Raw genomic sequence first — 72,089 nt, 5'->3', positions numbered from 1 at the left:
TGACACCACCTTGTCGTGCTTTTTTATCATTGTTTATATCAACCCACTACTTTCCTGCAATATCACAGCTGGGGTAACTTGTAGAAAGCAGACAGACTGTGTAGCTCAGACCCGCTGCAGCAGATCTGTGATTACAGCAGAGTGAGCTCTGATCACCGGGGGATCAGACTGGCAGCAGGGTTTCGTTCAGTTCAGCCCTGTCAAATATCAAATGGTACAGTAATTAATAGCTGTAGCTATCGTTTTAATTCATATACCAAAGTTCATTTACCAGGAAAATCCGCCAAACCCAGGAGGACTAAATGCACAGTCACCTGGGGCCTCTCAGTCTCCAGTATTAACAGCTTCTTCTGTTTGGATTTCTTCAGTGTCAGTGGTTCAAGGCAAGGCAAGGTTATTTGTAGAGCCCATTTTGAAAAACAGTTTGTCTCAAAGGACTTTACACAACATCATAACAACATCCTCTGCCCTTAGACCCTCACATCCACTGAGGAAAAACTCCCAAGAAAACACTTGTACGTAATAACGGCCAATGATGTAATACCTTTGGCCATTTTAAATGAAATAAATCCAACAATGTAATAACTTGCCAGTAATGTAATAAAATGTTTTATCCAAAAACGTAATAACTTTTTTAAAATTACATTACTGGCTGGTTTTTACATTATTTGCCAAGTATTACAAACCCCTTTAAAAATGTAATAGCTGGTGGCGATAATGTAGTAGTTTAGAAGATGTCAATATGTTACAGCTGAGACAAAGTCACACAATGTAGAAATTCTATGGCAAGCCATTTTAACATTTAAAAGCCAGACTGGATATGTGTTGCAGATATCTGTAACTCAGTTTTTCCTCGTCAAAAAAAAAAAACATTTCTGATATCCAAAACTACATTCTTCCTATAGGACAAATGGCGTCACTTTTGCCATTCATGTGTAGGGGTTTGTCATTACAGATATCTACAGTTCAGTTGCAGATATCCACTATGTGAATTACGGATATCTGTAACTGAATTATGACTATTCCTAATTCCAGTTTGAGATATCTACAACGTCATTTTGTCTTAATTTAAGATATCTGTAATGACAAACCCCATACGCATGAATGGTAAAAGTGACGTAATTTGTCCTAGGAAGAATGTAGTTGTGGATATCTGAAATGACAATGTGGATAGAATGTAGTTATCTGAAATGTTCTTTTTGACAAGACAAAACTGAATTACTGATATCTTGAATGAAAAATCCATCTATTCAAAATGTAATCATGACTAGTCAGAAAGATGTTGTCGATATCTACAGTGTTAATTCTGGATAGTCAAACTTGGCTTTTAAATGTTAAATCTGCTTGCCATAGAGCTTCAAATGTTTCACAACTGTGACTTCAGAGCAAAATGAAGTGATGCAGGTGGCGGCTGGTGCAGATGGATGGAGCTCTGGAGAAATCTGTGGAAAACACACTGAGAGTGCCAAATTACAAGGTTTGGCAGGTTTCTATTGGAGCTGAATGATGCACAGAGGCCTCCTCTCTATAACAGGAGTGTCACAGTAAAGTCAGTGTATCTAAGGCGTTCATAAGAGGACACAGGATGGAAGAGAAGAGTTTCGAACTGTGTTATGTTTGTATGGATCATGTTTTAATAACTTTTCTTAACTGATCCAGACATTAAGGAGGAGTTTTTTGACAGGTGAATTATCCACAGAGTCTTCATCTCCCTAACCAACAGACCAGTAAAAACACTGAATAAATCAGTATCACATTAAAAGTCAACAAACAGAGGACGTCTACTGCAGCAGCTGGGCTCTTGAACACCAAGCTTTCATCCAGATGTCCAGTGACAACAACCTTTCATCTGCTTCAGATAAGTGATTGAAGGTGTGGATCTCAAAAATGTGACTTCAAACAGTCTAAAAAGTTAAATCTGAACTTGTGGCCGGCAGCTGACACATACACAGGTGATTAATGACATGTGTCTCTACTGTAGCCTACCATGATTAAAATCACAGACTCCACTGGTTTGAGGATTGATGGAAACATATTAATGTCACATATACTATATTTATAGGTCTAGTTCTTTGCAGACATTATTGAAAAGTCCCATCACATGGTTACATTTACATACTGTATACACAGACTGGGCTATACAAACTTAGTGATGTTTCACATTAACAGTTAGTTATATTTGACTAAGTGTTGTTAATTGTTAATATTATTATAGAAAATAGAATACAGACATAAAAACATTGCCTTGGTTCTAACTGATGGGGATCTGTCACTTTGCATCATTATATCTTCCATGATGTATTACTGTGAGTGCTCATGTATGTTGAGTTATGGGACATGATGCTGCAGCATGGATCTGCAGACACTGAGCTGAACATCTCCTCTGGTGCACAGAGCTGAGTTATTTCAGCCTGCAGCTCTCCAGAGGAAACCTCAAATCTGTCACAGGACAGGGGGTGAATCAACAATATTTACACATCTGTTTGCCCCTAAGTGAGATTAACTTTTTTTTTCTTTGTTTGTTTGTTTCATGTGGGACTCTCATGGATTGAGAATGCAGCAAAGCTTTGCTAATTAGTCTAGATTGCGAGGCATGCGGTGTCATTCTTCTAATTATACTACAGTTACCATCAGGCCTGCTGGAGCAGAGCTCAGATACTTACATCGGCCCCTGGGTATTTTAAAGCGAGGACCGAGGACCGTCTACTCAGCTGTAGGTGATACAGGGGCTTCATGGGTAAAGATCTTTGAAGAAGAAAGGTAATCAAAAAAGAAAAAGAAAAAGATGAACATAAAATTGGAGGTGCATTGTGAGGAGTGGAAAGAAGCAGATGAAATGTATCCCTCTTTGCACTTGTGTTAAATGTGTTCAGTTTACCTCTGCTCGGTGCCAAACAGCAGAGCTCCAGTTGTCACCAGAGATCCATTCTGTTTGGATGTAGCGCAGTCCTAATGGAGAGGGAGTCTATGTAAACACATAAGCTTTTACAGCTTCAGCCCACATTTCACTACTACTCCACGCTGGATCCAGATCCCCTCCCTCTGACCCCCATTGCTTTTCCTTTCACCGTGCGGCTTCCATTTCTTTTCAGTGAAACAGTCAATTTTTCACAAGGGCTCTCAGTGCAGACGGATCTGATTCAACCTGATGCAGGAAGTTTCCCGCAGCCTGATGAAAGCTGAGGCTGCTGATGGAAGCTCCACAATGGCTGATAGAAGGTGTGGTGTCAGACTGAGTGCACTGCCAGGAATTACTGCCTCTCCGTTGTTTGACTCTGTCATCTATTGGAGTGATCGCAAATATGCTCCCACTTTCTCCGGCTGCTTCTGAAAAGTGCTTTTGCAAAACATGTGAAAGTGAAGCTGACCTTTTGACCTTTTGGATTTGAAATTGTATCATTTTTGCTCCATGCAATCCCTGAGAGGCAGGTGATATTTATCTTAAACCTTCCTGCCAGAAAGAACTGGTGAGAACTGGAGTTAAAAACCACTACAAATATCTTCTTATGGATGTGAAATCTGGAGAAGATATCAAATGGGACCTTCAAGACCTTTAAGGCGAGACAGCCAGGTGACTAGGCAATTTAAAAAAAAAATAGATATCACTATGAAACTTTCCCAGTTTGTTATGTACATAAAAACTAAGAAAAAATGTATTGCAAGTTTTCTGAATTTTATGTTTATATATACAAATGAGGCGCTAAGTCATTAAACATACGCTAATTTGCATATGCAAATTAGATGATGCCAGAAATGCTTGGTTTCGTTTGTTGATACATTCCACAAGAAACTTTTTACAGAAGGGATTGTGGATATGTCCTCTTATCAGCCCATACAGTACATCAGGGAATATAGTCTACAGTCATAAAAAATGGTATAAAATGTCCCGTCTATGAATGATATCAACAAACCCTTCTGTAAGAAGCAGCAGGATATAGATAGGAAGACATGTGGAAAGTTTGGTGAGTGTAGGTTCTAGGGAAATGGGTATTTCATATCTTGGTGGGTAAGAAAACCTCATTTTTGAGAAAACAGCCTGAAAAAAAGAAAGAAAAATTCCATACATTTTTATTTGAAACTATTATTTACAAACACAACACCTAATCAAAGCATTAGTAATAGACATCCTAAACACATGACTGATAACTGAACAACACAGCATGGAGTTATTCGTATAAAATGAACAGAACTAGACACATACAGTGTTGTACAGCTGTGCATAAAGTACTAACTTCTGGCAAATTTATGAGGAATGTACAGATGCAATCAGGCAAAATGAAGTAAAATAAACAACTAATTGTGTGTTATTGACGTTTTATAGCCACTGGTTTGAAAGAAGAAATGTTTAGGAAGCAAAATATCACAAAATCGACCAAAAAAAAAAGGAAAATGGCATTTTTGGGATTGCTGTCTCGCCTTAAAGGTCCATTATTAGCTGTGAGATCAGCCTCCATACTTTGGTGTCATTCCCTGGCTTTCTGACAGTCTTTTTTGCTGCTACATCTTAACTCATTGAGTGCCGCGCTCCTTTCCAAAGTTTTAGTCAAGTGTACCGGCAATTTAGACCATTTTTGACGATTTTTGTAGAGCCACAGTGTATTCTATATTATTGCCACCAACACATACTGTGGCTCAATTGAAAGGTTTAACTTAATGCTTCAAGTGGCCACAAACCTTTTGTTTCTACGTGCCTCCGTTCCTGAGAAAAGTCAAGCTAAACATGGCTGGGTTTCACCAAAATCCCTCCTTTTTTTCTAGAAAAGGAGATACAGCGTCTTTTATGAAAGGTGCGCTGTTTGTGTCTGTCGCTCTTCTGACACTCGCATTTCTGGATCAAAGGGCTCCTATAAGATAAATATATACAACAATGGTTGTTCTATTCACAAAACCACCAGCGGGGGCGGGGGGGGCGCCACTAAACAACAATAACACAGACGCACTGTGCCGTGTCACAGCTTCTCGCCGTGGAACGTGAGGGTCAGTCGGCCACCGCGGCTCGGGAAGACCGGTCCCGCCGGTGGTCGCGGTCCTTCTGTGGTACGGGTCGGTGATGCCGGTCTGCTTTGGCCCAGAGACCATCAGATTTTACCGCGGGAGGACTTTGGGGAGGACACGGTGTTGCTCCAGATGAAGACCGGGCGGACTGTCGGCTGAGAGCTTCCTGTTTCTGCTCCGAGCAGCTCGAGCAGCTGGAGCAGCAGCGCGGGTGAGAGCAGAGCAGCTGCGCTGCATCTGCATGCAGGACTCGTTTGCAGAAGCCGAGTTATGATAAAAACTTCCAGATCATGAGCTGTCATGTGACTTTGATCGTCATCTATTTCAGTTCTCCTCGTCGTAGAGTCCCCAAATTTACATATAATGTGTATTAAAGTGTCTATTTTCATAATTTAAAAAAAAAGCAAAAAACGTAAAATTACGTTTTTGGCACTCAACGCATGGGAACGAAAAACGAGAAATTACGTGGTTGGCACTCAATGAGTTAATTAAGAGTGTGCAGTGCATATTGGGATATATTGGTCAACATTTGGGCAAATTCACCTATTACCATAATCCCTAAGTCATAGGGGTATGTTCACTACTTTTAATTATGAGTGCATGTTGTTTTGAGATCGGTGGGTCAATGATGCAAGCTGCTCAGTGAACACACTGGAGGTGAATGGTACCTCAAACTCATCAAATACACAATCCAACGAGTTGTGACCTGCACACTCACAAAACTGTGTGATCTCCCATAACTCAACTTAAATCACATTATAGAAGGCTGTGGACCAGCAAAATATACAATGTGATCTACTATACCACGTAGTGTGTTTTGACTGTGTATGTGTAACCGATGTCATATCTGGCCCTCTACGTTGTGTTTCTCACGGCCTGCCCTAGGTGGGGTTCGATCCCACGACCTCCCGCACCGGAGGCGACGATGCTAACCTCTTCGCCAAGAGGTTGACAACCACTTGGCAGGTTGGTTAGCACGTCTTTTATGGGTGGAGTGAGTGCACATCCGCTACATATGTACATTTGCTTTATCTGAACTGTTATTCATGTGTTCTTGCTTAGTTACTTAGATTTGTTCTGTCTGTGTGGACTGTAGCTCTGTGGGAGGGAGTATGAATATGAACAGTATCAACTGTATTTTGATATCTCATATCGACTGTCTTGTTGTTGTTGTAAAATGGAAAATAAAATTGAAAAAAAAAGAACAAAAAAACAATTCTGAGTGGAGATTTTGGAAAATGCTTTCATGTCTGTGTGTCTACAGGGGGAAACAGAGTGTATAGGATCCCAGACTTCACTCTGTGACAGAGAATGCACTGATGTAGATACAGATCTTAATGAAAACTATCTGGTGTGTGCAATGTTATTATTGAAAATGGAGGGGGGGGAATATTAGTTTTTATAAATATGTGTGCATGGCCTTAGTCTGTGAGGCTCCATATGAACACCTGAGTGAATGTGCACATGCAGCTCAAAATGTGACACACCACCTGTGCTCTACAGTTAGTTACACTTAGTTTGGAGGTTGAAATATGATATGAAATATAAACCACACGCTGTATCGATGCAGAAAAGAACTTTGACTGGAGGTTTAATTACGCTGAAATACACACAACAATATCCTGCGAGGACTCAAATACAAAACGTGACAAACAATGAGAGAGACAGTGTTTTGTTTCACAGGCCTGGCTGGTTCAGTGTGTGTGTGTGTGTGTGTGTGTGTGTGTGTGTGTGTGTGTGTGTGTGTGTGTGTGTTTCAGAGAGCAGAGGCTTAGTCCTAGTCCACTCTCACAGGCACAAGAGCACTTGTCATTTCCTCATAATAACAACAACAATAGTGTTGTAACCACAACAACTGGCATCAGCATGCAGCACCGACGACAATTACATCCTGTATCAAGTCAGTCAGCTCATATGGGTTTCACTGAGCAATTTCAAGAAACAAACATCACACACACACATGAGCATGGGCATACAGCAAGTGTGTGTGTGGAGGGTGTAGAAGCATTTATGTGACAGATCTACACGTCACATCACCATGGAGACATGACACACCTGAGCTCTGACTTCTGTCCGTCAGCTTTCATCATGTGGGCGTGGCCCTCCTGTCATAGGTTACACTGTGCCTCAGCAGCGCAACGAGTGATTGGACCGTGGCTGCAGCAGCTGTGCCAATCAAATCCATCCACTCCTGCTGTCATCTTCCTCTGAGGATATATCACAAACCCTATAGATACTGAATGAAGTCAGAATGTTCCAGTTATCCTGGCAGATTTAGGCCAAGAGTTGGTTTCATGAAAAAGTTGGTAGATACTATGTTGCCATAGAGATTTACTCAAAGACAGACAAACAGCCAGGCTCGATTAATCCTTATCTGGATGGAGATGAAGAAGTGAACATGAGTTAGAGACGACAGTGAAGGAGCAGTAGTCGATGCACTACACACTAGATAGATAGGTATATTACTTTTAAAAAATGTAAATATTGTAGCAGCGAGTGGAATACATGCCACAAAGACAAAAGAACATAAATCACAAAAATGCATAAAATACATAGACCCCCCCCCCCCCCCCCCCCCCCATTTTTAATGTCTATACCAATGGATGCATAAAGGCAACCTAAATTCTGTATTCCTGTAGAGTTGATATAGCCTATATAATAGTATATATATACTGTATATATAACGTTTATTTTTTTTACATTTATTTTTGATTTTCAAAAAAAAACATACAGTACATTTCAGAAACATAGGATAGTGTCATTTCAATAAAGTAAAATAATTAGGTAATTAAAGCAGAAGTAAGCGGAATGTTTGTGTTAATATAAGTCTTAAATAGTCTGTCAGTCACTCTGCTCTGCTGTAAGCCGAGGAGAAAACTTTCCTTGTATCCTACAACCTTTATCCAATGAGGAGAGAGAACGGCATAAAGGGGCGGTCCTCTCTGTGTGTGCAGCCAAGGGATGCGCGTGAATGTGGTGACGTAGGGACGAGGGCGGGGACTGCTAACTCCATCGGCTGACAGGAAATTAGCCAAAACCACCGGATCGCTTACTTCTGCTTTAATTTCCATGCACTGGGAGATCAAGATGTTTACGGCGCTACGCGCTAGTGCTCATGGGAAATGGAGTCTTCCTTCAGGCAAAACACTACCGCTTTGGGCCACTGGCGCCGCCAAACTCAACCAAAACTGAAAGTTCTTTATATGTTTTCTCGCTACAACCATAGCCTGACTTTAATTTATTTATCAAAGGTAACCTACTCATGGCACCGTAAAACAGCAACTACTGGGTTTGGTTCCCAGTTTTTATTAAAGGCTTTAGAGAAACAATAGAATATATTTTCCCAATAGGTAAACAATTTCAGACATGTTCAACGACCCCTCTGTCTCTTTGTCTGCAACACCTCGGGGAAAATCCTGTGTAATCTGTTTTTGGAATAGTACAATGGATGTATTGTTTTGAGCTCTATCACAGAGTTGATATTTTTTTTGACTTAATTTCCCTTTAAGTGTTTTTGTTTCTCTTAAAAAAAAATAGTGGTTTATTCCACAATATTGGTTTCACGGTGTGCATCTGCTTTTCTTCTCTCTACAGCCCATCATAATGTCACATCTATTTTCATTTGCTGCTTTGTCAAGCACTTTGTAACATAATAATAACAACAATAATGATGATGATAATAAAAGAAAAAGAAGACCAACAACAAAAATCTGAATAATTACAAAATGATAATGATGATTATCATTATTATTATTAGGCTATCATGGTTTGTGATGAATATGTTGTAATATGCAGGAGGAGATGCTGTTCAATCACTGCTCTATATTATACAGGTTTGAGAATGCGCTCCAACATCTTCATTACCCTCCAGGGCCACAGACAACTCTGCTGCTTTGTCACAGATTGCAGTGTCACAGTTTTCATTCATTCACGAATTCTGTGCATTAATGATCAGGCCATGCTAATTTCATTTGAGATCATTATCATGTCAAAGGTTTGACTCCATCCTGGTGTCCTTGGGTTGATTGTGAGGCGTGTTGCTTGGAGACTGGGTTGGGGTGTTGTTTGCAGATCTCCAAACAGCAGCACGACACAAACAATCTTGCTCATGGAAGAACAAGAGCCTGAATAGAAATATACAGGAGCTTTCAGACTTCTCCAATCCCATTCACCACCTCAGGGCCTTTGACATTCACTGCTGCTCCACACAACTGACCCTTCACCAGGGCCGTTGCTAGGAATTCTGGGGCCCCTTAAAGAATACTAAAGTGGGCCCCTCCCCCCTAACTTTTCCAGTTTTTTTTTCTTAGACTACGTATGTATTATCATTTTTTATTTATTCATTTATTTTGTTTTGATGCTAATGCAGCATTACTATGAGTATTAGTCAGGGTCTTATCCAGAATAAATCAGTCATACAAAGATTAGACTACTGGGGTTTTTTTATGGGCCCCACTGGGCGCTGGGCCCCTAGAATTATCATCACCTTTCTCCCTACAACGGCCCTGCCCTTCACAGTACTGACTGTCTCAGGGACAGGAGGCCTCAGACCAACGTGCTGTCCATTATCATACATGACTTATTACTTCAGTTGTCCTGATGTAGCCTGTTCTTTACCGATACGGTGTGTCATTCTGAGTGGATCGTTATTTCATTCGGCATTGGTTCGATATGTCATTATACTGTAGGTTTCGTTATTTCAGAGTCGCGGCTCACTGGAACAATAATTATATGGTACAGAACATTCATGAAACAACAGGGAGAGTATGTCAGTGTTTTGACCTCATTACTCACTCGCCCGCCTGGAAAAAGAAAGACAAGCAAAGACTGATACATCGTGTAACAGTCAAGCAATGAACACTTTGTACTGTAGCTCTAATTTCCTCAGTGTGTGAGTTTATGTTAGCAATGGGAGCAACATAACTTCCAAAATTAGAATGATCCTCTTGAACTGTATAATTATTCTGGTTCAGAGCAGTTATTGTATGATTTGACTGTTTGTGTGGGAGAAAAAGCATGCAGCGTTCATCTTCACTATTTCTGCATCAGCAAATCAGCGATCGACCTCCTGACCTGTTGAAGGAAGCGGTCAGGTTACTCACACCTGGCTTCACATAGTCACACACACTCATATCAGACACACTGCACCGACTGGATGAGGCCTGCACCTCTCACTTCTGGTTTTTGTGGAATTACCCCCAGGATCCTGATGACAGTTTAAGAACATGACAAACATTTCAACACTTGTGTCTGTCAAACTAAGTACAACATGTACATATAGGCACCAGTTGTGAACAGTATAAATTACTATTATTAAACTAGGTTCTTATCTTACACTTATAACAATTTACTTTGCACTCTGCTAGTGTAAAACTACAGTTACACTTTGCAGCAAGATTTCACACCCAGGAATAATGAGTGTTGGCAGGTTGCTGTGCAACACAGTCTGACCGTGCAATCACCATCCTCTACTGTATAATGCAGCCATCTCCATTTGTTGCAGTAGCTAGCACTGAATTGGAAAAAAAAAACAACTAACATCTTGTTTTTTCTATTTTACTTGTTGTTTGCACTCTGCACCTGCCGTCACTGGTGTGATGTGCGTGTCCACTCTGCTTTTGCAAAAAAAAACTAACAAACAAAAACTTTTCTTACCGGTACAGGTTAGAAAGATGTTTAAAAAGACATAATATTATAGAGAGTAAAGGATTGAAAACAGTATGCAGGAATTTTGTTGTCATTGGAACAATATTACAGATTATTAAACACAAAAAAAAGCACAATAAAAATATTTTTATTATTATTATTATTATTATTATTATTATTATTATTATTATTATTATTATTATTATTATTATTATTATTATTATTATTATTATATTTTTATTGTATTTATTACAATAAAAATATTTTTATTGTGTCTTAAAGAGTGATTCAAATGCCAATTTCAGAGTTGTTGTTCCATTGGTAAGAAATTGTGTTTATTTCATGGCGCCTCCGTTTTTAAGAGCATCTCATACGTATGCTGTGCAACTTTATTTTCTAGAGATGGTGAGATATCTGATCCACCTGATATTGTAAATTATGCTGCAGCTATAATGTGCATTTGTTTCTAACCTCTGAGAGTCACATTTATTTGTCATTTCTCACATTGAATAATTGTTTGCCTGTTATTTGTTATGGCAGAATAAATCCTGCAGTTGAGCTGAACTGATGCTGATATGCAGGGTTTATGACCATAGCCCTCCCTGACACCCCTATGGGGGCAATAATTACACTACTATTATTGTTTCCTGCTAACATTGTTACTTTATCTATTTATTTTTTTCCTAAATATATTTTGGAGTGTTGCTGCAACTCCAACAGGGGGCGCTGCAGTATATTAAAATGAGTGTAAATTACCATTCCGACAATATAAAGACATACAAGTGTAAGCTATACACACATTTATTATGTAAGCTACAGCACTGAACGGAGCATTTAGAAAAATCTATGTTTCCTCTACACAGCACATATAACCTGTGTGGTACAGTATGTAGAATAGGCTATAGCTCCCACTCAGAGGCGTCCGTAGCACACCGTAGGAGTGAGTTCTGTATAATGGGCTTTTAAAGCTTAATATTAGCTCTTCACACCAGGAGCTGTGGCGAGTGGGAGCTGTGTGGGACAATGATCATGTACACACCAGAGACAGGTCAGGATGTTCTCTATCTATACATTAAGTCCAGAGACTCAATGGCTGCACATTATCTTTTCACCACCCCCACACATCACTCTGAAGAGGGCAATTAAGTCTGAGCAGCGTGCACTTTACTGATATTGTGTTTCCTGATTTCTGGGTAATTAATTAATTTGACCTTTTGAAAAACAGATAACAATAACATCAGTTTTCGCCGCAGCCGATCGTCTCGTCTCCTGGTCGCTTTTAAAGGCAGAGATCTCAGAAACTAATTGAGTTCAGTGTTATTGGTAAGACAAGACATCCGGGGGCCTGCTCCCACAGACACAACAAACAGTCAGACTCCACAGAGACGCCTAGGTTCATCATCAGTGCACAAAGAAGTTTAGTTCTTGGCTGTTGTAGTGCAATGAATTCTGTAAATTAAAGGGATATTTAAACATTTTGACGAATTCGCCCTCTGCCGTAATCCCTATTAGTCATAGCAGTGGGTTCGCTACCTTTAATTGTCGTCACAAGCTGTTTTTCGATTGGCGGGGCAGAGATACGAGCTGCTCAGCTAACGCTACAGAGGCATAATTATTTCTTGGCTTCCTAAACTCATCAAATACACAATCCAACAACTCCAAAACACTCTCGTCAACAAGTTGTGACCTGCACATTCACAACGGTATGAGATATAAACGTATAATTGTGTGCTTCCATGCCTCCGTAGCAATAGCTGAGCAGCTTGTATCTCTGCCCCGCCGATCGAAAAACAGCTTGCACCAACAATTAAAGATACTGTAACAAACCTACTGCTATGACTATAGGGATAATGGCAATAGGAGAATTTGCCAAAAAAGTTGAAATGTCCCTTTAAGTTTTTATATAGGACAAACTGTTATATTCAACAATATGATCACGGTCCACAATTATTCACGTGCTTATAGCTGAGCTCTTTTAAAGAACTTTAAAATTTATCTATTTTCTTTTATTTTACTTTGCTCTTGCTTTTAACTCTGTTTTTAGTGTTTGTTTTTATTCTGTTTTATGCTTCTCTTTTATTTAATGTTTTGTCTTTATGTAAAGCACATTGAGTTGCCTTGGTATGAAATGTGCTATATAAATAAAGATGCCTTGCCTTACCTTGCCTTGCCTTATAATACAATTTATCACAAAAAAAGCAGTACTCAATGTGGTCACAGTCCATAATTATAATACAATTTGTAAAAAAAAAAGAAAGAAAAAATAAATCTCTGCTTTATTGGGTGTTACTGGTCAGCATAGACTGATTGTAACCATGGTAATATTGGGGGTTAGTTGTCTAAAGTAGTTAGTCAGTCTTTATGACTGAAAAAAACCCAGTCTGAATAACATTAAAGTGAAGACTGGACGTGAAGACTGGACCAGCACCTGTCAGGCTCCACACATCACAGCATGGCTGATTTGGGCTTTGAAAACTTAATAATTGAAGCATAATGAGTGTAGTTAGATCAGAGAGGAAGTGGTGATGGCGCCATGAAGGATTCAGTGAAGTTCTCTCATCCACCCACGGTGCTTCCTGCAGATTACATTCCAGGCAGGACACACAGACACAGCACTACTATACTGTATACCTGGAAAACCGCGTGCCGGAGAGGACGTGTTTTAAATTGATGTTTGAAGTTCACCCCATTCTCCTCCTCTGCCTCCACCTCAAAGCGCCTCATCATCTGGCAGAACACATTCTCCTGATCCGAGGCCTCGCAGCAGCCCCACATCCCACGTCCCACGTCCCGCCGCTGCGGCACCCAGCTTTGTTATATTCACGAAATGTAATTACAGTCTCGCATCAACGACCCCGGGGTTCTCTAATGATTCAGTGATGCCCCCACCTCCTCCACCTCCACCCTCCCCTCCCTTCTCTCACAATCCATCTCACGCTGCTTCAAATACAGCTTCCCTCTAGGCTACTGTCTTTACAGCAAAGTCTTCATTTGTGCTTCATCAGCAGGGGGAGGGGGTCAGGGTGGGGCCTTTCTGTTTTGCCGCAATAACCTGTGATTTGATTATTATTGTAGGCCCAATCCTTCCACTGGGACGTGGACATCACATCCAAGCTACTTGTCCATGCGATCGAAATCCCAAATCTTACATAGCAATGTAATCATGACAAGATGATAGTGAAGTGTTATTAGGTTATGAATTGTCCCTAATAGAGGTTTGTTATCTAATTCTGGCCGCCTGCCACAAAAACTCAATGCATTGATTAGTCTCAAGGAAGACAAATTGGACATAAAATTTTCATTGCTCGAGCGCAGTCATAAATATTAAATGCTCATATCCAAGATGAAGTCGTGTTCAGCTCATTTCTTTTTCTTCCTCTTTTTCCTTCAAGAACATAACATCGCACAAGTAAACAGTCATTTTCTACGTTCAGGATTTATTGCTAATCTTACATTCATGCAGTGCAGTTTGGTTTCGGGAACAGAATAAGCTGATTCTTGTTTTTTCTTGTTGTGTAATTTCCCCGTTTTACTGGTGCAGACAGATGTGAATGTAAATTCTGATTTAATTCTGTGGCACATTATTGGGATATTTTGTGGAAAGAATGACCCTCATTCTAAGGTTCAACCCTTCAACCCCTTCATAAATTGTGTACTTTATGCTATTGGCTGTTGCGTAGTAGCCTATTGTTGTATGGTTTTTGTGCTGTTTTGTAGCCTAAGTTAGGCTATGTCTGTAGGCTATTATGTTCTTTTATAGCTCCCCATTGCCCCACTGGATATGAGAAGTGATTGAGATTGAGAAGGTTAAATTATTCTCTTGATGTAAAATGAATGAAGGTCAATATTCATGTCAAGAGCAACATTACTCAGTGATCACACTTGTAATTTTTGTGGATTTTTAAGTAGGCTAGGTTGGTGGTTTTACTGCTCAGTTGGCACCAAGGCAACAACAACAGATCTAGATGAGTTTACTTTCTTATAGTTGTGTGTGTTAGCATGCTCATGTTTTAGGCTACTTCTTAACATCTACTGATGGAGCCAAATAAAAAGTCACCAAAACTCAATGCCGTGGTTTAATTCCAGATGCTACTTCTGGAGCACATCTGGACTGATTCTAGCTGCTGTACAAGGATCAGACAACTGACCAGCAGCACAGGCCAACTGACCAGGATGAGTTTTCCACACTTACTGTACTGACCAACCAGCACTGCCACTGCTAATAGGAAATCATGCTCCATTAAGCTTCATGCTAATGTTAAAAAGTCAGCTCACAATACCTGTTAGCATGCTAAAATGTGCTAATTAGGTAGCCTATTTGGAAACATTATTAGCTAGGCCTACTATTAAATAATTAGCAGTCAGCCACAAAGTGCAGTGCCTCAGATAGGAATGTCATTAATTTGGAAGTAGCCTATATGATGATAAACTAAAGGATCACACAGCAATGGAGGAGCCTTAAGGGATCAGCAGTTAAATCAACTGAAGGGGACACGGAGCTACATCTGGTACCTGACTTCATCACACCCAGCAGCTGCTGACACTTCCCTCTGAAAACCACTAGTTCATGTGAGAGCCAGAGGAAAAGTCACAGATTGGGCCCAGAATCCTGAATCTGATGTTTTCCTTCTGTGACTCAGATTTAATTATTTAAAGGGATAGTTCACCCAAAATTCAAATTTCACTCCTCATGTCGACTAAGGGCTGGGAGAGTCCTCCGTGCCTTCTCGGAGTTACGGGAGGGTCCGCGCAGCAGTATTTGTCCATATAATGGCTGTGAATGGTGCTCACTTTTCTTCATCCAAAAAGACACCCCAAATACCTCCAAATACCTCCACACTGCTCTTGTATTGAAGCCCCAACATGAGAAATTGTTCCGTTGTAAAAAAAAATTTAATAAGTCTAAGCTTGTTTGTAGCGGAAGCTCCCAGTGTCTCAGTTCACTGCTCTATGTGTCTGTGCAAATCTCGCGTGATTTGCACTGACCGGCGGAACAATTTCTCATGTCGGGGCTTCAATACCAGAGGGACATTACAGACGAGCAGTATGGAGGTATTTGGATGTTTTTTGGTGTGTCTTTTTGGACAAAGAAAAGTGGTATCCATTCACAACCATTATATGGACAAATACAGCTCAGAGAAGAAACGGAGGACTCTGAAAATTCTCCCAGCTCTTAGTCGACATGAGGGTGAGTAGATAATGAGTGAAATTTGAATTTTGGGTGAACTATCCCTTTAACATGGACATCACTAAATCACTTGGAATCTGACCCTCTCAAATCAGATTTGAGTCACTATCATTGGTGGTTCTAAATCAAAAACAAATCTGATGTTTTGAAATGCAATCACAACAGTGTGCAGGTGGGAGTCCAAAACAAACTTAACAATCCTGCTGACTCAGCATCTCCACACGCACACGCACACACACACACACACACACACACACACACACACACACACACACACACACACACACACACACACACACACACACACACCTCTGTACTGAAGAAGCAGCAGCAGCTTCACAAGCCATAATTACTGAAAGTCCCTGTTTTCATTCCTCTCCTACTCCTCTGCTTCCACATTCACCTGTTTCCACCACACAGTGATTCTAAAATCCAACTGAATATTCTACATCTGTAGCTGCATATTTGTTATTCCCAACATCTCCTTAGTTTACCTCCATACACGGAATGCTGTGTGTGACATCTTGTTGTTATTCTGCACATGCCGATAACATAAGGGCCATGACCATTTCACACTTGAGTCTGATACTGACCTAAAAGATAATGTGAACAGCAGCAGAACAATGAAAGGCTTGAGGTAAAATAAGGTTATTGAAGTCCTTGGTTCCTCTGATGACAACGAATACCAGTACAAAAAAATAAATGGTAATTCATGACGTTGCCATCACCTGCTGCTAGCATGGATAATATACAATAACCGTTACCGTAGCCCCACCCCACCCCCGGCTACTTTTGGGCGACAGGCCATGCCGTCAGCAGCTCTAATTAGTTCCACACATGTTCCACTGCAGAAACAGCTTGACAGTGTGATAACTAGCTCACCAATTTAGAGATGAGAAGTCTTCTGACAATCCGTTGATGAGGACCCACATGTCCACAGTTAATGTTATTAAAGCAGCCAATGAAGAGCCACCAACCCCCCACTGACACCCGCAGGTTGACCTGTGGCACATGGGGACAGCTTGTGACACATTTTAAAGACCCCCTCCAACCGTCCTTTTTAGTTATTTTAAAGCATTCTCTGTGGTCTTTAAATTGTGATTATGAAGTTTTTTTTATCCAAAATCACAAAACCTGTGCCATTTCCCAGGACTCTCCTTCTGCACAGCACCATTACCAGCTCCAGCTCATTAGAAATGCGACTCTGAGTGGTGGGCAGAGACAAAGCTGCTCTGTTTTTGTCTCTCAGTGAAGCGGACCCAAACGAGACTGTGGTGGGCCGCTAGACTGTGGCGGGCCATACACCGAGCTATCCAGCCTTTTAGTTTTGATCCAGGTGCAGAGTGGGGCGGAGCTTGTAAGAACTACTGCCCCGCCCGGGGTTGTGACGCGTCAACCCCAGTCTGCCTGAAACTGCCAGTTAGCGTCTGCCGTTGGTTCAAATACACTACTCACAAAAGGTTAGGGATATTTGACAAGACTATCCCTATACAAAGTTCATGCTACAGTGATATTCTGTCATGAAAGCCTTTTAAAGGGATAGTTCACTCAAAATTGAAATTTCACTCATTATCTACTCACCCTCATGTGGACTAAGGGCTGGGAGAAGTTTCAGAGTCCTCCGTGTCTTCTCTTAGTTACAGCTTGGATCCGTGCAGCACTGCATGTCCATATAACGGTTGCAAATGGATACCACTTTTCTTTGTAATAAAAAGACACACCAAAAAACATTCAAATACTTCCATAGTCCAATCTCGCGAGATTTGGATGGACCAGGAAGAGGAGCTTCCGCTACAAAACAAGCTTGAAATATAGACTTATTTAATTTTTTTTGGGAACAATTTCGCATTTCGGGGCTTCAATACAAGACAGACATTACATACGAGCAGCATGGAGGTATTGGATGTTTTTTGGTGTTTCGTTTTGTTACGAAGACAGTTGGTATCCATTTGCAACCGTTATATGGACATGCACTGCTATGCCGAGACCCCCTGTAACTCAGAGAAGCCACGGAGGACTCTGAAACTTCTCCCAGCCCTTAGTCCACATCAGGGGGAGGAGATAATGAGTGAAATTAGAATTTTGGGTGAACTATTCTTTTAAGTAGAAGGATGCAATGATCATTTCTTTATCTCAAACAACAGCATGTTATTCAATAAGTACTGAAACATTGAACAATTGGACATGTGCATTCAAAAGTTTAGAGAAGGTTAAATTAAGTTCACCTGTAAAGGTTATAGTGCATTTTAGGTGCATTCTGAAATTTAAAGGGACAACGAGGAGTTTCTATTCGGTTATAAAAAAAGTCTCACGTTAATGTGGATGAATCTACGCTACCCACACTTGTTAATGGGCCCATTTTCGATAAATATATCGTTTTGTCTCTATCGTTATTTTGTTAGTGGTGGCGGAAACGCTGGTCGGTTTCCTTCGTGGCGAGTCATGAGAATAACGCAGCCGAATCGCCGTTTATGGTCGGAACTATGACGGTATGTGAACCTCTTTGAACCTCTGACTTTAATTATTGATGAATGAAAACATGAGTCTGTCTTGCGCCGGTCAAAGAATTTTACGGTGTGCGGAGGCTCATAAATGTAGTGTGAAAACGCTTCGCTTTTCCAAAACTCCTCGTTGTCCCTTTAATCCAAAAGCCAAACATCCCTAACTTTTTGTGAGTAGTGTAAGTTTGAAGGCAGACATGCAATTTCGCACTTACCTTTCTGCTCATATGTCCTCTAACATCAGAAAGATCCCACAGGAACATGTGAACAACATGAAACACATGATCTTCATCGGAGCGGGGCTTTAAAACACACACAATCCGGAGTCCTTCATTCCTTTATCTCAAGTTACAACTAAGTGTCAAACCAAGGCGGTGCTTCCAAAACTAGTCTCTGTAGTTTATCATTCCTTTTGTTGAAACTACAAAGAGGGAGTGTTGACAGAAACTTGAATTCCCGTGTTCATCTGTGGTGAGATCCTAACAAAAACAGACAGCTCTCTACTAAAAGCTCCAGATCCTTGGTGAGATATCAAATTCTCTGTCTCAGACTTATCTCAGGTGATGTTTTTGCCTGTGTGTGATTCACTTTTTGTCACTGATGTGTTGAGTTAACAAAGAGATAGACAGACGAAAGGATGAAGATGTTTTTTGATGTCAGTGGAACAGTACGTGCAAAATGGAAGATATTTTAGAAACAGCATGAGCCTGACAGCTGAATAAGCCACTAATATATCCATCTACATGACTGTATTCTTCTGTTAACACCAAGTAAAAGAAGAGAAAACAAGTCAGCATGTGGAGCGTCTCAGCGTCCTCCGTGTCTTCATGTGGTCCCGGTCTGACTCCCATGATGTGGACATCAGGACTCGGCGGGTGCCAGACCATCTGCTGCAGGACTCCTTGATGTTCCTGCCACTGAAGATCCTTGTTGTGTGTTGTGTGTCCTCAGTGTTGGTGCGTTAGTGTTACAGCTTTAAAGGGATAGTTCACCCAAAATTGAAATTGCACTCATTATCTACTCACCCTCATGTGGACTAAGGGCTGGGAGAAGTTTCAGAGTCCTCCGTGGCTTCTCTGAGTTACAGGGGGTCTCGGCGTAGCAGTGCATGTCCATATAACGGTTGCAAATGTATACCAACTGTCTTCGTAACAAAAAGACACACCAAAAAACATCCAAATACCTCCATGCTGCTCGTATGTAAAGTCAGTCTTGTATTGAAGCCCCGAAATGCGAAATTGTCCCGAATTTTTTTTTATAAATCTATATTTCAAGCTTGTTTGTAGCGAAGCTCCTCTTCCTGGTCCGTCAAATTTGGACGAACCGGGAAGAGGAGCTTCGAGAAGCTTCCGCTACAAAACAAACTTGAAATATAGATTTTTTTAAAAATTTTCGGGACAATTTCGCATTTCAGGGCTTCAATACAAGACGGACATTACATACGAGCAGCATGGAGGTATTTGGATGTTTTTTTGGTGTGTCTTTTTGTCATGAAGACAGTTGGTATCCATTTGCAACCGTTATATGGACATGCACACTATGCCGAGTGTGTGTAATTTCAATTTTGGGTGAACTATCCCTTTAATATTCCTCTCATGTACCACACCATTCACTAGTAATTGATCATTCTTGTAGCTGAGAAGTTGCCATGTTGTCCAGCAGGATGAGATGATGCCTAATGGAAAGCCCCTCTCTCATCACTCTGCTTTCATAATCATTTGACATTCAGTCGCCGTCTGAAGGATAAGCGGAGGACAGCTGTGTCCCCCGTTGGACGGCTCCGTGTCGATATGTTGCTAATTAGCATCACAGGGGAGTCTGAGGGGACAGACACTGGGTTTGTGCAGAGAGATGTCAGTCGCACTTATCTGAAGCAAATTACTCTTCAATTAAGGACAGTAAACCACACAGGTCCAGGACTTTTTAAAACCACATTTCTGGCTTTTGAGCACCGAGCTGCTGCTGCTGCTGCTGCTGCTGCTGCTGGTGGCTGCTTTGTGAAATCTATATTACACTGCCCCCATGTGGCCATTGTCAGGGTCCATATAGTACTTGATGTATCCCTCATCCATAATCACTGTCAACCTATAGATGTAAGAGTTAAGATCATGAAAGAGACAGACACTGGAATAATCACACAAGGTTGAAATGAAAATCACAGATTATTGTAATTTCTGAGTGGATTGTTCATTTATACAGTGTGGTTGCAAAAAGATCTCTGTATCAAAAAAAAAAAAAAAAAAAAAGATATTTTGTACCATTACTATCTGAGAAATACTTTACAATTAAGACATGTCAGCATTACTGTAGATATACAATATAAAGTTAATCAAATCTACATATGATCTATACAGTTGCAGCCATCTACTGACCTGCATATATAAAGTACCATAAAATAGCCAGGAAAATAAAAATATGTACATTTTCCTGCCTCAATAATTCATTTATAAACAAAGAATTTGAGGCTCAAAACCTTTTGAGTTTTCTATACACCCGATTAAGGAACATAAGGTGCCTTATTAGTAGATAATTTAGTGATATGTGCTCCATGAGAATCATTTCAAAAGATCAAAAAAAAAAAAAAAAAAAACATACAGTAAAAATGCACAGGTATTAGAATATTAGGTTGGAATCAGTGCTCTGAGGGTCTACACACAGAGCTCCACTGTTGATTCGGCTGAGGTTTAAATACACGTTGGCTTCCGCGCCAACCTCTTTCACATTTTGCCTACTTTTCAAATCACAAAGTGTTCGACCGAGTGAGGAGTAAGGCTGGTGGTAGACGGGTGTAAGTACCAAACATGCACGTTACAGTATGAACAGTGTTTAAACAGACTCGGGATTCGCTCAGTGGTAACAACATCAGTGCTACAATTATCTCTTAATGTGCAGGGACTTCCTGCTCCTGCGCCAAGGCAGGTGAAGGCGTAGTGGAGCGGTTTCCTCTGAGGGACACCCAGTCACCCCTTTGAGTTCAATCAAACTCATTCTGAGTCTCCAGCAGTAGGAGGGAGGGAGGGATGGAGGGAGGAGGGATTCCTCGCTCTTTAGTGATGGCAGGCAGTGCCAAACAAAACTCCCCCTCGTCCTGAATTCCACAGTCTAAGAAGTGGAGCGTGTTTTGAGAGCCGGCCGTGCTTCCACTGATTGTGGCTTTGGTTCCAGTTTCTCAGCGACGGAGGGCTGTCTCCAGCTGAAGCGCGGTAACAGGCAGTAAGAGGGGGAGGGGGAGAAAAAATATACAGTATATAAACCATGTGGGCCACGCGTTCAGTTTGTAGTGGGGATACTCCTGATGTTAAGTGCTTCACGGTGCAGCGCAGCCAGCTAAGGCCGATGGAACCTGGAGGAGGAGGAGGAGGAGGAGAGGTTATTCAGTGCTGCTGCTACGACAACAAACATAACAGCAAAAATCTTGGAAAGGGAAAAAACACAAGTGATGAAATATTGACGAGTCTGCTGACTACACTTAGAAAAACAGCTGGGGTGAATTATTGATGCGGTGCTGTTTACGGGACTGACCGGGTGTAGATCCTGCTCTCCTCGTGGACCTCCATCTCCGAACTCTTGAATTCATTGAGCTCCTTGCGGATGGCAGCCTGAGAGGAGACATGAAAGACACAGCTCTTCAGTGAGGTGGGGGGGGGGGGGGGGGGGGGGGGGCTTTATCCGTTTATAGCAAGTCACAAAGGAAGAAAGGAAGTGTGTGATCAAAGCTGTGTATATTTAGATTATTTTTCCCTGGTGGTATAACAGACAAACTCACAGAGACTGTTTTTTTTTTTTTTTTTTACAGCAGATTGTCATGTCACTTTTAAAGGTCCAGTGTGTAAAATGGGGGTGACATCCAGACTGTGACATCCAGAATTCTTCGTTGGTTTATTTATGAACGTGAAACTCACTAAACGAGCTCTCTGGTTGGCTGGATTTTCCATTTGGCTTGCCGTACAAACATGGCGGCGCAAGATGGCGACACTCTCTAAAGCAAGACCCTTGTTTTATGTAGATATGAAAGAATAATTATAAGGCTATGAAAACCAACAAAATTGTATCTTATACAAAATATATTCATGGGTAGTATATTCAGATTTTGCCTATAAACACCACCAATTTTTACACACTGGACCTTTAAGTTGAACAACCATCATCTCTGTTGTGACATATTTTCACCGGAGCAGGTTGAATCTTTGTGGTAAAACAACAAGCCAGCCGTGGAGCAGCCTCCCTCTCACATTCCTGGGTTCTACCTTGATACTGAATCTGCTTGGAATGCAAATCCTCAGAGTTGAAGCAGTTGAAAGACGCTGCTGTTTAAAAAACGCACAGGGCTTAGGTCGGCTCTCGCTAAGAAGCTCTGAGCTACTGGAGCCCTGTTAGTATAAGGAGAGGTGTTGACTCTGTGTGTGTGTGTGTGTGAGGATGTGTGGAGTCTCACCTTGTCAGCAGGAGTGAGCTTGGTCCAGGGTTTATCTGCTCGCCGGTCGTAGTCGTGGGCGTGCGTACACTCCACGTATTCGTGGAAGCGCAGGATCTTCCTGGCCTGGAGCTCGGCCACCGTGGGTCTCTGGGACAGCTGGAGACACAGTGGACGGGGGGGGGGTGTTAAAGCCAGGTGCTCATAAAAGCGACAGTGACAACCCAGACATTACTTATAAAATGTACGATACGGTTTCTGTGTTGCGTCCTGACCTTTCTGGTGAGCCTCCGTTTGATCTCGCAGCGCTCTAATCGGCGGTCCGCTTCGTTCTTGGCTGCGGGAGGGAAACACATTCCATGAGCGAGAGGGAAACACTGAGGCCAGTCACTTGGGTTTCATCGGAGCTGCTGTCGGCACGCCGCCGTAACGGGAATCTGTAGTCGCCGCCTCGCTGCGCACAAGGCGGCGCATTGTTGTGGCGCGAGCGCACAGCGTCGTCTGGGACCGGTCATTTGAGGACAGGCCAGGCACGGGGTGGAGGAATGAATCCTGGATCAAAACGTGCTGACAGATTCTGAGGGCTATTATATGTTCAGACCCGGTCCTGGGACCCACTACACTCTGTCTGCAGGGAGCACGCTCCACATGCTCATGTGTTGTGTGGATACCGTTGCCTTTTAGTCACAATAGGGTCAAATTCACTTTCACAGCTACAAACATCTGTCTTGATTTTCTCGAGAAGCGCTCAGACTTGATGGGTTCGATTCCTGTTTGTGCGATAAGTGCAGTGCAGACAGTAACATTGTTTAGAGGAGCCGTTCTCAGGAACCTAACAAGGAATCTTAAATGAGTCTGTCAGTACGTTACAACATTCATTCATTCATTCATTTTCTATACCGCTTATCCTGCACTAGGGTCACGGGTGAGCTGGAGCCTATCTCAGCTGACTTCGGGCGAGAGGCGGGGTACACCGATCCGATTAAAACACCCAGATACTGTAATTAGATGGGTAACCGGTTTTCTTCTGCATGTATTCGCCTTAATCCGACTGAAACTGGACAATGCATGTGCGCAGTGTTGTTTTTAGTCAACGAAATATTTCGTCATCATCATCGTTAACGAAAACAACACTGCATGTGCGCATGCTACACAACAGTAGACGGCATGAAGTGAAGCATTGTAGAACCCAGCCGAAAAAAAGGCAATTTCACACAGTGTAATCAGTGAGAAGATGTGTTTTATGTGTCCCAGGAAGCCCCTGGACCAACTGGACCTGAGGCTGAGTCGTTCATTTAGATTTTCAGCCCAGACCGGGTCCGTATTAACCTGCTGAAACAACACATATATCACCACTATGTTGAGGAGGACAGCGTCAGGTATTCATTCTCCCTGCTGCATGTAAACTAGGAGCTATGAGCAGAGCTGGACTCAGCTGTGCATGTGATGTTGGGGCTTGTGCACTAATCACAACAACAGTGTGAGGCAAGGATGACTGTGTTGGCTCAGAGCTACACAACCCTGACATTCAGGTGTGGAGTGTGGGACAGACTGAAGCTGGACACCATCAGTTCAGACACAACCGTCCCACAGCTCCTCCAGCAGCAGCAGCGTGTTTGTCCAGACATGAGACCAGATGTAAACATATTTCTATCCATTATTAATGTCTGAACCAGTTATTTATGCACTGCTCTGCTAAGCTGTGGTGATGGAACAAACACAACACGCTGCAGTTCTGGCTGATTAGAGAAACCCCGGCGCTCGTGTGGTGTGCTGCTAACTGTTACCATGGTTACCAAATGATTTGCTGAAGTTCACAGGCTGAAATTAGTGGCATGGTTGCATACGGCCGTCCTGGCACTGGTCTGTTAACACACAGCGCTCGTTGGGTCAGTGACTGGTGAATGTATGTGTGTCACCAATGTCAGGGAGTGACGGTGTGGGTCAGCACTGATATCTACTGTAGCAGCGCTAGTGTTTGTGTCCAACTGGACACAGATGGAGAGAAGCTGCAGCTCAGTCTGGTGCAACGCTTCTTTTCTCTTTGCCTTGTGCCTCTTGAAGGAAGTGATGCAACAAGAAGACACATCAAATACATAATAAATAAAAAGAATAAGAAATCTGGGCACATTAGAAGCATTAAAATGAGATTGCAATGTGTATCTGACCGTTATTTAAACAGTCACGGCAGTAGACTGAACATATCTGATGGATATTTGATTCAGTCTCTTGCTTTACACTTTACATCCATTATATCACATGACCTTCTTTTGTATGAATGTCAGGTGTGATGAGTAGTCAGAGGTTTTGCTACTAAATTATTGCCGCCACTGCTTCAGTTTGGGGCAGATGCACAATAATTAGGGATGCACGATATATCGGCATTAATATCGTTATCGGCCGATGTTCGTCATTTTTTAACCTATCAACATCGGTCCGATGAGTAAAATTGGGCCGATATGCACAACCGATGTATATCCCTCTAGTTGCTGTGTCGGGTGAAGGAGAGGGAGAAGGAGGGGAGGGGGAGGGGGAGGGGGATTTGGCCATGTGTATTTGTTTGGGCACGTCAGTGACGCAAAGGCAGCACAGGATTGTGGGATGTTAAACGGAAGAGGAGAAAAAATGTCAGCGGTGTGGGCGTTTTTCACTGTGTCAAACGAAGACACTCGAAAAGCAGTATGCAACACCTGCAAAGTCGAGGTAATGCGAGGAAGATGCCGCGTCAAGTCATTCAACACCACAAATTTAATATGCCATTTGAAAAACCGCCACCCAGAGCTACACAAACAACTGCAGGAAAAAAATGCTGCTAACATTAGCCAGCAGGCAAAAACGAAAGCAGCTGCAGCTGGGAGTCCAATACAGCAGGTACTCGACCAGACCAAGAAATTTGCTAAGGACAGCGCAAAAGCCAGGACAATAACCGACAAGGTAATGGAAATGATTGCTCTTGACGACCAACCATTTTCCATCGTGGAGGACCGAGGATTTCGGCGGTTGATAGAGCATATTGAACCCCGCTACACCCTACCAAGTCGGCGCTACTTTTCCGACGTCTCCCTCCCTGCTTTGTATGAAGTCGTGGCCACGCATATCCACAAATTGTTGGACAATGTGACTGACATTAGCTTCACTACGGATATATGGAGCTCGGACGTAAGTCAGATGAGTATGTTGAGCCTTACTGCTCAGTGGATTAATGACAACTTTGAAATGAAGAGAGCTGTTTTACATGCGCAAGAGTTTGCAGGATCGCACACGGGAGTCGCCATCGCCGGCGCATTTGACTGCATGTTTGCTAAGTGGAAAATTAAAAAAGACAATGTGCATGTTGTGCTCCGCGACAATGCGCGGAATATGCAGAAGGCAATGGAGGAGTGTGGCGTTAAAAGCCTGGGCTGCATGGCTCACACGCTGCAGCTAGCAGTGCATGATGGAGTGTTAAGCCAGCGGAGCATTTCTGACTGTGTGGCGATCGGGAGGAAAATAGTCGGACATTTTCGCCATTCTCAACTCGCTACTTCTCGGCTGAGAGACATACAGCAAGAGTTAGGTATGAAAACCATGATGCTACAACAAGATGTGGCGACCAGATGGAACAGTACTTTTTATATGATGAAAAGTCTACTGGATCAGAAGCGCGCACTTGGTGTGTATGGAGCAGATCATGAGCTGCCTGCGTGTTTAAGTGCATATCAGTGGGGCCTCGTTGAAAACATGACCACGCTTCTCACTCCATTTGAACAATTAACGAGGGATATCAGCTCACATCTGGCTACTACTGCGGACGTGATTCCGTCTGTTGTGGCACTGAAACGTTTGCTGAGCAAGGCAGCTGACACAGACAGTGGGGTCCGCACCGCAAAGCACACTCTACTGGAAGCTGTGAACGCGCGATTTGGAAGCGCTTTCTCTGAACCGCTTTACTACTTGGCAACGATCCTTGACCCCCGGTACAAAGACCGTTATTTTGACACAGTCACCAAGCAAGCGGCGGTAAATATGCTCCAGAAGCAAGTGGACAAAATGACGCACAGCGACAGCGCTACGGAGACACCGGACACAGAGGAACCGCAAGAGAAGAAGATAAGAACAAGTGATGAGGGTGGAAAGTCGCTGCTTGACATGCATGACGAAATTCTGGAGGAAAACTTGACCATGGAACAGCAGGCAGGCCTGACAAGCCACACAAGTGTGCAGGTATAATATTATCAGACCCAGTCTTTTATAAAAAATAACAAAGTCCTTTGTGTAGTGATTTTTTTTTTAAATTAATGTGCTGTGAATTCTATAGAGTTACTAAAATAATAGATTTACTTAAATGAAAATGCTAATTGTTATAAAAAATATTTAGTAATGCTTCTCTGCCCCCTTGAGGTTGACCTTAAGCACTGGTCATCTCCTCAGAGTAAAGTTCATCAAAGCTCTTAAGGGGAGGAGGACAATGTTGTAATGTCTAGACTGCTGGTAATTTATCAGACATGCATAGTAATACACTTGTCTACATTCCTGTAGGTGCATGGCTATCTGAGTGAGCCCCTCATCCCCAGAAATGAGAGCCCAATGCAGTATTGGAAAAGCAATATGTCTCGCTTTCCTGCCCTGGCCAAAGCAGCATGCAAGTTCCTTTCGGCTCCATGTACAAGTGTGGACAGCGAACGTCTCTTCTCTGCTGCATCACATATTGTTGATGAAAAGAGAAACAGAATCCAGTGTGAGAAAGCAGAAATGCTTCTCTTTGTCAAAAAAAACCTGCCTTTGCTGATGAAGTAGACCTGGACTATAACTTACTGTACAGTGTTAGGTGGAAACAATTTCAGTGTTTGGGACATTTACTGAGTAGGCTACATTGTGGCTGCTTTAAGTTGGAAAATGTACAAAGACCACCATGTCTGTTGAATTACAGTTATGTCACAGTTCTCATATTTTGATTGAACATTTTTATAGATGGGTCTTGAAATTGACTTGTTTTTTATGTTTGCTTGGTAGGAACATTGTTTCAGTGTTTTGACATTTACTTGAAAATTACAGTGCAAGTTGAAAAAATGTGCACTAACACTCAGGACATGTTTTGGATATTTTGATTTAGCCTTTTTCACAAGTTTGAATTTAATTTGAATAAAAAAACCTGCCTTTGCTGATGAAGTAGACCTGGACTATAACTTACTGTACAGTGTTAGGCGGAACACTGTTTCAGTGTTTGGGACATTTACTTTGAGTACATTGTGGCTGCTTTAAAGGGATAGTTCACCCAAAATTCAAATTTCACTCATTATCTACTCACCCTCATGTCAACTAAGAGCTGTGAGAATTTTCAGAGTCCTCCGTTCCTTCTCTGAGTTACGGGGGGGTCCGCGCAGCAGTATTTGTCCATATAATGGTTGTGAATGGACACCACGTTTCTTCGTCCAAAAAGACACACCAAAAAACATCCAAATACCTCCATACTGCTCGTCTGTAATGTCCCTCTTGTATTGAAGCCCCGACATGAGAAATTGTTCCGAAAAAAATTAAATAAGTCTATATTTTAAGCTTGTTTGTAGCGGAAGCTCCCAGTGTCTCAGTTCACTGCTCTGCCTGTGTAAGTGCAAATCTCACGTGATTTGCACTGACCGGCGGAACAATTTCTCTTGTCGGGGCTTCAATACAAGAGGGACATTACATACGAGCAGCATGGAGGTATTTGGATGTTTTTTGGTGTGTCTTTTTGGACAAAGAAACGTGGTGTCCATTCACAACCATTATATGGACAAATACTGCTGCGCAGACCCCCCCGTAACTCAGAGAAGGAACGGAAGACTCTGAAAATTCTCACAGCTATTAGTTGACATGAGGGTGAGTAGATAATGAGTGAAATTTGAATTTTGGGTGAACTATCCCTTTAAGTTGGAAAATGTACAAAGACCACCATGTCTTTTGAATTACAGTTATGTCACAGTTCTCATATTTTGATGAACATTTTTATAGATGGGTCTTGAAATTGACTTGTTTTTTTATGTTTGCTTGGTAGAAACATTGTTTCAATGTTTGGACATTTACTTGAAAATTTCAGTGCAAGTTGAAAAAATGTGCACTAACACTCAGGACATGTTTTTGATATTTTTGATTTAGCCTGTCTAGTGCACAGAGCTGAAAACACGTTGCCATGAATACTGGCATGTTTGATAAGTGGTAAAAGTTGGTTACTTATGTTTTATGGTAGCCTGTAACCTTGTTATTTGGAAGTAAAATACATTCTGAAAATAAAGGAAGACATTCAAAAATTCAGTTTGCATGATTTACAAAATGTACAAAATTTTATCATCTCAGAAACGTAAAAAAAACAAAACACATATCGATATCGGTAAATATCGGTTATCGGCCATAGCAGAAAAATTCATATCGGTATCGGCCAAAACTTTCATATCGGTGCATCCCTAACAATAATGATATACCAGATAGATACTATTACTTTGCAACTAGTTACAGCTCTACTCGGCTCGACTCTACTCTACTGCACTCGGTTTAGGTGCTTTTCCATCACAGCCGAGTCCTTCATAGTTCCTCCTCAGCGTCAGCGGGGTCGTCACAACACGGCAGCTACTGTACGGCTGCGTCGTCTCGCTCTCTTTTTTCAACGTGGTTTTTTTTCAGCGTGGTTTTCCACACAGCTGACATTTAACTCACGTGAAAGAATAACAACAGTCTCAGTACAGATCAGTGGGCGCTGTTGCCGGCGGGTTTGATTCTGAAACACTGGTAGTGTAGCCTGCAGAGGTACCACTTCTGTCTGGGGGGGGGGGGGGGGGTTTGGTGCATACACAGTTTAAATAACCATTCTTCAAATCTGACCCTATATCTAAATAACCTAACCCCAACACTTACAATATACAAACTGATTCTGTTTAGTTTGCTCAGGCAAGATGGGACACACACACAGACTCCTTAAAGGATGAGAAAGATGAAAAGTTGTGCTCTGCTGCTGAGGGATTGGATGCAGAGTCAGATAAACACCTGAGAGCAGCAGTGAGGGAGATGGAGGGAGAGTCTCACTCACCTTGAAGAATGTTCCTCTGCTCCAGCTCATCTGCTGACGGCCTCTGACTCAGCCGCCTGGGGATGGACACAGCGCTCATTAACCATTTTAACGGACGTTAAGGATCACAGATCGCAGCAGCAAGAGGGAGAGCCTCTCAAAACTCTGTCAATTTAAACTTAAGTAACGGACGTGATCTGTCAAACCGAGCGGCAACTGGCCACGTCGGTCTATGGATCATGATTGTGGATATGATGAGTGCGTTACCGTGTCAGCGTGGTGCCGATCTTGTTCCTCAGCGCTTCCCACTGCTCTCTGTTATGCCAGCTCATGCTGTCGTGGTTGTCCTGAGCCTCCTGAATCTGTCTCTCCTGTCTCTCCAGCTTCAGGGCCAACGTGTCCTTGCGCTTCACGCGGCTGGCCAGCCCACCTGCTCCACACACACAGAGCAGATATGTTTATGCATACTGACCGCTGATGATCAGGGCTCACAAGTTTCCTCCGAGTGCGTCTCTTCCCACAGCAGCTGATAACTTTAGCTGTCCGTGGTGCTGAAGAAGTAACTGTAATGACCGGCAAGCTGTGCTGTATATTAAACACACATAGATCAGGAAGTGTGGTAAACACCACACAGCAGTGTTTTATTCTGGGAGTCATTATGAAAACAAAGCTTAATGTGCAGTGTACAGCCTCCACCTGGCCGCCCACACTTTGAAAAGTTAACTAATATCCATTCAGCTGCTCCAGCAGATGTTACCATTCGGAACAGTCAGTGCTGGGTTTTAAGTTTATTATGAGAGGACTGGTTTCACAAATACAGCCGTCGTCCATTGTGGATATGAGTCGTCATTCTTTCAGAACTTTTACACAAGTCATTTACTTTTCAAGGACGAGTCCTCCACTCACAACTCCACATTACAGTATGGAACCAGTAACATTAGGAACCACAACACTAAAACAACTTAGAATCATATTTAGACTGGGGCATTACCCACAACTTATCACTAAATTGAGTGTGTTAGTTTAGTTTTATTGTCTTATCTGATTTAAAATCAAGGATGTGAATGTTTCAATTAGAGAATGTCATTTAAAGTTTTCAGTGTTTAAGAGAAAAGTAGAATTGGAGCAACTTAACCAGTTCTATACTCAGAGCGGGAGGAGGTGCTTTCTAATCACATCACATCACCATGTGTGTCTGTGTTGTCAGTTTAAAAACTTACAGCTGCAGAGGGTTTGAACGTTTTAATCTTGGCCTTGTGATGCTGTTTAAGAACTGCAGCTCTGAACTATCTGAAGGGAAGCAACTTTTTATTATCCGTCTCTGAAAATACATCAAAATGTGGCCATCACAAGCTCCCAGAGCCCAAATCCTCAGTCCCAAAAGTCCCAAAACCCAAACTTACTTCACTGGCTTTCATGACCACAAAGAGCAGCAGTGGTTCTTTGGGGGCAGGGACATGTTTGGCATTTTTAACTCACTTATTCACAGTTTTCAAAAGAGCTGAAACTCCCTACTTCAAACTTTTGTTAAGCTTAAAAGGAAACCAGAAACCACCATGACCACGCAGGAGAAATCAGACTGAATGTACATTTTTACTACAACTTTCTTGAACCTTGTTCTTGGACTGGAAACTGGAAACTAACTGTAAATAATATTCAAGAAATGGAAAGAATAACATACAGAATCAGAAATCAAGAACCAGAATGTCTCAAAATAAAATCTTGAAATCTTGAATATAATGGAGAACAATTAAATAATACTGAAGAATGCTGTTCTCAAGAGTTTTTTTTTTTTGTAGACTTTTGAAGCGGTAAGAATGATTATATATTAATATGTATAATATATTTCTGTCTATTTTGCATTTATTTCTCAATTTTGCTGTTTTTATCTATTTATTTATCTTTTCCCCCTATGTTATTATGAACATTTTTTTCTTTTTCTGTATTTCACTATAAAATACACACATTTTATGGGATTGCTCGAATTTCTAAAAAGAAATATGTGTAATGGAATGTGAATCAATGATTTGTGCAGTCCTGCAATAAAGTATTAAAAAAAACCTTGTTCTTATGAGAGTTTAACTCAGAAGCTACAAGAAAGCTAAAACTTACTGGGAGGGCCTTCCTCGTCGTCGTCGTCATCGTCGTCGTCTCTGTACAGGATGGGGCCGTCCGAGTCAGACTCCTCCTCGCTGTCCCCGGGGCCCCCGGCCTCAGGGATGACGCTGACCCGGGGGTCTTCCACCAGCCCCCTCCTGCTGCGGGGCTCAAACTGAGGCTGACGGGGAGGCCTCGGAGGCTGCAGCTTCCTCATCTCCTCCTCCATGTCAAAGTCGTCGTCCTCCGGCCTGAAAACCAAACACAGCGGCTGTGAGCTCAGATTCTGTCTTTCTGTGGCATCGCGGGTTGAGAACAAACTCATTTGTTTCTTGTAACCACTCCCTGCTCCTGTAACCTGGAACACAGCCAAGGATTTGGCCATTTGAGCCCTTATGCTTCTGGGGAAATGAAGCAGAATTGTTTGTGAACTGTATCTTAGTGATCTCTTCACAGAGTCTGAGTCTGACTGCTCTGCTGCTGAAAGCACTGAGGTTTTGTTTGTTTTTTCACGTTGGTACTCCAGCCATCTAGTATTGTGATTCAAGTAAAACACCTCACAGTTCTATTTCATGTTTCCAGCACACTGTACTGTATGTGTTAGAGTAGTTTCTAGTCTGTTATACTGTAGTCTGAGCTGGACCGAGCCGCCCGGTGGAAGTCCTGCCTTCCTGTTGCTGTCTTCACAGTCCCCTCGGAGAAAGGAAACAACAGGAACCAGGGATATTTTGATCTCCGATGTGAAAAACTAACCAACCCACGTTTGTTTATTTTATTTGTACAAGTCGTATCACAGACTCAACAAACTTCCTTGACCAATGTTTTGCTGTGATGTAGCCATTTTTATGCCTTTAGGCAATTTTTTGGTTACACCAAACCCGTTTCCCCCTGGCAATATTTTGCGAGCGCACCGTTGCTGTGGCGCTGCCCACAACGATCGTGATTTCCTTTCCTCTCCTCTAATCTCAGAATTAGAGGTCTGGTGAGGGAGACTAGTTCTACTGTGGTTTATGTACTAACAGCTTCTGCTTTTCTGATTACTCTTTGAACAGACTCCATCTCTTATAAAGTCCATGAGATCAGACAGGGGATTGGTTGCTCGTCTCAAGCCTCTTCTGCAGAATCAGCTGAGCGTACAACTGGTCCCCGTCCCCTCTGGCTTTAAAGCTGCTCTGGTGAAAACCTTCACTGAAGAAAATCACATGTTGATCCACAGTCTCTTATAAATGATCGACCATGGAGCCGCGTCTCAGCAGCTTTCAGCCCACATATCGAACAGTAATCCTCTTGAACCTTTTCAATCTGCTGTCAGGGACAGTCCCTCCGCTGAAACCACAGCAGCTTAAGTAGAAAATGATCTTCTGTTTACTATGGATTCACATTCCACCTCTGTGCTTCAATCCCACTGCTGCTTTACACAACACAGACCGCTGTGTGCCTGTACACCGAGAGGGAAAACAAACTTGTGTCTCTGGCCTGGCCCTCAGGTGCTTACAGTTTTCTGAAAGAATACCATGTGTTTTCTACAATAACACTGCATCAATACTTTAAGTGAAGGGCACCATCTTTGGAAGATGTTTCTATTATGAAAACTTTTATTAATGATGAATCTGTAATTAAATCTCTTGATTAACATTTAAACCTTTTTCAGAAAAACGGCTCAAAACTTCCTAATATTCAGTTCACCATCACAGACAGTGAGTATGGGAGAATGGAAGCAGTGAGTCCTTGATTGAGAAAGAACTTATGACATTCATTATCATTTAGATAGGAAGTTCTATAGATTTATGATCGATCTCACTTCCTGCAGAAACTTTACCCTATATGTGTGTCAGTCTACTAAAACTGGGTGTGTCCTGTCAACAGCTCCTTGTATTGGCCTGTGCTGCTTGTGATTTTATGGGCAGGGCTCCAGACTGTTCCTACATGGGGACATTTTGCCCCTAAAATTTCAGATGGTGCAAGTACATTTTTCATCTACTTATTCATGTGCAACTGGTAAATTTTCTTTTTTTCTTTTTCTATTTTGTTAGGGGCCACACTGTGCCCTGATGGGTTTATGTCTTTGTGTGTCTTTTAAAAAGGAGCTACATAAATGAAAGTACTAAAGTTAGCATTTATATGTATATATCCTGTGAGTCTGCCAAAAGTGAAAAACCGCGTACAACTACTGAGAGTTAAAGCAGAAGTAAGCGGAACATTTGTGTTAATATAAGTCTTAAATAGTTGTATCTTCCGACAGCAATCACTTCTATAGAGTGTTTGGTCTGAAACACGGGTCTGTCAGTCACTCTGCTCTGCTGTAAGCCGAGGAGAAAACTTTCCTTGTATCCTACAACCTTTATCCAATAAGGAGAGAGAACGGCATAAAGGGGCGGTCCTCTCTGTGTGTGCAGCCAAGGGATGCGCGTGAATGTGGTGACGTAGGGACGAGGGCGGGGACTGCTAACTCCATCTGCTGACAGGAAGTTAGCCAAAACCACCGGATCGCTTACTTCTGCTTTAACCAAATTACATAAGAATCTCTAGAGTTGGACCATAAAAGACAAAGTTAAACTACAATGTATATGTATATAATGTACAGTGTATGAACACTTACAGCCTCAGAGGTTCGATGTGGATGGGGAGAGAATTGCGTGAGTTGCCCCCGGCCTCCACCAGGAAATCTGGGGGAGACTCGAAGAGCAGGGAGTGGGCTCTCTGGGAGCCGTCTGGGTTGGCCTGAGCCGGACCGGGGCTGGCCAGCGCTCTCTGGATGAGGATGTGCAGGGGGATGGCCGGAGGCTGGCTGGGAGGCTCGGTGGTGGGGCTGGGGGGATCGGCCTGCGCGGCGGGCGCGGGACCAGAGGTGGCGTTGCTGGGCGGCTGGAGTGAATGAACCCTGGGAGGGGACGGAGGTATGTGGGACGGTGGCGGAGGCAGAGGGTCGCTGAAGGTCTGAGGAGGCGCTGCGTTGGTTCTGTCCTCGCCGCCGTCTCCGGCAGCGGCGGCCGGCTCGGCGGGATCGGGCTCTGGGATCTGAGTGGGGGGGGAGGGATCCACAGAGAAGCGCTTGGTGACGGGGGTCATCCTCTTCGGTGGGGTCGGCGGAGAGCGCTTGGCCGGCGCCGGGACCACGATGACGCCGCTGCCGGACTGAGAAAGCTCCGCTGTGGATAGAGCAGCCAACAACAACAATCAACACTCGGTCATAGAGAACCTGCAGTAAACAAGGTGAAGCTGCACAGTAGGGCTGTCAGAACCAACTTCACTATTCAAACAGAACTCTAATTATTGAAAAAATGAGAACATCGAAGGTGAAAACTGACGTTCCAACGTGTGCCTTCTGCAACGATGCTTTGAAGTAGAGATCCAGCTTCAAATTTATCGATCGATCCGTGGAGAGCGATCAGCACTGATCGTTGCACCACTACTTAGAATAATTTAATTTCCCTTCTTGAAGTTTTATATTGAATTGGTAAAACTCAAGTGTGTTGCAAATGTTACATAACAGATTTGGATGGGATGCACTTTAGTGCAGTAAAAGAAGTAACGCCATTCAGTCTCAGAACAAATTTGTGTATTTCTGTTTTTTTTTTTTCAAAATTTCCAATGGGGGGTCCGTGGTCTAATTTGTGTCAGTTTAGGGGTCCTTGATGTAAAAAAGTTTGAGAACCACTACTTTAGTGGATGTGGGATGTAATAATAAGCTGGTATAGGTGTATATAATGAGCTAAAACAAAACAAACAAAACAATTTGAATATATTTGGATTATTTAACATAAGAGGCATTAGACATTCATATCAGATTGACAGCCCTACTGTGGACGTCTCTGTGGACGGGTGGAGTTAGTTTCATTAACAAAAACAAGCACAAAAACAATAATTGTTTTAGTTGGGAGCAGAAATGGATGGTCCTGTTACAGTCGAGTCAGCACGGGGCGACACACACACGTCAACAGTCTGAAATGAACAGCCACTGGGATCAACAAACACATTCAATGCAGACATATCCAGTCTCCATGCACTGTTCCTTGCAGTTTTTAAAGCAAGTTAGTTGAGGTAACGGCTGTGATACACATGCGGTGAAGTACTTGTGTTAAAAAATGAAGGTGAGATTTTCATCCGGATGCTTTGAAGCTGGTGGATGTATAAACCACCGGGCTGCAGGCTCTTATAGATGGACATGTAGCGGCCCAGCGGGTACCTGGGTAGGCCCCTCCAGCCCGGTGCTGGAGGTACACGGGCAGAGAGAGGTAGAGGCCCAGCTCGCTCTGCCGTCTCCAGCTGCTCCAGTAACAAGGCTGCCTGGCTTTACAGCCCCTGTTCAACGAGGAAGCTGGCAAAAATGAGTGGAGATGTCAGGGACGGGGCTGGGTTTACATTCCAAGCTGAGGGTGAATACAGAAAAAGGTTGTGGATAATATTTGTCTTGGCTGAGTCCGAGGATGACTGAGAAATAACTCAGCATAAGATAAAATAAAAAAAGAAAAATAAAGTTCAAATTCTTCTGATAACACAGAGTTACAAATGTGGTATGATACAGTGGTTTTCTTACAGTACTCCTCATTCAAGATGATAAAAGTGTCATAGCAAAACCACTTCAATTTGGATGAACTCTTTTAGCCTGTTGCAGCAAGGCTGGAACTTGTATGCTGGAAACTTTTACAGAGTTTCCCCACCAGAGAGCACTGACAAGTTCATTTTTACACATTCAAATGACTGACATCTGCTTAAGTACACACAAATGAGATTGTATTCAAATTTATAAAAGGTTACTGTGTCAATATATCCTCAGCTGACTAACATCGATAGTCAAAATTATCACGCTCTCCACTTACAGTACATTGTTGATGTAAACTCAGGTAGTAAATACAGTTAGCTCAACAAACACCTGGATAATGTAGATACCAAGGTTATTATAGTTTTAAAATGAGTTTTTATTTTTATTTAGTTTTAGTTTTTTTTTATTTCAGTTAAGTTTAAGTGAGCTCAACAAGTGATGAAGCGGTTTTAATTTAGTTTTTATTTTTGAGGAATTGACTAGTTTAATTTAGTCTTAGTTTTTCAGGTTTATGGAGAAAGCCCCTGTTAGACCTCTGAAGATGAACTTATGTGATTCTTCCCTTTTAGTTGTATCCCATCAGTCCTCATCAAGTTACATTCACACTCATCTTTTTTTTGTTTAGCTCAGTTGGTAGAGCACTCGCCCCATGTGTTGAGGCTATAGTCCTCACTGTAGGCGACCCCGGTTCGAATCCCGCACCGAGTGGTCCTATCCTGCATGTCATTCCCCTCCTCTCTGCCTCCCATTTCCTCTCTCTCGCTCTCTCGACTCTCCTATACTGTATATTAAAAGGCAAAAAGGCCCCCAAAAATACTAAAGAATGAAAGAAAAAGAAAACGTGTGTAGAAACTTCACCAAACAAATGGTAGTGGAATGTGTCACTGCCTCAGACAGAAATGGGATGGGCTGTAAACAAGAGCAGCCGCGGCGTGCTGGGACAAAGGATATGGAATACTGAAAGTCAACTGGGTTTCTATCCGCCCTCCAGAGAAGTGCTGCTATTGCATAAATGCTGTTAAGACAAGCTGGTGCACGTCCCCCTCCCCCAGAGACTGGTGGCTGTACGGATCAGCAACATGTTGGAAAACACCTACACAGCAACCAGCTGCAGACTCACCCACTCACTCACTCGCCTCACGCTTAGATTAGGGAGGAAAAATTCAAGGTAAACACCTAATAGCCCTGAAAATGTGCTGTGGATGTGATTTTTTTAAATATTAGAAATACAAATATAACTTCAACAGCATACTGACAAGTTTTAGCCCACTAGAAAATAAACTCCTGCAGAACCGTACTTTTATATGAATGTTTCATTTTTCATGATCAGTCTTTAAACTCCTACTCTATGAAAAAGTAGTGCAATGGAACATCTGAAAGAAAAATCTTTGCAGGGAGAGGGTGACCATCAAATAACATGAATGAAAGCTACAAATCGATGTCTTTCTTTCACCAAAACATAGATGGGGTAACACTTCTCTGCTTTGGCACATTGAAGTACTTTCAAAGAATATCCTGCTCCACTTCCTCACTTTTTTTATCCACAGACACACACACAACAGGTCTGTTAAAAAAAAAAAAAGAAGAGGTGTGTGCACCGATGTCGCACACCCAACATACCATGTAAATCCCAACCTGAACCGATGCCCCACGTCAGCAGTTTTGCTTGAATGAAAAGAGCCTTTGATCTACAAGAATATTCCAGGCTGGATAAAATAAAATAAAATAAAATCCATGATCAGAAATAAGACCTTAAATGGAACAAATGTTATGCACCAGCTCAACCCAAGTCTATTGATGTGTTACTCCCAATGGCAAAGTAAACACTCTTTGTTGAGCTGTAAATCTTTAGTTTCACACAGTATCAACCACTGAGTTCAGCTGGACAATCAGCTAACAAACTGTTTTCAAACAGTAACAGAGTGATCATCCACTGCTGCGTTCAGTCAAAACACCAGTTCATGTGGGAAAAAATGATCTCTTACAAACAAGAGGTGCTGGCAGATTTTAACTAAACGCTGCAGAAAATCAAACTCTGCCATCTGCAAATAATCAGAACTGTGCAGCAAATACTGAGCATTCACATCGGTGTCCTCTGTGTCACGAAACACTGAACCTATACACTGTTTGAAAGTTAAAGGGAGAGTTCAACATTTTGGCAAATTTGCCTATTGCCATAATCCCTATAGGAGTAGGTTAATTTACCTTTAATTGTCGGTGCAAGCTGTTTTGAGATCGGCGGGGCAGAGACGTGAGCTGCTCGCGGATCGGTACTTTCGCCTTTCCCTCAAAACTCATCAAATGCAGAATCCAACAATGGCAAAATGCTCTTGTTAAGAAGTTATGACCTGCACATTCACCATACTATGAAATAATAATAACGTATATATGAAGAAAATACTACTATAATTTCACTTTTCAAAATTTCAAAAATCACTCCGCCCAGCAGCCGTGTCTGGAATGTAGTTCCGGCTATGCATTTGCCTCGAACTCCATTTCACAATGTTACATTATTATCTCATAGCGTGGTGAATGTGCAGGTCACAACTTGTTCATGAGAGCGTTTTTGGAGTTGTTGCATTGTGTATTTGATGAGTTTGATGAGGGAAAAGCAGAAGTACCATGCGCCTCTGTTGCGTTAGCTGAGCAGCTCGCGTCTCTGCCCCACCGATCTAAAAACAGCTTGCACCAACAATTAAAGGTAATGCACCTACTTCTAGGACTATAGGGATTATGGCAATAGGCAAATTTGCCAAAATGTTGAACTATCCCTTTAAAGTTAGCAGCCTTGCATAAAACTGTGTATAAATCTGAAGATCCAATATATTTTACAGCTTGTGAACAACAACAGCATTTTTGTTTCAGTCCTGAATTTGTTTTCGCCGAGTGTTTAACTTGCAATTTGAGACCATTGTTTCTCACAGCTTCAGTCCAGTTTCCCCGTCCCTGTTAAAATTCTACAGCTTGTTTGATTCACAGCACAAAGACAGACACACAAAGACCAAAGCAGCTGTTTATAGAGAGAGGCTAATTTTATGTGTGCAATAAAAAAAAAGTGCAGAAGCAGACGCCGACAGACTCACCGAGCAGTGCGGGGTTGCTGTTGCGGTTGCTGGGTTTGGGCGGAGGGACGGGAGGCTGCTTGGCGTGGGGAGGGACAGGGGGGGGCAGGTCAGAGTCTACTGAGGAAGAGGGCCGAGGCGGGTCCTCGATTAGCAGGGAGACGGTCCTTGGCGGTTTGGCGATGGCCATGGGAGCGGGAGCGGACGAGGATGAGGACGAGGAGGAAGAGGAGGAGGAGGAAGGGGAGGGGGTCGGGCTCCTGGTGGACTCGGTGAGGAATTTGGGGGGGAGCAGAGCGTGTCTGAGCGGTGGAGGATCCTGCTGGGAGTCTGGAGCTGGTTGAGGGTCAGGGATGGGGCGGACAACAGCAGACACTACAGAGGGGAGCACACACACACAAATACACACAGACATTAAAGGACAGGTCACAACAACAAAGGTTCTACTTAAACACAAGAGGCTCGACACATACTGTACTGTACAACACTGAAGACAAGGCTGTGGTGTTTGGAAAGCAGGCAGAGCTTCAACAGCTCACCCAAAGCAACTCTCAGCAAGGCTGGAGGATGATGGGTAACATGAATCAGACCAGGATCACACACGGCAGACATGAAGGAAGATCAAAATCAAAAGAACTCGGTGATTTTTATTTCTTCATGTTCATGTGTCAAAGCCTGATGTTTACCGTTTCAGCTTCATCACCCGAGACAAGAGTTCAATCATTTACCCGACGTGCCTTCACAGCTCTGTTAAGAGATCTGGGTCTCCTCATGTGTTGGCGTTTCATCACTGGCTAAAAAAAAAAAAAAATGCAGAATCTACAAGGCATGACATCTGATGTGTATTGGCTCATGCCAACCTGCTAATGCAAACTCTGCCAAAAAGCAGGACTTGAATGTTTGATCTCGTGGTGACTAATCCAATGCATGAAGAGAGATAACTCGAGGTAAAGGACAGCAGATGTTTGGTTGATATCTTTCATATGAATAAGTATGTAAGGGGGAAGTGGCCCAGGAAGGAGCACTCAACAAAACAGACAAAAAAAAAATAAAAATCATATGTCAGAGTTTGATTTAAAGTTAAAGTAACAATGTCTCATCTCCTGTGTTGGGTACATTTTACTGACCGACTCCAACTTGGTCCAATCACTGCTCATCATCTCAACATTACCACACTTTACTATCACTTCAAACATCAAAGCTGCTGCCACAGTCAGACAGGCTTAGCGTGTAGTTCAGCTACGTGACTGCACATCTGATTGACTGTCAGATTGTCACAGCATCATTACACTGAGATGGTTGAGCCAGTAACAGTCACTGTGTGATACATGGAGACAATAGGAAGTCTGGGAACGGCTTTGCGACCTAGATCACAGATCAGATCAAACCCTGCTGGAGGGGGAGTGATAGCTGCACAAATAAAGAATAATTTCAACTTAAATAATGGGCTTTACGTTATCTTACTGAGCTGTGATGGAGGGGTTACTGAGTTAGAGGAGCCTGACATGACCCAAGATATGTTGCCAGATCTTTTTATGTCACTGTCACAGAGGGAATGTTTAAAATTAAACACTCCACATAACACATCTTGCTTAAAGGGATAGTTAATCTTTTCTGGGGTTGTATGAGCTACGAATACCCATTAAGTAGACTAGATGCAGTAGAAAGGTCTCTGCTCTCCCTCACTGAGAAACGCCGGCGCATCACGCTTCACCGAAACACAGGCAATACACTGTTGTCAAAAGTCCCTTCTCAAAAAAATACACCAGTTCAAGAGTATGATAGAAAGTAAAAAATTACTTTCAGCTGGTCGGAAAAAAAGAGATCAAAATAAGAAATCAAAAAGGTGAATTTAAAGGTTGGGGCCAGAGCTGGTGGGAAATTTGAACTCATAGTTCTGCTCTCCTCTTAACAGTTTGATCTCACAGACTGATGAGGCCTCTATGTTCAAGTGTCTTTGTTGAACATAACTTCAGGTTTCTCATGTATAGGCTTTTAAACGGTTCATAAACTTGAATTTCAAAAGCAACACAGACTTTTTTGCGTGACAAACAAATACCAGAGCCGGAGGAATTCTATTGGTTTCTACTTCTATCTACATAACAGGAGCTGGACAACCATGTGCCGTAGTCTGATTTGTTTCTCTGGTCCAGTGAAACGTGATCATGTGAAACCACTAGCAGTAAAACGAGGGCTTACCTGAGCGCTCCCTGAAGTCAGCAGCTGGGCTGTATCTGGGCAGGGTGCTCCTCCCGGCCTCGGAGGCGGGCCGGGTCTTCTTGGACTCCTCGGAGGAGCTCTTCTGTAGAGTAGGACGTAGGTTCAGCTCGCCGGCCGGCGGCACGGCATACCGTGGGTCATCGGGCTTCTCCCTCCTGTCTTTGTCCTCCCTCTTCTCCCGTTCATTTCTCTTGGCCCGGTCATCCCATCTGTCCCTGTCCTCTCTCCTCTCCCTGTCATCCCGCCTGTCTCTGTCGTCCCTTTCGTCTCGGTCGTCTCTCCTGTCCCTCTCGGGCCGCCGATCCCTATCGTCTCTCCTGTCTCTGGGGTCCCTCCTTTCTCTGTCGTCTCGATCCCTCCTTTCTGTCTCCTCGCGATCTTTACGCTCCCTCTCGTCCCGATCTTTACGCTCCCTCTCGTCCCGATCTTTACGCTCCCTCTCGTCCCGATCCCTCCGCTCTCTCTCGTCCCGATCCCTCCTTTCCCTCTCGTCTCGATCCCTCCGCTCCCTCTCATCCCGATCCCTCCTTTCCCTCTCGTCTCGATCTCTCCTGTCTGTCCTCTCATCTCTCCTCTCTCGGTCATCTCTCTTGTCTCGGTCATCTCTCTTGTCTCGGTCATCTCTCTTGTCTCGGTCATCTCTCTTCTCTCGGTCATCTCTCTTGTCTCGGTCATCTCTCTTCTCTCGGTCATCTCTCTTCTCTCGGTCATCTCTCCAGTCCCGTCTATCTCTGTTTTCTCTGTCCTCCCTTCGCTCACCTCCTCCCTCCCTGTCGTCTCGCCGGTCCCTTCTCTCCACCTCCTCCCTGTCTTTCCTTCCTCTGTCTTCCCTGTCCTCTTTTCCTTCTCTCCTCTCCTCTCTGCGGTATCTATCGTCTGGAGCGGGCCCTCGGGGCAGAGAGCCTCTCTTATCCATATCTGAGGGCAGACGGCCTCGCTTGTCCACATCCACGGGAAGCCGTGCGTGAGAGTCCACATCCAGAGGCGCCCGGTTACTCCTAGAGGCGTCGGACGGCGCTCTGTTCCGGCGCTCGTCGCCCGGGGGCAGCCTGAGGGGATTCACCTTCATGTCCGACTCCCCCCGGGACACTCGCATCCCAGCTTCTGACACCCTGTCCACATCCATTGGCACGGGGTGCCCGTTTCTTATCGGTGGGGCTTTAGAGTGGTTCACATCGTTGCTCTCTGTCCATGAAGACACAAGCAGACACGAGCACAATTTTATTTTGGTCGTTTTCTCAAAAAGAAGCCAATTCATCCATACAATATAGGTTAAAAATGGAGCTCACCGTTCTCTGGGATGTCCCTCAGAACGCCTCTGGCAATCAGCTCTTGGCGACTTTTTCTTACCGAGATTTTTCTTTCCAAAGCTTAAAAAAAGAGGAAAAATGTATGAGTAAATGAAGCACAGAGTAAATTCACACATAAGTAGGAAATATAGGGACTTTGTACGCTGCATACCTATAGATGTTTCAGTGAACTTCTCGCTTGGCTTCTTCTTTCTCCATTTCCAGGGCTTGAAGATTCTTCCCATCTTGGCGAACTTGCCCTTGCGTTTGGTTGGAGGCGTTCCGCCGCCAGAGTTCCCGTCTTCACCGCCGCCTGTCGTGCTGTCGACCTCATCATCTGCAGGAAAGGTACGTGGAAGAAACAACATCAGCCATGACCACGATTTCTGATTTCTGAATATTACAGATTGTGTTTTCAGAGTTTGATACCACCAACAGAGCTGTGTCGTTTGGACACCGAAACCCAACCCAGTATAAAAGCAACACTTGCTTTGGCTAAATATTATTTTTACACATTTGAAACTTTGTTTTGTCAAGCACAAACATGTTTACAAAGCTGTGGCTGAACACTAAGGGTGCAGACATCTTGTTTTAACTGTACAGTACAGCTCATTGTGTTCATGTGAAAGTTACTGATAAGTCTCTGCTACATTGTATTGACAACCCCACATATCCCCTCAGCTTATCACAGTTCTTAGCCAGCCTCTCTGACTAATCCAACACTAAAGTCTATCGACCTGTTTTTACACTTTGACACCATTACTACACTGAAACGTCAAATAATCCAACTTTTTTGTTTCCAAAAGTCAGAACATCTGATTCCTCATCCGGCTGCTTATGTCCAGGCTTCTGCTTTATTCATCTGCTGTAATTAAAGGACCAACCTCGAAACAAGGCTGGTCCAAATTCCTGCCTTACTGTCTGCTCAGCTGTCTCAACTGTCACATGAGAGCCAGACAATAAAATATGGGCACAGTCTCTTCTGGTGTAATTTACAAGGGGGTGTGAATTAAACGCGATCTTTGGCATGGTAGTGATAGGTATAGGCTCATAACTACTTCTCCATTTGTTACATTTCCCATCTAGTTACATTATTCAAGTGATGTATCAGAAACAGATTGAGCTGACAAAAAAACAAAATAAGCAACAGCTATAATAGAAACTGTGAGTCAAAGACAGCAATGACTAGATGTGAAAACATCTTGGGAAATGAGTTACGCGCCAGCAGTTACACAACATTGTGCAACATGGCAGCAAACGTGATCGAAGTGCAGGGAGACGGGAGGTGGGCTTAAATACCGTTTCACAATCACAACACAGGTCAGCTCACAGGAGCAGTTAGAACCAGAAGTGGTAGTGTGAACTTCCATGATTGAAATCCACTGAGTCATAATGTTCATACTTGGCCTTGAGCTCTAAGCTAAGGTAACATGAGCTCCGTTAGGGGTTTCACACCGGCAGGGCTCTTATCTGTGCTGGTTCTGGTTCCCCAAGGCAATTTTGAACCAGCCGGCGGGTTCAGACCGAAAACAAACAACAGGTTAGGAACCTGAAAAGTTGGTTCTCAAGGACCAAAAAGTAGTTGGTTCTTTCCTGGGAACCATGACATAATCAGTGGGCGTGTCATATCCTAGCCTGTGAGGATTAGCAGGAAGAAGGAGAAGGCAGCCAGACTGACAACCTGGAGAAAAATGATTTGTCTTCTGAGGAAACTAAGTGTTTGGTGGAGATTCGGGCATCGACAGAATTTCAAGAAAAGCTAGAAAGCAGAACAAGAAAGAACAAGTTGTATGAATTTCCCTTTGGGGCTTAATGAAGCAAAGTCATTCTTATCTTTGAACTCTGGGAAGAGATGGCCGAGGCTGGGTTCACTCCAACAACAGACCAAATAGTTAATAAACTTAAAAAAAAAAAACTGAAGAATGATTACAGAGACAGGAAAAAAGCAAAAATGTTGAGTAAGGCAGAGTAACATACTCCCACTTTGGTTCCACTTAAACTGGTGTGAACGCTGCTGGTTCACCAGAAAGCGCCAAAGTTCTGAGCCTCCAGAACTAGAACCAGGACCAGGACAGTTTTGATCAGGTCACGTCCATTACCTTACACATAATACAAGTCTGTGAAACTCTCGTCTTTGAACCCGTGCAATATTATGTGAATAGGAAGCATCCCATATCAAAAAGATGCAGCAAGAACTAGTCCAGGCATCTGTTATCTCTGGGCACGTCTGATGAAATTCCACTTTATCAGTTGGCTCAGTGGAAAGCCTCCAGCCGATTCAAACTTCTGTCACACAAGTACTGACAAGACCTGAAGAGCTCACATCTCCCCAGTCTTAGCCTCTCTGCTTTGGCTCCATGTAAAGTCCAGAATAACATTTTAAATCTTTACTGCTCAAACTCCATCCTATCTTAAAGACCTCATATTATACCTTCTCTATGCATCTACCTGTGGTTCTTGTGTTTCTAAGTGTATAGCAGGAGGTGGAGTCTTCAGCTATCAGGCTCCTCCTCTGTAGAACCAGCTCCCAGTTCCCACTTCCAGAGGCAGTCATGTTGAAGATTTGGTTTAAAACTTTCCTCTTTAATAAAACTCATAACAAGGAAGGCCTCAGATAAGCCACTTCCTCCCCGTCCCCCCTTTTCTCATGTCTCAGCCCATCCGGTTAAGGCAGACGGCTGCCCAGCCTTCAGTCTGGTTCAAGTCTCTTCTCTCCACTGTTGCCAAATTCTGCTTATGGGATGTATTGTAGTTCTCCATCTCTGTAAACTGGCTCAGACAATGTGTGCTATGATTTGGCACTATACTGAAAAACAACTCTACAATTTTAGGATGATAGCAGAAACATGCTCACACATGCATACAGTTGATCGGCAGTGATCCAATTATTTTTGAACTTCTACTGAGTCTGAGGGTTGAAAGACAAGCGTTAATCAGGAGGGACTGGTCCTGAGTCGTCATTATTGACTGAGTTGGTTTTAGTGGAAACATAAGCTGTCTCTACTGAGGTAGAACTACATTTCCTCCTTTAAAATATATATTATATCACATTTCATACCACAGTCTACATCGCAAAATTGCAGCCTGAAACCAGTGTTACATTTCTACACTGCTCATGGTCAGACCAAGTCCGCATCGTGGGAGATGGGTTGTAAAACGGGCCGATATAAAATAGGAATGAGAAAAAATCAAGGTAAAAGGTTAATAAAATGGTGAGAACACCTTAACACCACAACACACTGATCCCAGGTGACAGAGCAGGGTTTGCTTTTGGATTCTGCAGGTTTGTCACACGTGTTCCCCTGACAGACCGAGTGTGGATTGTTACCTTTTCTAATTGCTATAAAACCTCAGGCCTGAGGATGAGTTTTTCAAGGTCACAGATAAATGTAGCAAACATTAAAAGGGATTTTTCAATATTTTGGCAAATTCGCCCATTGCCATAATCCATACAGTCAACGCAAAAAAAAAGGAAGAAAGAAATGTGTGTATAATGAATGGATGTGCTAAAGATGAATACGTGCCTATTAATCATCTGCTAGAATGTGATCAGTCATGACGATAGAAGCTGACAGTGCAGAGCTCCATACGTTGTCCATGTGAACCGCTCTGTGGCTGCCACGCAGTTTCCATACAGCTGAGACAAATGTAGCATGTGGACAACATCACTTGGACCACATGCAGCAGAGACAATACCAGCAGTTTTCCATATGTCACATGGAATACAGGCCGAGTTCACTCATCCAACCCGTCCACTGTCACCACTGCTTCTTTTGCCTTTTTCTTCAAGTTTCAATTCACATCCCACTTTGATTTAAAGCAGAAGTAAGCGGAATGTTTGTGTTAATATAGCCTAAGTCTTAAATAGTTCTATCTTCCGACAGCAATCACTTCTATAGAGTGTTTGGTCTGAAACACGGGTCTGTCAGTCACTCTGCTCTGCTGTAAGCCGAGGAGAAAACTTTCCTTGTATCCTACAACCTTTATCCAATGAGGAGAGAGAGCGGCATAAAGGGGCGGTCCTCTCTGTGTGTGCAGCCAAGGGATGCGCGTGAATGTGGTGACGTAGGGACGAGGGCGGGGACTGCTAACTCCATCTGCTGACAAGAAGTTAGCCAAAACAACCGGATCGCTTACTTCTGCTTTAAGCTCAAATTTGGGAAAATAATAATTAGGGAGTCAGTGATCCATGTTTCTTCTTTAGTGTTTCTCATGTTAAGTCCCTCCTCAGCTAAAGGCCAGTGTTAAGAAGAGAATGCCAGATTAGTTGGACAGCTAATCACACAGGTTTCTAGTTTCTCTGGTTTGCCAACAGCTCTGGTCCAGACTGTCTGTGTGCCTCCTACCGGATGAGACTTTGAGACATTTTTCAATATCCAGGTGGACTGAAAGGGCGAACATTAACTCACAGGAGTGGTTTACAGTGACTAGCGGCTACGCTGACTGCTTTCTCTGAGAAGAAGAGCAGACAACAATCCCCTCCCCTGTGCATGACCATGTTTTGGTTCCCAGCGTGCAGAGGGGCGGGGCTACTCACAGACTGGTCTGTTTTTGAGAGGGAGAGGAAAAAAACAAGAAATCATCACAATTAAGAAAGTGAAACCACGTAATATTTGGCACTATTATTATTATTATTTTTACTTGAAATGTAACTGAAGAAATCAAACTGTCAAAACAGCTGCTGAAAATGTTCTTTGGGAATGACTAACCTCCACATTCATACTGAAAATATTCCATCTGTCAGAGAGAGCAACTGCTGACTGATCATCTCAACCCTCTGCAACCTCACAACAACCACTGTGATCAACTAGACAGAGCACAACGAATGGACCAGCCAGTGGATTAATTACAACTTTTACAAACTATTGTGAGGTCACACAGTTGCGTTATGTATCACATGACATGATGATGAAGATGTGTTCTCTTCAGCTTTGACCTTTAAAAGTGGCACTTTGTCTTCACACTTTGTTTCATGTATCTGGGAGCAGATAAAAACACTCTCAACAGAGATTGGGACTTTATCCATTTTAATCTGTAACTATTTAGATCACTTCTTTAACATTTAGTCTTAAATATTATTATGTATATTTAAAAAAAAATACATTATTACTGGCATTAACTGTTAATAGTAGCTTAACCACTGCCAAACACATCTACAGTAAGAGCTGACCTGGAATTCAACCTAGAATGACCTTCAAACTGTGTTCATTAAAAGGTTTCTCTGTCCACTGTGTGAAGTAAAACAGACTGCTGGATGACTGTGTGAACTCGTATGCTGACGTGTGGGAGCTCACAGGTCAGTTAACTCTGGCCCTCGCAGCTATTCCCAACACATAACCCAGGCACCAGTGGAGTGTCAAAGTGGGAGGAGGGGGGGGGGGGGGGGGGGGGAGCTAACACTGATGTGGCCTGGCTGTGTGTGATGTGGTGACTTTGTGTTGACGATCTGAGAACACTGCTTTTCACAGAACCACTGGAGAATGGAGAAGACGCTGATCCCTCGCAGGTGAGCTGAAAGACTCAGACTAAATACTGACACCGGCTACAGACCTGCTTTTATTAACTGACTTCTATAAATGTCCAGCTGCTCAAATTCAAAGAGCTAATAAAGCACAGGAGCTGCGCTGACCAGCTGGTGCTGCACCCCTCTGGTTATAGCCGTCCATATGACTCATGCCAATCACATGACACGCTGACACGCTGACACCCGCCACGCAAAATAGCTCACGAGGGGCAAAAATACATGATGCTCTCAGAGAGGATGTCCCCACGTTACTACCCTCCAGTAAAACACAAAGCAAATATTGGTCCAACAGTCCAACAATAGTGAGGGAGCAGGTCATTGTCTGTGTTGATCAAACAGCAGGATGTGACCATGTTAAAGGACAATTCCAAGCAAATTCAACCTGGAGCTGTAGTTTCCTAATATTTTAGGATTCTGAAGATTTTCTTTTTAATGACTCCTGTTTTGCAGTAGTTCAGTCTGTCCCCGCATCACCACGGCAGCGATGAATGGGAGCGCAGCGATCTTATGCTGTTTAGGCTGTTTACATCCCACAAAACCACTTTTTTTCTTTTTGGAATAAACAATACCTTACTGATACGAAGACATTGTGGCTCGGAGTTGATATAACAAACGGGAGCTTCAGACGACCTGTAAACATAGTCGTCATGCAAGACATTGTATTACAGCTCCGTTAACAAACATCGCTGCTTTTTTGTTGAAGCCATCTGATGTTGTCTGTGGAAAAAAAAATGTGGTCTTGAGGGATGTAAACAGCTTAGCGTAAGATCGGTCTGCTCACATTCGCTGCAGTGGCGATGCGGGGACAGGCAGAACTACTGTACTAGGAAACTATAACCAGGTTGAATTTGCCCGGAACTGTCCTTTAAAAAGTCAGTGGCCTGCGTTGCACCGATGCTGGATTCCAGCAGCTGACAGCTGTATTATTAACAAGAATGGACGTTGTGCAAATACATCTTGAGACAGGATCCAGCGAGAACAGGTTTTCACTGTTTGAACTGTTATTAGCTCAAAGTCAGGGGCTTCATGCTTCACTGTGCACCTGCAACACAACAAGACCCGAGTCGAGAGGCCAAGCCACTTCAGCTGAAACACTGATCCACGTCATGGAGGGCCGGCGGTGCCAGTCGGTGCCTCGTACCGTCAGATGTTTCCTCCCATTGAGCCGCTCAGAGAGGCTTCCTCAGGGAGATGGATGGCCGTGTGCAGACAGAGGAGCCTGTGTGGTTTTGTATATTTCACAATCACCGCATTCCATCTGCACGCATTCTTCTCCACCTGCCTGTGCCTGCCGCACTCACAGTTTCTCCCTGCTTTAAGAACACCTTGCTGCTGCACACAAAGCCAGACACGCTCACAACAACGTGTTGTTTCTCACGACTTAAAACTCAGTCCCAACTCCTGAGTTGTGTTGATGTGGGGGGGGGGAAGTGTCTCAGAGCCGAGCCTCTGGCCCCTCCAGACTCACCCGTGTTGTGTTGAGCTGGTTGCCGGGTCACTGTCTCACTGCTGGCGTTGTGTCCCATGCTACGGCTCCTGTCCCCGCTGGCCTGCCGGGCCCTGCCTCTCCCGAGGCCCGCGGCGGGAGAGCAAAAACTAAAGCCACTTCGCTGTCCTCCACCCAGACATGGAGCTCCTGTAACCCAAGACCGTCTTGACTGCTCACTTGCGTCGCTTAGTCTCTCTCGTGTCGATAGTTTTGCCCTCCCCCCTTCCCTCCAGCCCGTGTTGCTTGCTCTCTCTCCCTCCCTCCCTTCCTTCCTCCCTTCTTTGCTCACTTTAAAACACGAGCGCTCGCTCACTCCTTAGGTCCCTCCCTTCTTGGAGCTCTGACTTCATAAATAAGGTACGCCAATAAGGTAATCCTGCAGTCTTAGATGCCTTGCATTCCTGAGGGCAGATTTTTCAGGGGCAAAGTTCACAGTAGGAGAGCTTTGAGGTTTGGCCGGTCCAGCCATCAGGCCCTGAGGGATTTGCCATGCAGGGGGGGGGTCACAGACCGACAAAACAGTACTCCCTGAAGGGCGAGGGGGCGGGCCCTGCTGGGTGAGGTAACTGGAGAAGTGCAAGGTGAGCTGAGCCAAGGTGGAGCTGAGCGGCAGAGAAGAGGAAGTGACACAGTGAGGTGTCCTGTGACTCAGGTCTTGTCCTTTTAAACTGTCAAATTCACCTGCAAACTCATCACACTTGTGTCAGATATGAGCTGCTCTGTTTTACAGCTGGAACAGGAGGAACGAGTGCTTGACCACACCTCCCTCAGGTGGACCTCCAGTAAGGGACAAGCACCCAACAGCTCCAAGTGCTAAATTATTAAAACCAAGTGTAAGATAGATCAGCTCAGACTTGATCAGAGCTGCTCTTGGTACTGGAGAAATAAAAACATACACTCATTTATTACTCTGAAAAGAAACTAAAATGTCATATGCTGCAGCACCAGGTAGAACTCTCTCTCACACACACAAGTTTTGGACAAAAAAAAAAAAAAAATCTGACAACAAGCCAGGGTTATTAAAGTTAACTGACTCAAACTAAAACTAGCAGTGAAAAAATAATTTAGTAAACTGAAATAAAAATAAAATTGACAAATTTTCCAGAAACAGCAACTAAATAAAAACTACAATGAACAATGCAAAACTGACTAAAACTAAAGTGAATGTCAGATAACATCAGATTAGTTTTAGTTCTTTGAGATGGCTAACATTGCAGGAAGGAAACGCCACAGCTCAATATGGGATGACTTCAAGTACATTACCTAAGAGATAAATATTTTTTTTGAATTGAATTGTAACATGATAAGGACTGATGGGAACATTTATGGGATGCAAATGAAAGGGAAACATTCAAAAAGGCTTTTTCCTAAAACCTGAAAAACTAAGACTAAGATGAAATAAAAACTAAATAAAACTAGTCCATTCCTCAAAAATAAAAACTAATCTAAAACTGCTTCATCACTTGTTGAACAACTCACTAAAACTAAACTGAAAAAAGAAATCTGAAAAACTAAATAAATATAAAAACTAATGAAAATGCAACAAGCAAATATGCTTTTAATACAACCTAATTTGCCTCTATATTTAGTTTTACTGTATCTCCTTAAATCCTTTAATACCACACTGAAAAGACACAAGACTATATCTGATGTTGAAGAGTCAGACACAGCCCAGCAGGCACATGATCACAACTCTTAATCTCAGAAACATCCATGTCCACGCTGAACAGAACGGAGGCAGCCAGTCTGTGTCTGGACTAGGGATGCAAATTATCGAGTAATTCATTAATCGATAGTTGATAGACCTTATCGATCGATGATCGATTAATTGATAAGCGGCGATTTTCCTGAGAACCTAAATTTAAGGGGAAAATTTAAGATCAACATTCCTTATGGACTTTACACTAGTATTTGTTAATTTATTTATTTATTTATTAGCACAGCACAATGAAAATGTTTAAGTAGCACGTTATTTGGGACAGAGAGCTCTGAGGTTGAAGTCCTATCATAATGAGATGAGATGAGAGACACCGCTGCGTTTCCATTACAGATTTTCGCAAAATAAAAGCGATATTTCTGAAACTTCGAAAAAGTGCAAATGCCATTTGCGGGTGTTTCCATTGAAAGGTATTTTGCGAATGAGCCGTAATGCGTCTTGCGTTTCTATGGTGACGGCACAGCGATCTCAGCACCTCCAACCCAAGCTGCTCAAGCACGGTTTCCTCCGTTGATACAGAGGGATTATTTGTTTACCAACACGGCGGATGTGCGCTTTAACCTGACTGCAGAAAGAACGGAGCCTTTTAACACCAGCGGTGATGAGGCGCTGTCGCGCTGACAACACACCCGTACTGGTTTATGTGACTTAAGGTGACATTTCGGCGCAGGAGGGAGTGGGAGTGTGGATGCGAGCCAGTCTCCTTCAACCATGCACGGAAAAGGGGAATGATAGGAAAGGTTTTTCTAATTTATTGAGAAACAATGCCCAGGTCAGCAATGCATGACAATAAACATGTGGTTCATTTGTCCCCTCAAGTTACATAAACCAACACAGCTTGGACACACGCGCTGTTCTCCGCGGCACCGCAACGAGCGCTTTTTTTTCTCTTTTCTTTTTTTTAAAATTAAGCTCCGGTAGCGACCGGCTAAACTACGGAAGGATAGCCTACTGTAAACCAGCGCGGATCCGGTGTGTTTATCAAAGCTTGGTTGCCGTGCTGAGGCACCGGGTCGGTTTGAGCTGCGTTCAGGCTGCATTACAACTCCTCAGGCAGCTCCGTGTCGGCGGCTTTTTGACTCGTTACTCACTGGTCGTCTGTGTGTTAGCGATGGTGCAGCCTTTGTCCCGTATAGCTACAACAGGTAACAGTGTTGTCTCTTTTCACCTCCTCTCCCTCTCTCCCTTGTGTGCTGCAGTGCGCTGCACACGTTTACACAGAGATCCGCTAAATTATGTCGGCTTTGCTTGTTTACATTTCACAGTAAAACTCCCATTGAAAAGGAACGATTAATTGCAAGTAATTTAATTTAATCGATTAAATTCTTATCGACAATTAATCGATAGTCGATTAATTGTTTGCATCCCTAGTCTGGACAGTTCTATCAGAGCAGCGTGTGATTTGATTACATGTAATCAGTATGTGGGAGTCAGATAAGCTCCTACTTCCATGTTAGAGATAAATTGGAAAGCCGGAGAGAGAGGATGTTTCCATGGTTAGTCAGACAATTTAATTTATAGAAAGTTAAATGACAGGACGGGACATTGTAGTGGCATGTTCATGATGGATGAGGGAACAGGAGGAGATAAAATGAATGGTTTTCCATTAAAATGTAGTCAAAAATAGCATGTATAGCCACAATATATGAAGTTTTATGAGGCTGAAACTCAAAACTTTAGTCAAAAGGGTCAAAGGAAGAAGTTGTTAAAAAGGGTGGAAATAAGAAGTGAGCAGAGAGCCCAGACCAAACTAACCACATAACTCCCTCTACAGTCCAATTACTGCTACAGCACAGTCCATCCACAGCCCTGACACAGGAATGTGAGGCACACAGGACCACGAGCCTGCCTGCTAGTCCAACAGTCCTTCAAATCACTGGTAAATAAAGAAGCAACAACTGATAACAACGTTTAACTAATGAGTCACTGTTGCACTGAAACCGGTGTCACTCTTTCCACAGAGAAGCACCAGATGGAGACAAAGGCAAAAAAAAACCCTGAGATCATGAAGTCGATGACTCAGAAAGATACCACTATACAGTATAATGTCATCATGACAACATACAATAACAACACAACATGAGCCAACATGTTGCTTGGCTTGGTCCTTTTCAGGTCAACATATAATAATAATAATTTAACATACTGGTATACACCTTTTACTTTCTCTATGTAAACAATGTCACAGCTCTTGTCAAGATTTATTTGTCTTTTTAATATTGTTAAAAAGACAATGTTAACTAATGAGTCATGGATATGGATGGATATGAATATGGATATGTATATATATAATAAAAGGACATGTAAAACATTTCAGGCGGACTTTCATTCATCTTTTTTAAACGCGAGCTGAAGAGGAAGTGCGGTTTATTTTTACAGCTTGGACACTGGGCCAGGCAGGGATGAGGAGATCAGGCTTCCTTAATCTGTTCCTGCCATAAAGTTCTCATGGGGTCGTGTCCTGCTCCTGCTTCTCATCCACTACAGCAATAACTCATGATTTGGTTTCAACAGCGTCTCGCATTTCCACATATTATCAATCAACAAAGCGGACTACACTTGAAAGACAAAGCTCAAAATGTAAAATTCAAATCAAATATAAATCTTCTTGTTAACACAGGAGAAAACAGGTTTACTCACAAATGCATTCAGCCTGCACAGCCATCGCTGGTATTTCCCACACAGATGTGACAAACGCACAACAACAGCTACAGCAGCTACAGCAGCTACAGCTAAGCCCTGGGAACAAAGATCCTCTGAGCAACGTGAGAGTGTAGGTGATACGCCGAGGCTGTCAAGTGATCGAGGTCAGCGGTGAAACGGACGAGGCCATGTGTGGCACAGTGAGCGAAACCGGCAGCTCGGCTCACCTACAGGTGTGTCCTCTGGGTGAGAGCCAATCAGATGGCCGCAGCAGCAGCACGGTGCGTCACAGGGCCAACCCCTCAATGGACAGCTTCATAACACAGCACTTTGCCTATTGACTCACCGCTTTCTGTCATCATGATACTACCGTTGAGATAGCATCAGTCTCACTAGAGTCAGCATAAGTCATGATTTGAATTGTTTTGAATACATATTAAATAGCAGGGTTGATAGAAGAGAGTGTTATTACCAGGATTTTCCATCACAGTGTCCAAAACTCAGCAGTCGGCAGCTCCTGAAAAAGACCAGAACATAAACAAATCATTATGAAAGTTATACATTGGATTGTTGGAGAATCCCAAAGAAGCTGATTTTGCAATTTAACTTTACAGGAACCAGCCAAAGTTATTCCACTGGCTTCAGAGTCTGGTTTACCATTATTACTGAGTAAATCAATGAATGACTCCCAGGCACTTTAGCAGATTGGATGTTCTCTGCAGCTAATGGTGGACAGGCTGAACAAAGGCTCTGTTGTGTTAACTAAGACTAAACAGTGCATTAATTAGCTCACACAGACTAAAAACACTCTGAATCCTGCTGCACTAAAAGGCAAAGAGACATGTGTGATTCAGACAAAGAGGAAGTGAAAATAAAAACAGATGATTTTACACAACAGTAAAAAAAAAAAAAATGAAATGCACACTCGACACAAGAATTCAGCACCTTGGTTTAAATCACAGAGTCAATGGACAAGAAGGAAATATGACCGTGCAGTTTGAACTGATGTGATGCTCCAAGATGAGACAAAAGCATTTGTACATGAGCTATAAAGCAATGAAACATGCAGTTGACTAGCTGTGATACAGTGAGGCATTCAAGCAGTGTGTGTTTATCCCTTTTGTGTCTGTTTGTTCATCATGATCCCCATTAGCTTCTGCATAGCATCTACAGGTTCCCCACTCTCTATGTTGCAGCTGAGCTGGTTTGTGTCCAACTATGTTTGTTGTTAAAGAAAAAATGGTTGTCAGCTCTCGCACACAAATACGTACAACTTTAAACAGCCAATACCTTTCTAAAACAAGAACAACAACACTGATTATGGGGTTTATTTGAAGTTGGATTTGACTAATTTAGTTTTAGATAGGTAGCCTATACTGAATGAATTGGCTCTAATCATGTTTGAGGGGGGTATTTTAAAGTTGATTTTTTTTCTTTTTTACATATCACAGTCAGAATACCACGTCAGTGGAGTTTGAAAGGACCAAAATAAAACATTCATCACTTCCAGTGTTTCTTACACATTCATTTAGGAGTGGCAGGCCACCATTCTTAAATCCTAGCCGCCGCCTCAATTTTTTTGTTTTATTGTCACAAACACACCACCGCCGCATGTCTCCACCTTCACAGCAGAGTCCTGCACTGGGTCAGGTACTCGTGTCGAGAACTAAGGTAAACTATGGATAACTATCTTGCTCAGTATCTACTCTCTGCACCTGGATGACGGACCACAGCGTGCCATGTTTTTCCGCAGCATCGTTTAACTCAGGTGACAGAATAACAGCAGTCTCAGTACAGATCAGTGGTCGCTGTTGTCGGTGTGTTTTTTGAATTAGCGGGTTTGATTCCCGTGTCGGACATCGCGCTCAAGTGCTAGCGGAAAAGCAAAAAAAAAAACAGAGTGTGTCTGGGCTTATAAATAAACAACACTGATGATTATTATTGTAGCCCATAAGTTTAACACCACATACCCCAATAATGTTGCAATTGCCTGGCGCAGGGGGTGGGGGGGGGGGTTGCCGCCGGTCCTTAAAAAAATTCTAGCAGAAACACTGACTTCATTAAAGAGAGAAATGGTGGAGATCTGCCACAAACTGTGGCTCCATCCCTCCACAATGTTTTGGTGCAAATTGCTTTAGTGTCTCTTGTCTAATCCAGCTGAAATCTTTAAGTTCCATCATGACAACTTCTGCCCAAAGCTTCATTGATTGTCAATGACTACACAAAGCTCACCTGGGGGATACGCTTCAAGATCAAGTCAGTTTACAAAAAGGAGCTCTAAGATAACAGTGAATTAAGTTATCGTGGCAATTTAACTGTGTGCTTGATGTCTCAGGTCCGTGTTTTAAAGTCATGGACATGCACTGACCTCATTTACTCTTAGAAGTAGTTCAACCTTGGTTCAATTTGTTAGTTTAATTCAAGACAGGCTTTGCACAGTTTAGCTCTGCCTGTCTGAGCTACATGTATGAAACAGCCCCCGAGTATGGAGCTACACAACGTACCAACTGAGATATAAACTAGTTTCTGAAGCCTGACTGAAGGCACTCTGCATATCACAGTAAATCACAGTCACCATAGTTACAGGTCATGACTGCAAGTGTTTCTGCTGCCGCTCGTCTGTAAGGGGCTTCTAATTTCAAACAACAGAGAGCACTTAGACAAGTCAAGACCTGAAAGAGGAAAAGAAAGATCAGAGAGGAAGCTGTCAACTTTTAACTGGCCACAATGTTTCAAGACAGTGCTCCAACAATCTGTGTCGTCTCTCCATGCACACACAGCTTCATAGCTATTCAAATGATAAGCCTGTCTGCGATTGGTCAGAGTGGGTAGGCGCGGCTATGTCCTGACGCTGACAGGGGGGGCGGGACCACACGGTGATATCAGGCTGCACTTTGGAATGTCAAAAGCACCTTGGCAACACCGGTCAAACCCAACCTGTGTGACTAAACAGCACAAAGTGTGTAACGCTGCAGAGTAAACAGGAGGAGTGAGGCAAATATGTGACCTTGGGATCGGACGGAGCTGACCATCCTCTCATGCTGTTTTTATAAAGGCCGACAGGTTCTCTGTGACCTCATCAATACTGAATAAAAGGCCTACAGGCTTTACTCCCTGAGCTCAACTTACTGAGCTTCGATGGTGTTGGAACATCCAAACGCCGTCCTCGCAAACTGCCTCAGTCCTAGTGCCAATGGGACGACTTAGGACTTTGTCAGTAATCACCACTAATCAAACTAGTCCATTAGCTGACATGAAAACCACCTCTGCCTTGAACCCCTCATATGCAAATCATTTGTTAGCTTTGTATTTACTCTCTGGAATCAGCTACCTGATCTGAAAAAAAATGTAAAAAGCTTTCAAAAAGTACCTTGTCAGTCAAACCGTATCATCAAGCACAATAAGACATCTATAGTTACGTTGTTCATTTATTGCTTTGTTATTTTCATTATTGCATGTTGTGTCATTATTGTTTTTGCCTTATTCATTCATGTATGTATTTTTCCTTTCCTTCTTATATTCACACTCAGTTGATTGTTTTTCTACTTATTTTCCATTATCATTTAATTGTTCCTTATTTTCTTGTCTTTATTTGTAACAAATGTGGTTTTTGATTATGTTCTTCATGGGTGAGGTTTTCATCTAAGCCCTGTTGGGTTTCAGACCCCCCCTTCACACATCCTAATCATAATAATTGTTAATTCTATTTTAAATTATACTGTTTGTGCAAAATAAATAAATAAAATACATTAAAAAAAAAATCATTTACTCATTTCCATTTTGTTTGGACAGTGGCCAACCCTCTGCCTGGTCAGCTTAGTTCAGTCCCAACTGGTTTGACATGTCTTGGTATATAATGTACACAGAGCACATGGGAAACAGCTGCAGGCAGGAAAACATGTCTGGACTGTTCACAACTTGAAATGATCTACTGACACACTAATGTCCACCTCTCTGCTCTGCATGTTACTGCTGCATTATTACAGCTTCAGTTCATCAATGTAACATCAACAAGATATCACATCACTCATTCAGACCAGTGCCTCCTAAGTTTTGGAAAATTAAACAGTGACAAAATGTATTTAAATCTTTCCACCTTCTTATATCCACTGTATAATCACTCAGTTCGTTGTTACTTTTTCCTTCTCATCTGTGTTATCATTTAATTGTTCCTTTTTTTTCCCCCTTTATTTGTAACAAATCTGGTTTTTGATTATCTTCTTCTTGCACACCCCAATCATAATAATTGTTTATATTTTTTTAAATGATATGTTTATGCAAAATAAATAAATAACAATAATAAAAACTTACTTAAATACTGACTAAACATTTGTTCAATCTGTAAAAGCTCCAACTGATTTTGTCCCTTAACTTGAAGAAAAAGCTTTATCCATCCATTATTCATTGTGTCCAACCTGCCCACGACAGAGAGAAGTTGATACACACTTGAACTCACAAATAATTCACTAGATAAAGTTCAGCACTGCTGCTGCAATCCAATTCTACTCTCAAATAACCTCCCAGTGCACCAGGCTGCAGCTCTGAAGGGCCACAATTATGTGGTGCAGGTTGGCAGCAGAGCAAACACAGAGCTGAGTCAATGTGCAGCGCTTCATGAGCACACACACAAGACAGAGCAGCTGAGTCCGGCCGTCTCCACATGAACGTGTACAAATACACCGGTCCACGCCCGCTCCTGCAGTTATCTTACAGAGTAACCAAAGGTTAGCGAGGTCAACAGCCTGGAGTTTACTTTATGTCCAGTGTGTGGGTTTCTAGGCATTAGAGAGACGACAACTTTAGGAGCAGTCAGCAAAATGGCAGCTGGATTTTCAGGTTTAGTAACAGGATCCAGCAGCTGTGGCTCGTCACTTTCACAAGACAGCGAGCGAACACCTTTCTGTTTCCGATGTAGGTGAGGCTTCAGCCCCGTCTACACAATAAGGCTGCAATACCTTGACTAATGTGTGAACTATGTGGGACAGTGTCTTTGTCTTTATGCTGCTGTGTGAGCTTGTACATTTCACCTACCACAATGACATTTCAGTGTGAATACATTCTTAAAATGTCATGTCATTGTGATATGTTAAATGTTAGTTAGTAGTTGTTGTTAAAAAGATGATATGGGGAGGAAAACATTATCAAACAGGACAAGGAAACGTACAAGTCCAAAGAAAACATCAACACATTGAAGAGTGAAAAACAAAACAAAAAGATACTTAAAAGATAGTTAAATACCTCTAATAATCATAATACTGAAAATAAATCATAATACATGCCTGAAAAGGAGTACGAAGATGTATTAATACAATTACATTGGAGCCAATCAATCAAAATCAGATCAGAAAGTTTTGCATTAATATTTCACTTGGCTTCAACCTCCATGTTTCAGCTAACATATAATTCTGTGGTTCCAACACATTAGTAACCATGTTAAAACCTTAATTTATTAAATGGTTTTAATTCACTTAACAAACTCTCTTCACACTTTCCACAATAAAATTTCGATCAAGACTTTCGAAGATGACTGATTGCATGTTATTTTAACCAATTCTTGAACATCAAATTCCTTGTTAGTGAGCCTTGGCAACTGAGCTGCAATTGACTGTCATAAATCAAAGCTCACTCTGGGAAGCCACAGAAAAGATTGCAGCACTGTCGGCTTGTGTCTTGCTAATTGGATAAGCTTACGGCCAGACATGTTGCTTGTCATCGAAATAAAAAAAACACATAATGTAGAAAATGAATCTCATATAAAAACAGCAACCGAGTGCAACCACAGGCTGCAAATTAAGTATTCTTTCACAGAAATATAAAATCAACCCAAGACCGTTTGTAGTTATGTTTGCAAAACAAACTGTGAACCAAACTTGTTAATGCTCATTTTTATGGATTAACAGATCAACTCAGTTTTATCCAAAAAGTTTCTACGCTGCCACAGCAAAGCAAAAACAACTTCTAAGTTGCGGCATTAGAAATAATAATGGCAAAGCTGCTTCAGAGTCTCACTCTTTTTTAAAGTCGGTGTTTCAAAATCAGATCAGCTGCGTACTATGCACTGCATGATGGTTCATACACAATTCCTGTGTGTTCAGTGTAAGGTCCCAATTAGCTCATTAAGAACTCCCAGTTGATCGGATAAAGAGAGCAGAGCTCTGCCAAGCTGAGAGGAGTACAATCAGCCATTGTGCCAAGTTTCATTCTGCAGACTTAGCAATCCCTAAATAAAGAGGCAGGCTGGAGTTTGTTTGGGAGTGAGCTGCACAGATCTCAATGAGCCACTGTCAACAGTTTGCTGTAAACGCCACACACACACATCTGATTAAGACACACAACACACAGACAACTTCAACTGAACGTGTCTGTTTTCCTTTCCTATTTTAACAATCACAGAAGTTCATTACTTCAAACTCTATTTTTTTTTCCCAAAATGAATATTGACTTTAAAGATTGAATAAAAAACTACAGAGGCTACAAAAAGCAGTTTTATAACTATTCAACTTGCATCCAGATTCATGTACCTGTTTCACCAAAGACTAAAGCTCTTGCGCTACACTCATATCTGTCAGGCAAATTGACCTCTTCTGCTACAAATTACCTGTCTGATAAAGAGTTAATTAAATTCCAAACAAGATTAGATAACTAGAGAATGCATTTCCTGAAGGAAATACGGGTGAATGCTGAAAGCTGGAAGCTGAATGAGCTGAATAATTTGTTGAAACAATGCTGAATTAAGTGAAGAAACTGCTGAAGCAATCTTGAAGAGATTAAACAATATCTGAAGAGTTAAACCAAAACATGTAAGAGCCAGTGTTGTATGAAAATTGTTGAAGATTAGCATCAAGAAATTGAAAGGCTGAAGTCTACTCAAACATATTCAAAACTGACAATTGAAATTGACCTCTTCTGCTACAAATTACCTGTCTGATAAAGAGTTAATTAAATTCCAAACAAGATAATTATATACTATTTTAATGCTGCGAGAAAAATCAATGCCAGTCCCCTGCAACATGCCTCAGCATCGTCACTCCCTCAAGCTCATTCCACGTTGCTACACACCTTTGAAGTTATTCAGATCGGGCCAAAACCGCCACCATCCCTTCAGCTGGGTACAAGAGGGGAAATCCTTGTGAAGATGCAACAATCCACGACTATCTGTAGACAGAGCACAATAACATGAATGACCTGATTTACAATGCCTATCTAGAACAAATACAATAAGCTGCAGCTCCTTTTGTTTTCCTGGCTCTTCCAACAGTCTGTGTTGCCCTATAGGGCGTATTAACTGCTTGTCAGGCCGCACTAAAAGCTCAGGGTGCCTGTTAGAACAAGTAGACGGGCCTGTTCATGGAATGCAGAGGAATGTTTCACGGAGAGTAAAGTTGCTTCAAATAATTTCCACCTGAAGACTCCCTTGAGTCACTGTAATATAACGCTACAGTTGCCATGTAATGGTCTCAGGGCTCAGTAATGCCTCATAGGCAAATGTAATGAGTTGAGGAATTAAACGATATCAACATACAACAGTGGCATGCAAAGGTTTAGGCAACTCTGGTCAAAGTTAAAGTTGAAGAGGAAGCAATATCAGTGTATTATTATTGTTTTCTACAGTTTCAGAGTGAAAAGTGGAAAAAAAGCAGACGCCTGCAAAAGAATGGGAATCCCAGGAGACTTGAGCTCTCAGATAACTTTGGCCAAGGTATCAGACAATCTATTTACTATTTACACACTGTGATAGTTCCCAAAGGGGGAGGGGGCTATATGCAGGGTGGCCAAAAACCCTTTTCCTTTTCTGTCAGTTTGAAATTGTAAAAGATGAAAATTAAAATTAAAAAAATATATAGGCTACTGTTTAAAATGTAAAGGGACTATGTCATCTGTAACTGTATGCATTTTGGAGATAATTTCATTTTCCACTTGCTGAACTGTTCACATTAACAGACGTTTTGACCAGGGGGTCCCAAACTTTTAAAAAATAAACAGTGAGGTAACAAAAACGATTTTGATAAAGGGCTTTTTCTATTCTCTGGCATCGTCCTTTTACTAACAATACGTTACATGAACTCTTAGCAGCCAACAACAGCTAGGTACATAACTAAAGACAACTAAGGTGACAGTCAGGTAACGTTATACTGTAACATACTATCAACAGTACCGTATGTTACACTGTGTTTTCTCTCTTCCTGTCTAATTTGTCCAACCAAAAGCAGGTTCGTGAGCTAAACATAGACACGCATTATAAACAGTGCTGGCATAAGGCTAATCCTTGGCTGTTGCTAGCTAAAGTAGAGCCAGCAACAGGTGGCTAACTGTCCCCGTACTGTAGCATTAGCTTCGTTAGCTGCCGTTAATTAACGTTAGCTCACTCTGGTCGGCTCCTGGTCAAACAAACCGACGTAGTGAGGCGAACACAGGCGACTTACCTTTGATTTTAACCGCTGAACTTGTGAGTGAGTGTATCCGAAAGGAAGGAGACGTGTTTTCACCGTGTCTCGTTGACCCCTGATTACTTTTGACACTTGTCGCTGCTGTCCATCACCGGGAGAGACCAAGGCGGAACTAGCTTCAGTATCCACCTTCTGACCCGAATAAAGTCATAAAAGTTACTTTCTGGCGCAGGCGGAAAGGACAAGGCAAACAAGCAGAGCCCCAATTGTACACAAAACGCCCAAAGCCCGGTTAAATACTCTATTTTAAACTTTTTCTCAACACTTTTCTGTCAAAAGGTGTTGCACATTAACTCGGTGGGAAGATTAAATACTCTGACGCATGCGCAGTTCCCTATCAGAGTGGTTTGCTCCCCCACCAGAAAAAAATCTGAACACACACAAACCGCAGGTACCACGTGACCACGTGAGCTCGCTCAATGACATGCATGAAGCAAAACCATTTGTTGGTTAAGGTTGGGCAATGGGCACAGATTGTGGTCTCTTGTGTCACAAGTAGAAAAGAGGAAAGAGTGGTTATATGATTAACAGGCAGGGTTAGGGTTAGTGATCTTCAATGATTTAATTTGTGATATATTTGAAGAAGTATGAGATATAGCCTTTGTGGTTCTATCATTTTTATTCTCATGTTATTCTATTTTATACTATTTTTAAATTATGATGATATATAAATAGTAATAGGATGATATATACCTAAATTGTATTTATCAGTGATCTTATTTTGGCAGATTTTTTTTTCTCAGTTCACACAAATGCTTACTGTGACAAATAAATCCCTTGCACATGCATGTTACAATACAGAAAGAACCATTTAGAAAATGTGTCCTAAAAAAAAAAGAGTAAGTTTCCATCAATCTGTATTCAGTTAGATGGTAGACATTACCATATCGCTCTCTCTCTCTACTGCTGTAATTTGACTGGTCAGTTGTCCCAGGGTGTAGGCCTAATGCAGCTCTGGAAATTCTGTTGAGTCCAATTTATCTGCATTTGACTGCAGCAAAGGAATATGCTCGAATGTGTAGTATGAAATATAGTTTATACTAACCCTATTTATTTGGGTTATGGAGTTATGGTTATGGAAATTTTGACTGAAATGTGACAGATGCTGCACTAATGATAGTGAGAGATGTTTTTTGTTTTTTTTACATTTTACACTGCAGTTTCAGGTAAAGGATTTGATATAAGATTGTGATTATATTTTTGTTGCATTACAAAAGGAAACAACTTGTCATCTTTTCTGCAAAAGCTTATTTCATAGGTGCCATTTTTTTTTTTTTTTTTTTTTTTAGAAGAGGAAGTATTCGACAAGCAATGCAAATTTGCAGACATATTTTCTTTCATAAATGCAGTCATTCCGGACTGTCTGTATGCAAATTCACATGGGTAACGATAAATGGACTGACTTGTGGTCATTGTCAGGTCACTGCATTGGTTTATTTGAAGTGGCATGCCTTCTGTTCTCTTCTCAACATGCAAGTCATGAATCTTTTGTCTGCTGCAGGCACGCTGAAAAAGTTTGAAGACTGTGATCTCTTCTGGCCATTTGCTGAACTGCACGCCATAAACTGCACTACATGTTTCTGTAGGCTTGTAGTAAATGAGTCTGCCACCTACTGGCCTTTTAAAGACTCTGTCGCTGATATGAAGCTGTTAGACTCTTGGCAGCAGGAACTCTTAAATAGACATCTCTTAATCAAATCTAAACAAGAAAGACAGACAACAACAGACTTTCTTAGATCCTTTTTTTTAGACACTTCAATAATGTTTGCAGTAATCTAAGAACAAGGCATCGATGCCAGAGCTGATAGCCGGCCCGTGCGGTTCAATTCATGTAGCCCTGATAAAAAATGTATGTGCCCTTTGTTTGCCTGGCATTAGGAAGTCGACATACCATACAGCGCTGCCTGCTGTGAGAATAGCAGACGCAGGCTTTCCCAGTCTGGAGCTGTGTGTTTTTCTGCTGAGCGCTCTGCTTGAAGCGCCGGCCGTGTGAGGAGCTGAAGGCTGCAACGGGAAAAGCCAGACAAAAGCAGGCCTGCTGGTGACCTTTAGGTGGTCCCGCAGTCTAGTCATACTGCCCCAGACAGAGCTTCCCACCCTCTTACTCTATTCAATTATACTGCCCTTTTATGATATGATTCTTCTTAGGAATATTTGCTGGGTCACTGGTTAAGGCCTATACGCAGGAAAGAAAGAGAAGAGTGATATTTAGTAACTGATGATAGCATGGTATTATTCAGTATTTCTATTCGGTCAAACATGTACAACTTCACATCAGTAATTTAAATAAAACAAAGCATGCCTTTACGGTAAATCCCTGGTAGACATATCGTAACAGAAACATGCTGTCCTTGACACGTTGTACACTCTTTGTGGTGATTTTCCACAAGTCAGACTGAGTTCCCTCACGTAGCCTATAACATCCCATTATGGGTGAATTTCCTCTTTAAAAAAAGGAATATTTTACAAATCGGCATTGCGATCTTGCATTGAACACCCTCATATTAAACTTAGAAACAGTGAACAAACAGAGGAAACCTGCGTCTCTGAACCCTGAAAAGGCTAAGCACTATAAATATGCCAGATCAGTCCGAGCGTTTCGTGGTGAATAGAATCTGGACAATGCATGCGGTCTTTGATTAGCCCCACCCACGTCTTCAAAATGTATAATTAGTCAGCAGGATTATACTTGAGCTTTTGTTTTGTCTCTTTTTAAGATGTTCATTTCCTGTTACTAATTTGGAAAATCTGAGCATAAATTCCATGGATGAATAAGAAGGAGACGGCGGGGCTTCAGCTCACTCAACTAGCTGTCAGACTTCAATCCATGACAGATTAATAGATAGTGCTTGGCTCCAGGGGTGGGCGAAGCACACAGCTTCACTGCTGGAGTCAAGATGCTCCTGGTCACGTAATAATTTTAACACAAGCATTCAAAAGTAGGCTACAAACAGTGGATTTATGTAACTGAATGTTTCTGACATAACCCACTGCACTGGATTATTTGTAGAATGTATGGAATGAGAAGCTTCCAAACATGGATCAGTCCATGAAGAATACTCTGCTTTATCTTTACCTCATGTAGCCATTAATAGGACAACGATGGGTCCAAGGTGTTCAGAAATGCAGCAACACTACACTCGTTCAATAGAGTTTCATGCTACAATCCACTCAGAATCATGAAGAGATGTTTCTGTCATCAGCACTGAAGTACAGCATCAATACCATACCTGAAGATATTATATTCCTCAGGCAGAGCATACAATTAAAAAATGAATACGAAGAGTTCATTTGCAAAAGCAGATAAGTGCCATTTTGAAAAAAAATGAGCTGAGGCTTTGTAATTATTCTTTGCATAGTGTTCATTTCAATAAAATTACATTTTTTTGAGATATGTCTGTTTTGTTACATCTCAAAGTCACTCAACTTTGGTTTGACTGATATAACCTTATGTAAATTAAAAATTAAAAATGAATATTCTAGAATTTTTTAAAAACGGAGTTATCTGCTTTTGCAAATGAACTCAAACTCATGCATTTTCATTTGAAGGGTTTTTGTGTCTCTTTCAGACTTCCTGGACTGCAGCATGATGAAGAGATAAAAAAAATATATGGTCCATAGATCATTTTTAGACATTAAAGCAGAAGTAAGCGATCCGGTCGTTTTGGCTAATGCTGCGTTCCAGGTAGGCTTTTGAAACCGTAAATTACAGCTTCAAGTCACAACTTACGACTTTGTAGCGTTCCAGGCAACCCACTTGTGTTTTTCCGACCTGTTTTACCTGTGAAAGTCACTATAACGGCCACTCGTAACTTCTGACCCGTGAACTCGTACCAGATCGAACTGGTACGACTTCACAGGTCGGAAAAACACGAGTTACGGGCTACCCCGAACTAGAGTTGTCACGATACCAAAATGAGTAACCACGGTACTATACCAGACAAAGTATCACGGTTCCGGGTAATATCACGATACTGCAACCTTTTTTTATAATTATTATTTTTATGAACTGCCATGTATTTGTACAAGTTATAAATACTTATTAATTACTTATAATGTTGTTTGGTGCATAATAAACATAATACTGGTGAAGTAGGAATTAGACTGAAACAAATATTTTTAAATAAGCAATAAAAAACAAATAAATGAAGTTAGAATTTATATGGTTGAACATAAATAACCATTCAGTCTCTAGCACATTAATTTATGTTTAATAAATATAAATAATCAACTTAGGATAAAAACAAATCCACTGTCTTTTAAAAAAATCTATTTGACAATAATGCTTCTTCATAATAAACCATAGAGGACAAGATACAATGAACAGGAACTGATTCCCTGTGAAAACTATATTTTTATGCATTTTCTAGGTGCTTTATACTTGGACATCCTTTAACTCTTTATTCCTCAGCCTGTACACGGAGCATATAGCCTGATATTAGCCAATGAGAAAATAAACAGAGCTAAATTAATTAAGTGCCACTGACGACGACGCCGCGGCAGACCCGCCGCTCGCGCCCGGTGCTTCTGCCATGGTCAGTGTGTTGTCTCGTGCCGTGCGCGCGTCTGGGCGAGACAGAACTTTAGCTCGTTGTTTGTTTTGAAGCGAATTTCTATCGAAGCGGAGCTATCTCAGCTGTCTTCATGGAGTCTGTTCTTGCCGGCATGAACACACGAACAGCCAATCAGATAACAGACGGGCGGACCCAGCGTGCGGAAACAGCCTATCATATCCCCGGACATCACCAGTAACAGGCAAACAGCCAATCATTCAGCAGCTGTGTAGTTAGGTTGCAGTGGGTGCATGTGGGTTTTGTTTACAAGGGAGTAGCATGCAGTGAGAAGCCGGGAGGAGAGGAGAGGCGGCCGCTATAGCGGAAACTGGCACCGTAGTAGTAATCCACGGTAGTAACGTCGTGTAGAATTTCTAGTATAGTAGGAACCGTTACGTTTTGGCACCGCGGGGTACCGTGGCTACCGTGGGTATCGTGCAACTCTACCCCGAACGCACCATAACAGTCCTCGTCCCTACGTCACCACATTCACGCGCATCCCTTGGCTGCACACACAGCCCTTCATGCCGTTCTCTCTCCTCATTGGATAAAAATTGTAGGATACGAGAAAAGTTTTCTCCTCCGCTCAGAGCAGAGCAGAGTGACTGACAGACCCGTGTTTCGGTCCAAACACTCTATGTAAGTGATTGCTGTCGGAAGATATAACTATTTAAGACTTATATTAACACAAAAATATCGCTTACTTCTGCTTTAACCAAGTGGTAATTGCTTTCACTCATTACTATTGCTTATTGTGAATATAGAATAATGAGCTACAATGTTAGCTAACCCAAATAGCTGTTAACTTGCAAGGCCAGCTGAGCTAACAGCTAGCCCTAAAAACATTTGAACTACATTTAATTTGTTGTTATGTATTCAACCAGACACAGTTAAATCATTAAAGTCAGTGATCAAACAAAACTAACAGCATTTTTTTTAATGCTAAACTCACTTTTTGCCTATGGTAAAACCCCAGGAAGAATAGTGTCAGTAAGGTTGCCACTAATGAGGATTCTAATAAAACATAAACATAAACCTGAGCTAATACATTCATATTAGCCAATCAGCAACATGTAGTAACACACAAAAGTGCAGACATAGTCCATATCAAAAGTTCTTAAGTATTTTTGAACTGTATCAAAAGTAGACATTGTGCAGAAGCAAAATAACTGAGGTCAGTAGATTAATAATAATAATAATAATATAATCTACAGGGTGGAACCTACAGTACTTCAGCTTTTCACTATATTGTTGAGCAGTTCAATCTAAAACAACACGTTTTATCACCTTTTTCATATCTAAGGTGAATTTGAACAAGCAATATTGTTGTTATGACACTGCAATATTATGATGATAGTGATTTGTGTTCAACCATGTGATGAAAAGCTGATATCCTGACAGCCATAATTACAGCCATGAGGTTTTGTTGATGTTTGATGTTACTGGCATATTGTAGAAAACAAAGAATAATGATAAAATAGTATGACGTGTAGTTTACATTCCATGTGCTGTACAGTGAATAGATTAATCGTGCGTTCTACGTCAATCCTCTCCGCTCTTAACCATAATATAAGGATGGAAAAAGTGAAGCAGCAAAAACAGAAATGTGGGTTATATTTGGTTTCAAGGGTGAAACCAGTGGCCTGATAATAGAGCCGCCTACACTTCCTTTTGTCACTCTGCAGGAAACAGACAAAGAAACAATATGCTCATCGCTGTGGACACAGAGGCTGATTATAAACTGCCCTATCACTGCTTCACTCCAGCGTTAGATAACCCAGTGCCCAGGCTGAAAAACAGATTATGGGTGACTCATGATTTCGACCCTCATTACAGACCTTTATGACAACAACATGATAGGCTGCGATGACACGGACCGCCACTTCCTCATCAATCAGGCTCATTATGAGCTGTTCCACACACACACACACACTTAATTACCATCTGAAATAAACTTATAACCATCTTGCAAGTGGTGCGACAAGTCAAGTGAAAACTAATCAGATTATCCCTGCAGGACAAGTGGGTTGTTAAGGCAACAAAATGCAAAACGATGAATCAAAACAGAATGCATGATGGATTATACATTCACTCAAGCTGTTAAGTTGCCATAAAACTGATTCACTCTCTTCCTTGGAACCATTTCATAGTAATCAGCAGCATATCAGAGGGAAGTATGCAGAATGAGATCTGATAAACAGATAAGCTTATTATTTTATGGATTCAATACAGTGTATACTAAAGGAGTTAACAGCAGTTCCACTGGCTTCTTGTTTGTTTTGTTGAACCATAAGAAGATAACAAAAAAAAAAAAAACCATGTCAGTGTGGTTTTATATCTCCTCTGTCAGGCTTCTCTCTGGACTGGAGCTCTAGTAACAACAAGTCAGTGAGCCAATCAGAGGGGAGCATCTGAGCCTCCCGCTCGACACAACACAAACAAGGTATTATGTCTGGTTTCACCACGTCATCACCCATGTTGGTGAAATAAGAGCATTAATTTAACTTTATCACAGAGCGTGGGGGTGTGGAGGCGTCTGAAGGATAAAACCGCTCCGTCACATCACAGGAAGTCAAGCGGCCGCTATTGATACTGAAGTTGTCCCAGTATTCTTACACTGTACATTTTTTTCATTGTGGGTTTCTCTCTTAGTCACTCCTAAAGAAATGTGTAACCAGCCAGCTGACTGAGAAAGTGGGACACGGCTCAGCGACCGGGTGGAAAGTGAAGTTAGAAATGACAATGACATGAATTGAAGGCTGATTCTATAATCTTTAAGGGATCAAAGGGGATGATACAAGTCACACATGATGTAATCTCAACCCGAAAAAAAAAGACACAGGACAGAAGCATTTTGTTGTTGTTTCACATTGACTGATAGTCTGATGAGTGGCAGGATAATTCAGAAACAGAGGCTGATGTCAGATGAAACTCTGCAGATAACAGAACCGCAGAGCGTCAACATCACAAGCTCACTTCTGGAAATGCCACTTGGGATTTACTTGAAAACACAACAATGTTAGAAAAAAGAAACTGGCAGTTTCAGTTTTTGTAAAAGCGGGAAACTTTCAGCCTCTCTATTTCCTGACGACTCAAACTGTGAATGAATCAGTCAAAGAAAATGCCATAACTCATTAAAGCGTTTGGAGAAAAGTAGGAAAGCCTTATCTAAACCAAATTTAACACAAAGGTCACCAATAAGCAGATTAGGTTTTGTCCCAGCACTCGACCCAGTCCGTCTAGCGGAGGTGACACATCGTCTGTCCACGGGTTCGCAGACAGACGCAGAAATGTGGCTGCGGAGAACAAACACAGTTTTTTTTATGATGGCTAGACAAGCGGATGGAAGATTTTTGCATTACAGCATCAGGGAGCATTACAGTGTCACAGTGTCTAGTCATAACATTCAGTCGAATTTGCATCCTTATACTTTTTCTTTTCTTTTTCTCGGCCGGTTGGAGAGGACAATAGGCTTTTCATGCGATGCCATACCCATGATGTAATGACAAAATAACGAAGTGATGTAACCTTCAGTGAAAGTGGCTCGAATTAGAAGAAAGCATGGAGGGTAAAATAACCAGAATCGTGTCTTTTCCCTTTAAAAGACCCAGGGTGCAGGTTGATCAAACTGATCAGCTGACTGATAACCTCTTCCATCCTTGTCCATGTCAGCTGCAGAGGTCAGTGAACACATCTGACATATGTCATTTTGAAAAAGCCGGGCATTCACTGTCACTGTCATGTCTGGTTTTCCCCATCTTCCCCAACAGATAACATTCTCCAAAACCCTCCAGCTAATCAAGCAAACTTTATACAGATACCAGCATGAAAAATAAAAGCAAATGTGCAATAACAAAAACAGTGAGAGGACATACATAACTATGACATCCTCACATTGTGAACGTATTGGTCTCTGGAGTTCTATTGTCTGTCTGTTCAAGAACTTCTTAGGCATTATGGGACACGATCTTTATTGTGTTATTCAATTGGCGTCACTCGTTAAGAATGAAGCTGGAGCCAGGAGGCAGTTACCTTATCTCAGACAGATATGAAGCAGAGGGTTAACTCTGGCTTTGTCCAAAGTTCAAAATGCAATGCACATCGAAACACAGTTTAATGTCTCTGAATGAAAAATGAAAGTAACCGACAATGACATTTCCGGCCACTTAAAGGGAGCTGAAAGAGTGTCAACAGTTGGCTACTATACAACCAGCAGACATGGAGCAGCATTAAAGGGACAAGGAGGAGTTTGTATTTGGTTATAAAAAAGTCTCATATTAATGTGGATGAATCTACGTTACCCATACTTGTTAATGGCTCCATTTTCGATAATTATATTGTTTTCGTCTCTATCGTTATTCTGTTATTATAATTAATGGTGGAAGTGCTGGGCGAGCCAACCAGCGTATATCCTACTTTTGGTTTCGCAGACGCTGCCCGCCGAATCGGTGTCTGACCTTCATTTTTGATGAATGAAAACATTCTTTCCAAGACGTCCGTCTTGCGCCGGTCCAAGAATTTCACCGTGCGCGCGGAGTTGCATGGGAAATGTAGTGTGAAAACACTTTGCTTTCCAAAACTCCTTGTTGTCCCTTTAACATTTTGTCTATACTGTACATTCATCCAGGTCTTTGTTATCTCTGGGCGACAGGCAGCTGGACTTGTATTGGTCTAGGAAGACGTTTCACCTCTTATCCCAGGGGCTTCATCAGTTTGCAAGACATTGGTCTGACTATTCCTCAC

At 42.3% G+C, this 72,089-nt stretch overlaps 1 protein-coding gene across 5 annotated transcripts; it reads right to left on the bottom strand.

Annotated features, from left to right (window-relative positions):
* Positions 1-20,485: 20,485 nt before the first annotated feature.
* On the bottom strand, positions 20,486-63,098 carry phactr4a (phosphatase and actin regulator 4a). 5 transcript variants are annotated; one of them, XM_083981896.1, is made up of 15 exons: positions 62,770-63,098; positions 61,406-61,501; positions 54,819-54,863; positions 43,146-43,310; positions 42,974-43,054; positions 41,664-42,869; positions 39,486-39,839; positions 34,459-35,008; positions 31,875-32,110; positions 30,030-30,195; positions 29,784-29,839; positions 23,020-23,081; positions 22,766-22,903; positions 21,853-21,929; positions 20,486-21,673 (listed from the first exon to the last, which is right to left on the bottom strand). In XM_083981896.1, exons 3-15 carry the CDS (start codon positions 54,829-54,831, stop codon positions 21,658-21,660), a joined length of 3,120 nt encoding a protein of 1,039 aa, XP_083838022.1. In that variant the 5' UTR covers positions 54,832-54,863; positions 61,406-61,501; positions 62,770-63,098; the 3' UTR covers positions 20,486-21,657. The 5 variants fall into 5 exon arrangements, with proteins under 5 accessions (XP_083838022.1, XP_083838023.1, XP_083838021.1 ...); XM_083981897.1 differs by lacking the exon at positions 61,406-61,501; XM_083981895.1 differs by lacking the exons at positions 54,819-54,863; positions 61,406-61,501; positions 62,770-63,098 and adding an exon at positions 54,344-54,498.
* Positions 63,099-72,089: the final 8,991 nt, after the last annotated feature.

This window comes from Trachurus trachurus (genome assembly GCF_905171665.1).
Source record: "Trachurus trachurus genome assembly, chromosome: 11".
In the NCBI taxonomy this organism is placed as follows: domain Eukaryota; kingdom Metazoa; phylum Chordata; class Actinopteri; order Carangiformes; family Carangidae; genus Trachurus; species Trachurus trachurus.
This window is presented reverse-complemented; position numbering and strand designations above follow the sequence as displayed.

Excerpts from the sequence above, each read along its gene's own strand:
- phactr4a (XM_083981893.1), bottom strand. The coding sequence starts at position 50,023 with ATGGGACACAACGCCAGCAGTGAGACAGTGACCCGGCAACCAGCTCAA. Across the intron at positions 30,196-31,874 it reads CGACGAGGAAGGCCCTCCCA|CAGGTGGGCTGGCCAGCCGC; the intron begins GTAAGTTTTAGC and ends GTGTGTGTGGAG. Across the intron at positions 23,082-29,783 it reads GCAGAGGAACATTCTTCAAG|CCAAGAACGAAGCGGACCGC; the intron begins GTGAGTGAGACT and ends TCCCTCCCGCAG.